We start from the raw sequence: 72,089 nt of genomic DNA, 5'->3' as shown, positions 1-72,089 counted from the left end.
GCTTTCTTCTCCTTGAGCAACATGTTCATTGTTTTTCTGAATATACATCTACTCTTGAGTCAGTGTGGACTTTTACAATAAGGGCATGTTTGGTTGTTATTTTGCCACTGTTTTGTATGCAAACATACAGTATAACTTATATTAAACTTGAGGAACTGTGCTGTTCCTTAAGATCACATTTGTTTGGATAGTATCTACGATATGTCACAAGATGGATAACACAACATAACAATGTTGCATATATGCATTAAGAGTATAAGAATCAGGTAGTGTGTGTGCTTGTTGCTACCTTTCATCAGTAGTTTTATGCTAGGGATTGCCAGGTTATCACTGATTGTTTTAACCCTGACTATTTGCTTGTTTATTTAGGGTGGCTTAAGAGAAACTATGCTGTCTATCTCTTGGTATTAACCACAATAATTAAACAATTCCTGATTTTTTTTCTAGCATTGACTGACTGGGTCTTAATTTATCTGTGGTACAATCTCAATTACCATCAGGATGAAGTGAACATACTGTGAATGTTCTTACTCAAATAAATGTTGACACAATTGTGTAATGGCGTCTTAGAGACGAGTTGTGCGCAAATCCCAAGACACTGTTTATACTCCTGCTCCAGAATGACATTTATTGACTTAATAACAAGGCAACGTTTCAATCCCATCGGATCTTCAGCAGGCAATGAAAACACTGGGTGAGACGGCCTATATCACATGAAACCAAACGGGGCGCACACAAAAGGTTGCAATTGGATAACATGCACTTAAAGGACCTGGCTTACATGCATTGCATAAAACCACATGAATCAATAACAAATCAATCAAGATTGGGATTGGCCGTCCCATAAATCGCATTCTTGCAATGTTTGCCACAGTATTATAACTTATATTCGATTTTCTATTTTCGTTTGACGTGTTATGATATTTAATCCAGGAAAGGCCGCAGAGACCGGATCGCTTTTAACTCACTTTATTTGGTAAAGGTTTTGGTCTATTGTCTATCGTCTATGAAACAAAAGGAGAGGAATGGTATATAACACGCGCGGAGCGTCTCTAAGCTTTGTATGTAGGATCCGCCGCCCGTGAAATTCTCCCTCCTTGATAGCGGGGTCTGAGCTAAATAGGCAGGTAGGGGTGGGCGTGTTCTGTGGCTTTAAAAGCCCGCCCTCTTCATCTATGTGTGATCAGCTGCTGCCCCCTCGTGGCTACTCGGTACTGTGGCTATGGGAGAATATTATGGCTGAAATATGTTACAAACATTCTAAGCACGTTTGGGTTGTCGTCGTGCAACTTGTAATATTGAATTTATTTTGTCTAGGCAGACCCTATGCTCTTTCCCCATATTTTGTTCATCTAATGACCATTTGTGCAGGTAATGATGGAAAAACTATTTCGATCCTTTGTGGTATGGTCGTCTCGGGCTAATCATTTACTAGCAATATGGGGAGGTCTCATAGTATCACCAGACATTGGAAATGTGTTTGAAATATACTCATGTGAAGAGAGAGGAGTTAAAACACATTGTCATTAATTATAGCGCCCCCTAGAGGTTAAAAGTCACCAAACCTAACGAGCGTCCCCATGATGATGTCATGGGTCTATGTACCAAGTTTGGTTATGATATGTCAAAGGGCTGCTGAGAAACAGGCTTACTTCTTGTTTGGCGGCTTCGTGGTCAAATTTGATTGGCTGTTGCGGCCAAACGGTTTTAAATTTGAAGAATCTGTTTGATAAGTTTTGTGAGGCATGGCCTGAGCAACATATGTGCCAAGTTTGGAGATGATTGGACAAAATGTGTGATGTGTGAAACATTTTGAAGGTTTTTGACATAAACCAAGATGGCGGAAAATCTATCATGACGCAAAATGACGTCATAGGGTGCGTTGAACTCGGCTTGGCCCAAGGATTCCAATGATGCCTTGTTTGTGAATATTGGATGAATGGGTCAAAAGTTATGAACTTGAATGCATGTCCAACTTTGACCTGTTGGTGGCGCTAGAGCTCATGGGCTAGCGACCTCAAATTTGCTGTGAGGGCTTATGGGACTGTCCTGAATCAGTGTGCCAAATTTCACAACCTTTTGCCATTGGGTTCTATGGGCTGCCATAGACTCCCATTGAATGAAAATAATGTTTGACCTGTTGGTGGCGCTAGAGCTTATGGGCTAGCGACCTCAAATTTGCTGTGAGGGCTTATGGGACTGTCCTGAATCAGTGTGCCAAATTTCACAACTTTTTACCATGGGGTTCTATGGGCTGCCATAGACTCCCATTGAAGGATAATAATAATAATAATAATAATAGGAAAACGTAGAATAACAATGGTTGTCTCGCAGCTTCGCTGCTTGACCCCCAATAATAATAGGAAAACGTAGAATAACAATGGTTGTCTCGCAGCTTCGCTGCTTGACCCCCAATAATAATAAATATAACTGCATGCAGTAATGTGGGGGTCAAGCTGAATGGGACTCTATAAACAAATTAGCAGAATAGACCAGAGTAGCCACATGAACAAGATAGATCTATGTCAGACACACGGCCTTCAGCACTTTCGACAAGTTGCACGTCAAAAAATAAAGGATCGACTGAGATATGATAACACTCACCCCCTTATAGGTCAAAGGTCACCAAATTCATTGAGTATCTCCATGATGATGTCATGGGTCTATGTACCAAGTTTGGTTATGATATGTCATAGGGTTGCTGAGAAATTGGCTTATTTCCTGTTTGGCGGTTTTGCGGTCGAATTTGATTGGCTGTCGCAGATATTTCCGTGAGAAATCATTTACTAGATATATGGGGAGGTCTCATAGTATCACCAGACATTGGTAATGTGTTTGAAATATACTCATGTGAAGAGAGAGGAGTTAAAACACATTGTTATTAATTATAGCGCCCCCTAGAGGTCAAAGGTCACCAAACCTAATGAGCGTCCCCATGATGATGTCATGGGTCTATGTACCAAGTTTGGTTATGATATGTCAAAGGGCTGCTGAGAAACAGGCTTACTTCCTGTTTGGCGGCTTCGTGGTCAAATTTGATTGGCTGTTGCGGCCAAACGGTTTTGAATTTGAACAATCTGTTCGATAACTTTTGTGAGGCATAGTCTGATCAACATATGTGCCAAGTTTCGAGATGATTGGACAAAATATGTGATGTGTGAAACATTTTGAAGGTTTTTGACATAAACCAAGATGGCGGACAATTTATCATGACGCAATATGACGTCATAGGGTGCGTTGAACTCGGCTTGGCCCAAGGATTCCAATGATACCTTGGTTGTGAATATTGGATGAATGGGTCAAAAGTTATAAACATGAATGCATGTCCAACTTTGACCTGTTGGTGGCGCTAGAGCTCATGGGATAGCGACCTCAAATTTGCTGTGAGGGCTTATGGGACTGTCCTGAATCAGTGTGCCAAATTTCACAACCTTTTGCCATTGGGTTCTATGGGCTGCCATAGACTCCCATTGAATGAAAATAATGTTTGACCTGTTGGTGGCGCTAGAGCTTATGGGCTAGCAACCTCAAATTTGCTGTGAGGGCTTATGGGACTGTCCTGAATCAGTGTGCCAAATTTCACAACTTTTTACCATGGGGTTCTATGGGCTGCCATAGACTCCAATGACAGGATAATAATAATAATAGGAAACAGTAGGAAAACAATGGTTGTCTCGCAGCTTCGCTGCTTGACCCCCAATAATAATAATAGGAAAACGTAGAATAACAATGGTTGTCTCGCAGCTTCGCTGCTTGACCCCCAATAAATGTCTTTACAGGCACAGCCATTTTTGTTGTCGAGGCGTATGGTCAGCCTCACTGAATCATGGACCTATAAAGAAAAGGACAGCGGATTAAAACATGGAACCCATTCATTTCTATGGAAACTGCTCAGTGGCGCAGGGCAACATCAAGGACAGAATTGCTTCTGCATCATGGGAGCCTAGCCACTCCCTAGTGTGTTCCGGATTTAAAAATATTCTCGTTCTCTAGCATTGTTAGCATTGTAGTATCATAAGCGAGAGGTCTGAGTGAGCACAGTCACATTGTTTACCGACCATGGAAGTATAAGTTAATAACCCCCCCGATTATTCTCTATATGTGATCTTTAAATAACACTCCTCCTGCCATCTGGGCAACAATTATTATTATTTAACAATTATTATTTATATTATTATTTTAGATTGGTTTGTCCATTCCCTGAAAAAACACCTTGTATTTTTTTTAATATTTTTTCTGTTTCTGAAACGAGAGTCAAATTACCAAATATATACACAGACCCATCAGCTGGTGTACCCAGCGAACTCACAGATTCAGATGTTAGGAAGCGAAGGAGTCTGAAATGACCCACATGGCACCATGCACCTATTATAAGCCATGGAACCAGCAAGCAACACATTTTAAATCAAATAAAAAGAGATAGAAATTGATTGATCTGGGAAAATCATAAATATGCAAGATTGCACCATATAACAGATAACACCAACAACATAGTAGTAGGCCTAGTAGGCCTTAAATATAAGTAGGCCTAGAAAAAATACAGTTCAACGTTATTGCTTAAGAAACAGATTCCTTCCAACTAACTATTTACGAAAAATGCAATCAATAATTGATATAAAAATAAATGGTTACATACATATCGACCAGCAACGAAGTTGGAGTAGCCTACCCACATAATGAATTGTAATACAACAACATTGTTAACTGTCATCCATAGCTAAACAAGCAAATGATGTAAATTATATATCAACACAACTGAAATGTTTATATTAGTTTTAGACCATGATACCATTACGCACCCGTTCTTTGTCTTTGAATCTTTTTAATAAATAGATCAATAAATGGTGAATCGCAATGATCGCAAGCAGAGGAACGTGAGAGTTATTGTGTGCACGCGTCCAACAGCTGAACCAGTCTACAAATCCATCGGCGACTTTAAGTGATTAAAAGTCACCACATTGCCTAAAAACCATCATTCATGTTAAGTAAAAGGAAAGACCTTGGACACCGCAAAAAATTTTTTTATAAAACGGCTAATAAAACGCTTGAGGTGGTGTTTTGAAAAGTACATGTATGTAGTACATGGTCCAAAGATAATTATGAGCCCTTGATTGATATCCAGAAAAAATTTGTGGAGACACATTCCTGTTCCCCACTTGTATTGGAGTGAACGGGGATATCTACTTCTGGGCTCCATGAATCGAGGGACCCGTCCACAACCTGCTAAAAAACTGCAATACCAGGCTTGGCCACTGAGCACTGGTGGATTGCAGAAGTAGGCACTGCTCCTGGGGGCCTGCACTGAACTCTGTATACTCTCAGAATTCCAAGTGGGACCGACCAAAAGGGGGCGTGCCTCCGTGCTGGGAGATTTACACCTTACGACTCGTACGGGTGGGCGTACCATACAGCTGGATCGCACCATTAGGTTTGCGTTAGGATAGCGTTCGGTATTATGATAGGTTTAGGGTCGGGTGTTAGGTTTGGGTTTAGGTGTTATGTTATGGTTATGAGTTATGGGTTAGGGTTAGGGTGCTCTCTGACAGCTGGTTATCTGGTATTGGGATGTGCCATTCAGCATCATCATGTAACACACATACATACACACAGAGTATAGGCCATAAGGCAGTTTTTGGAAAGTGCACATGCTCCGAAGGACTCTGGACTCTTTAGTTTAGTGCATTTAGCCTGCCTCTATAGATCGCGTATAAACTGAATCTGAAGTGGTTGCATGCTTGGGTGCACAGGTAAGTGCATGTATGTGCAGGTCCACACAAACACAGAGAGGGTGTGTGTAGCCTTGTGTGTATTATGTGGATGGGTTTGTGAGCTGGCTCATATGTCCTTATGACATAGGGATTAATGAAACAGAATAGTGTGACTGTTGGCAGTGCTGCATTTTATCTCTGTTTCTAAAGTAAAGATAAGTAAAATATAATATGAGATACATTTTACACAAACTCAATATATAGACTTAGTGCGTTTTCTTCCAACCTTTTCTTCTCTCTTCCAACATTGGGGAAGAAGCTGATACATTTCCCTGGGGAGATTGGCCATCTTTGTTTATCTTTGAATCACCTGTTTTTATTCCCTCCAGAATAATCCTGTGAGGGAGGTGTCAGTGAGCAGGGCCAACCGCCAGAATCTCTGTCATCTCCGGCTTTCATTTATAATTCATTCTCCAACCACTGCATTGGCGTCTGCCGTGGCGGATACCACGGCTCGTCTTTTACATGGTGGTTCTCCCTGCTCACTCCTCCATCACTATACTCTTTGTCATTAATACTGTTAACTAACTACTAAATAACTTACGACAAACAGTCACACAAAATAACATGAACAACGATGCTTTTCTAACTCGACAGAGAAGGGGAAAAACAGTGTGAAGGTATAATGAGAGGACTTTGAAGAGGGAAGACAGGGATGAAGTGGATGTGGAAGATTGAGAAAGAGTAGTTGAAGGAAGACTCTTGAAATATGACCAATGCCAAACCAAACCAATACCAAACTGAATATGACTGGAGTCATTGCTATGAATGCAATTATGGAAGTGCACTGACTACCCAATAACGTGGGATATGAAACGCTAACCCCAGATGGTTGAGGGATGCTTGGATGCGTCCACAGCGTCTGACGCTGGCCTTTCACTGTAGAGGGCAGGCAGCAATCTACCGGTTCAGCCTGACCTCAGCTTTGGAGTGGCCATTGATTTTCATCCTTTATATTCTCCAGTATGAGCTGGCTTTCTCTGTCAAAGCAATTCTCCTCAATCGCTTCTTCACAAGCCAAAATGTCAAGCTGCATCTTTATGTCAGGAAGAAGGGCGACATTGGGAGGACTTTTCCAGTTTTGTACTGTCAAATGGAAGCTGGTGGAAGGGGGATGGTATGGCACTGTGGAATACCTCAAGGTGTTGGATCACGCTGACAGGCTGTAGGGATAGGTGTGCAGGCGGAACAAAGAGCCCCAGAAGTCCCAATCGCACGTCAGTCATGGACAGTCCAGGAAGTATCAAGAGTCTGTCAGGCTATCGTTCATTCAAACACACACACACACACACACACACACACACACATAATATATATTATAGGACTTGTTTAATGCAAAGTTAACCGAAATTTAAGGGATTAAGAAATAATCAACAATATTTATTTGTATTTGACCTTTATTTAAACAGGAGGCATATTTGGCACATATTTCTATGAAATGTCCAGTCACTTAATTTTTTTATTTTCACTTGCAAGTATATGTAAGCGATGGGCTTGTGCTGCGTTCTTCAGCTGGCAGTTAACATCGGAAACAGTGAAGCCACTGAAGATCAGTCAACTCTTATTATTTTCATTAATTCTTTCAGGTACCTAATTATTCTCTACGTTCATACATTCTTTGAGTAATGTAGGCGTTTTATGTAGTGTACCGTCATACATTGTCAGTGTGTAATTTGTAGTTATCATAAACATTGGCACTATCTACCATTTACAAGGGGATTTTTTGTCTAATCACATGTGTCAATACATGTCACAGTGATACAGAACGTTGGATTTAATGTTAGAGTGTATCGTAGTTATGCTGCCATTGTTTTGACCGGTTTTACTTGTTGTTCTCTAAAGGTTTTATTCATTTTCTTTTACGGTTTTATTTATCATCTGTCAATTTCATTCAGTATAATGACGGTAAGAGCCAGAGCTTTGATAATAATTGTAATCTTGATGCATTGTATTGTGGTTTCAGGGCGTACATTGTGGCATGTATTGTGGTTTCAGGGCGAGGTTTGGCTTTAAGTGGGATAAAGGTTCCACATGATTGTTTATGGTATGGTATGGTATTGGTATGGACGGGATGGTAAAAAAGGTCTCAAAACCATCAAACTGTATATGGTGCTGTCTTCATCACTTCATGTGTAGAAGCTGAAAATAGTCAGAACTGTCAGCACTATGAATGTGTGGTCTAATGAGGTACTGATGTTAGCTTTAATATCGCGTAGTGTAATGAGGAAATATAATAATTTAAAAACATCAGCTTGAATAGCTGATTAGCAGCTATTGCACACATAAAAATGAGAAATGTGACGGATCCACTACCAGTGTGTAGCAGCCACCTGGGCGATACACTGCGGCCAGTATGTGCTAGAACACTCAACACACACAAACTGAATATCACAGTGGAGTGGTGAGCAATGAAACAATCCAGTTAGAGACATGAGCAATGAAACATAGGGGGGCCATGTTGGTACCAGAGCCAGGTTGGGAATATGGGCAGGAGACAGGGATGAGTACCCAGTCTTGCGACAAGTGCCATGGGATCTTGAGTGACCCCAGGGGGGCAGGATCTCGGCTTAATGCAAGGGACTGTAACCTTTCAAGTTGCCAATGCCATACAAAAATTGTAATGGTTAAAATTGTCTTTAGAAGAGCCAAACATGGCTTAAATTGTCATTCAACCTCTTTACAGAAGAGACTCACATTAGATATGATAATTTAGGCTACAGATAATGATACTTTGTTATATTCCATTTTGTAGTATTTCACCATCTACTCTGAGGGTATAGATTATTGTAGATGTTGATGAATTTGACCTAGAAATTACGCTAGCTTGGTAAGCCTACTTTGTCTGATGAAAATGTTGTCTCTGAAAGACATTAATACGATAGACAAAATTATAATTTTCTTTAGCTACACAACCAATTTCAGCCTTGTTGATCAACCATATGCCGTCACTGAAAGAGTCCTTAGGAAATTGTCTGACATAATGGGTAAACATGATGTATTTGGGCAGTTTGGGCAAGTGCATATAGCACAGCGCTCCGAATGACTCTGGACTTTAGTTTAATGCATTTTGCCTGCCTCCATAGATAAATACACACGCACGCACACACACACACACACACACACACACACACACACACACACACACACATACACACACACACACACACACACACAAAAGCTTGTCACCAAACCTTTGTAAATGGGTCCTTGACTTCCTGACAACCCAGGTGGTTTGAGTTGTCAACCACCACTCTTCATCCCTGACCCTCAACTGGGTTCATTAATGGGGCCCCTGTGGAGAGGGTGAGCAGCCTGAAGTACCTCGGCGTCCTCATCCCAGAGGACCTGACGTGGGGCTGTTCACTGGGACACTCTAGTGAAAATATCCCAGCGGCGCTTTAATCACCTCAGACGTCTAGGGAAATGGAGGTTGTCCCGCCGCCCTGTACATGAGCAGCACCCTGAAGGAGCACGGAGCATTGCAGAGGGTGGTACAGTCGGCTGGACATACCACCCTCTCTCCCCAGTCTACAGGACATTTATGCCAGGTGGTGGGGGACCAGGGCCCAGAAGATCATTCAGGACTTCAGCCAACTATGGCCTCTCGGGGGCATCCGTGGCCTACTGGTTAAAGAGTTGGACCGGTAACCGGAGGGTGGCCGGTTCGAATCCCAACTGGTAGACAAAAATATGGACGGGGGAGTGGTTGTGCAGCACTCTCCTATGTCCTCATCCACGGATGAGGTGCCCTTGAGCAAGGCACCTGAAACCCCCACCTGCTCCCCGGGCGCTGCACTGCGGCTGCCCACTGGCTCCCGGATGGGTCAAAAGCAGAGAAAGAATTTCCCCCAAAAAGGGACAATAAAGGGTAACTTAACTTAACTTAACTTAACTTAACTTAACTCTTCTCCCGACGGAGGTCGTGGAACAGATACTGGGGGGGCAAAAACAGAAAGGCTCAGTCTGAGCTTCTATCCAGCTTCTACCCCAGTGCCACACAGTTCCTGAATGAGGACCATGCCCTGATTTATATGTGCCCCTCAAGAGCTGTATCACCACTATGTTACATAAAGACAACTTGATGGAGCATACACCATATCTGCATTGTGACCGAAGCCCACCCTGCGGTAACTAGTGCGGTAATCAGAGTATTCAGTTATTCTAGAGAAACATCCTTTGCAACATCCTAGCCCTACATTAAGCCTATTTTTATTGAAACAATTTTTTGGGGAATTATTGTCCTATTGGCCTAATATGACCTAATAAAATTATATAAATCTGACGACAAGAGTAAAGTCATTAGAACACGTTTATTAATTTTATACGAAGTTATTCAACTGTAATCATTAGGAATAGGAATTGTTTGGCCAAACAACATTGTTTCTTTGATTTGGCCAATCACACAGCCTGGTGTGACCATCCTGATCTCGGTGTTCACGTCCTGTTTCACTCTGCATATCGGTCTGGCCTCAGTGTCGTTGAAAGCATTTTCCAAAAATGTTTAAATGCTTGGTACCAATCAGATTCACATTCCGTATATTTACTTTCAACCGGATTCGTCAAGAGTGAAGAGAACACAAGAGCAACCCTGAGTGGCTGGAGTTTTAAACAACTTAAGGCCATGCATTTGTTTGGAAATCCATAGCTGCCAAGCCAAGGCCAGATGGATATTCATTGCAGAACGCAAACGTGAATATCGGGAAGGTCTCACAAGGCTAAACCATACTTGACTTCTAGAACAGTCTAGAACACTTTATGTGCATACCTAAGAGAAAATTCTAAAAGGATTTTTTTCAAGGATTTTGTTGAACGCGAGAATTGCTCTCTAAATGCATTTACGAATGATTTAAGCACAAATCTGTGAACAAGGTTCATGCAGGATGAGGCCCATTGAGAAGTGACATTTTTAAGTTAAATTACAAGTTAACATACAACAGTCACAATCATATAAATGTAAAAGAGCAATATGACACACTCAACCAAAAAGAAGTGGCAACCCTTAGATGTCATGTCTATATTGGAAATATTAATGAAGTGAAATAAAACCCTCCAGTTTAAGAAGATTAGTATTCCAAACATGGAGAGCATACAATGAAATGGCAGACTTCTCCAGCTCATATAAAATTGGAGGGATATTTAATAAACTATTCTAGGGATTCTAGGGATAAACTATTCTTTTGCACCGGTCCTGTAATTAGCTATCCCAGTTATAAATTAGGAATTAAGATATGGGAGAAGCCCAAGTATCAAGCCCTGGGAGATTAAATTGAAGGTGTGCTGTTCCCTCCTCCTTTCCAATGCGGTCCACCCAGAGCTTACAGTGATGTGTCCTATACCAGCTTCAGTGATGAATCTAAGTGCACAGTAGATTTAGTCCAGTTGTTTCAGTGTGCTTATATAATCTTTCTTACTATTATAATAGCTGTGCTGCTGTCGGACAAGTTACTCAGACAAGTTGGTCAGTGCACATGTGCCAAGATGTGATGCGAATCAGTTGGAATGAATGACTGTTGAATGACAAGAACGAACCGACCTGATTCCCCGTTCGTATCGTTTGTTCTCCGAGACTCGACTCCCTGACTCGCTCACTAGTCACTGAGTCGCTGATGCTGACTCGCGAGTTGTTGTTTGTTTACTGACTGTGTTAAGTGGTGAAGACGCGAGGACTGAGACGTCACAAGAGCCAGCCGGGCAACAACATCCCGAATCCAAACATGAAGCGCTCCTCATCTGAAAGGAATTTAGGCTGGGTTGCACCAATATGGATTAACTCTTAAACTGGATTAAATCAAGGTTTAACTGGTAACCGTGTTGCACTAAACTTTAAATCTAGTTTAAACTTAGTTTAATATTAATCCTGGATATATTTAACCCTTTGGTAATCTCAGTTGAAACTCCATTTAAACTCAGATTAAATTTAAGTCTGTTTCACCAGTAATTTGAAACCTATTCTTAACCTGGTTTAACGGTTATATTTAAACCACCTCTGGAGGAGGTTTATGTTAGGTTTATCCGAGTTTTTTTGACAACATGGCTGTATATCTTCGCTGAATGGGGTTAGAGGAAAGAGTTCATCGCAAGAAAATTAGAGATAGGTTAAACCCAATTGAATTTTATAAAAATTGTTTTCACAGCTGCGGGATCATATCAATGATTTTCTTTGACCTGAGCTACCATGTTGGGGCAACCCAGCTAGAGGGTCCGTAATCATTGGTGGTCCTCCGCCAGTTTGAAACATCCGCCTCCTCTCTTCTGATGCGTCCTTTTTTGCCTTTGCATTGCAATTCAAGGCGACCTGGGCTGTGCCACTTGGGCGGGGGCCACTCATTTTCTCCCCTCTGTAAATATAGACTTGGTAAATATACACTCTGTAAATAAAAGCAACAAGTTATAACAAGTTAACATTTATTAACGAGAGAGCTGGTGAATATATTGTAGTCCATCTTTATCAAGCATACATCGTGAATTTGTTCACATTTCGCCAGAATTCATCATCGCAGACACTGAACACAAACTAATCCTATTTTAATCCTTGTTTAAACTAGTTTAACTAATCCAGGGTTAAAACTAAGATGTGCAACGCGTCTCTGATTAATTATAAACCAGTTTAAACCTAGATTTACTAACCCTAGATTAACCCTAAACCAGGATTAATTTAATCCATGTTGGTGCAACCCAGCCTCAGAGAAGTACTTTGGTAATTCAGCCAAAAGGTTATATACTGCAATAAATTTGTATATGTAGGAATATAATGTGTGTGTTACAGGCGCCCCCTGTTGATTTTATTCAGTAACACAACACAACACAAACCGTTCATTCTTTGGATTATATTAGTTAGGGCCACTGTGTTGGCCCTGTTTTAATCAATGAAATATGCATACATATTTATATCATGGATTTGTTTTTAATTTGAAGTTATCTATGCCGTGAGGCACCCAAAGGAGCTTTTACATCGTTTCACAACTTTCAAGCAATGGCCTTCATGTAACCGGATCCTGAATCACCAAACTAGTATCTAAAATAGTTGATATAGGCCTACTTGATAGGAAGGGTCAAGTACCTTCTTAATATATCAATGCTTGCTACTTAAATTTAAAAGTCTGATTATATTTGAGCTTTATATTTTATTTATATTTATAAAGTGGGACATTGATTATGGTTTGTTTCCATACAAGGCTTGCTGAATGCCGAAGAGAAAGAGCGTGTTTTGTACATACTCCGAGTAAATGATTATGGTAGGGTTTGAGTAAAAATGTATATGCATTGAATTAAACAATTCTGACATTATGTGGGTAAAGCAAACAAAGCTAAATATTGCATCATTTATTTTTTAATCTGGTTTGAAAAGGGTGACCCAGTTCATGGAGAAATCTCTGGATTCAGAGGTTGTGGAGAAGTTCGCTGGCCTCAGTTTTCAAAAATCTGAAAGATAATGGCCCAGTCCCATTTCTCTCCCCTTAACAAGAACACTTGCTTTGATTGCCCTTAGCTGCAAGTCAGCTCCCGAGCTGGCTAGCATTCAAGGGTTGATTTTAGGGGACAAACAGCACTCCCCCTTGCTTCCCTAAGTATTGGGACACCCTACCCCTTCGCGGGAATGCCCAAAATCTAGGATTAGGGCTCAAATCTAGGGGAAGGGGGAGAATTGGGACAGGGCGACAGGTCAAACTATTCAGTCTGAAACTGTTCATCAGATGATCTCATATATTTTCTACTCACTTTCTGCGAAACATCTTAGAACTTGAAAGTATACATTTACATATGTACACATTACCTTACATTTAATTAGCTGATGCTTTTGTCTTAAGCGACTTACATTAAGTGCATTCAACAATTTAGTTCCAACCCTAAAATTGAATTCATTGTATAAGCAGCTGCTTTGAGTGCTTCAATTTAGAATGGAGAATTTTATTTTTTTCATGGGCCAAGAAGATGCACTATGGACAGATGAATTTTCAGTCTGCTGCAGAAGATATGTCAGTAAGGAGCTCGTTCCCCCATGGTGGAGTATTTGTACGTGTATGTGTACAGAGTGAACAGGATGGGGCCAAGGACAGAACCCTGAGCCCCGCTAGTGAGACTACACGGTTTAGATATCGATTCTTGGTTACCCAGGTTACCCTATAAGTGCAACCCTTGAGCTCAAGTTAATTTAGTCTAACGTAATGTAATCTAATAAGCAACAGAGTACCGAGATAAACATGTTGGATGATATCGACCAAGTTGCTACAGAAATAGATTATCAATACATCATTGACGACTCGAAGATCGTCAATAAAAGGCATGCAAAATCTATTGTAACTATTAAAGGTCCCATGACAAGCCACCAGGTGTGGTGTGATTAGCCGTTACAAGCCGTTTTGGAAATCTGCCCCTTATGACAACACAAGTTGGCGTGTCCACCTTATCCACCTGTGCTGGTTAAATCAGTCTGTGATGTCATAAGGGGCATGTCTGGGACCTTTAAGCCCAGTTCAGACCAAAGATTCGCGACGCAACGACTTGCAACGAGACGGTTTTAGAACGTCGCAGGGGAAAAGTTGCAGCAGTGTGAACTGGTCGTCGCAAGGCGTTGCAAGGAGTCGCCAAAGATTGAACATGTCAAATCGCCAGGTCCAGTTTTAGAACGCAACGATGTGGCTATTTCTCTTCAGCCAATCAGGACACAGCACAGAACAATTTAGGCTTATTAAATAGGCCTACAAGTTGTAGATCCTTATCTTTGGTTCCAGAACAACGATTGTAGATAACGTTAGGCTTGAGCTGATTCATTGACATTATTTTAACGGGACCACCGTTACCGTTACACGTTAGCCGTTGTTATGGTTACATGCTGCCAGTCCGACGTGTTCCCATTCCGACAGTCCTGTGCGCGTATGCAAATTAGCCATGTGCGCCAAACAGAAGAAGGGCCCTATCTTGCGCCCGGCGCAATTTACTTTCTACACCGACGCACGTGTTGTTGCTAGTTTGCACCCGGCGCAAAGCTGATTTTCCCCCGCAGCAACCAGGCACCACTACACTTGCATGTTAAATATTATGATGTCAAAGATTATGCATACGTGTGAAACTGCATAGAAATAGCGTGTGGATTGTGGAAACATTTTTTTTCCATAGGGCTGCATGAATGAACATGAATGAAGTATAGTAAGCTATGCCATGCGTTAAAATAATAATAATAATAATAATAATAACAATAATACATTCGAGAAAGTATATTCCAGGCTTCCAAAACAAAATCTAGTTTTAGGGTAAATGATTGGTTAAATGATTTGGGAAAGAACAGCTGATACAGCGGTAAATTGTAGGCCTACTTTTAAATCAATGCATCTGCAAACACCGTACAGCAAACACATATGTTCTTGACAAAGACATCGTGTACAAGCCCATTACTTTTAGGATTGATGAGTATTTGATCGTGAGAAAACAGTTTTACCGCGAGTGAGTGTTTAAAATAATGAATGAATGCGGGTGATGCTTGGTGCGCGTGTGTGTGCACGCCCATCTGTCTAAACACACGCAAATTAAACACGTAAGTGTATGAGAAGGAAATCGAGTCAGTCGACCTGCGATAAGCAGCTGATTCTGAACGAACTCGTCTTCGAGATGGACGTGTTCTAAAGCATTTTTAATCAATGAAATGTTAACACAACAGTATATATCTGACCATTTAATTTTCGGGGAATTTTAGGGGAAGCCGAGCTTCCCTTGCAGTCGAGAAGTCGCCACTACGAAAGAATGCAATGTATCCAACTAGCGGGATCTAAACAAACTAAGCTCCAGCGAATTAGGCCTACTACAATGCAGAAGTAGTGGAGAATGGCGAAACACAGCAACTCTAGCCTACTCTCAACCAAAATAAAACTAATCGCAAACCTAAGTTAGGTTACTTTTTAGCAGGATGGAAGTGATGCTGATGCGGCTCTCAGCTGTGCCAGAGCGTTCACAGTTGCTAGGGAGACCACCTGCCGTCGCCGCCCGGTGCAGCAGTGTGAACTGCCCCGTTTTTAGAACGTCTCAGCCCGTCTCGCCGCAAGGAGTTGCGAATTGCAAGCAAATTGCGTCGCGAATCTTTGGTCTGAACTGGGCTTAAATGTTGACTGTGGGGGGGGGGGGGGGGGTATTCTTCTCCATTTATTTCTATCGTAATTTCGGTGGTGTCGGCGGTGTCTTCTCCCTTAAGGGGCTTATTTTAGATAATAACCGGCGACGTTCTATAGGCTACATTATTACACGGCTACTTGCCGAAACGAAAAAATAACTTCACACGGTGTGTGAAGTTGTGTGAACCACGTGACGTGGTTTTTGGGGAGGGGAGGGGAGGGGTTTGAGCCCATCCGCCATGCTGGTAGCACGGTTGCCAGGAGAAACGTTGTCAGAGCGGCATACAGACAGATGAGGGAACATAGACGCAGAGACGCAGGAGAAATTACGATAGAAATAAATGGAGAAGAATACCAGCGCCAAGCAGAGGTATGAGGAGAAGCTGTCAGACTTAAACAACGTCGACCCATACGAGCTACCTGCAGCAGAATGGGACAGAGACCTGGACCTTTAACCACGTTGCACATATATGGACATAGTGAACTACTTGGTTTTTGGCATCAGTCAATATACGATGCAAGAATTTAAAAGCCATAAATCGAGATAAATCCAGACCCAACTGTTTGTAACAGAGAGTGCCTACTGTGACTTTGTAGTGTGGACATTGAAGGACTGTGTGATTCTGCGCATAGCTCCAGACAAAACATTTTGGAATGCACGGCTTCAGAAGGCACAGGACTTCTTTGTGAAGGTAGCTCTCCCTGAACTTGCGGTGCAATATTTCTCGATACCACCTACCTCCCAAGCATCACCTGGCCCCAGTGTGCTTCGTGAACTACAGCCACAGACCGTGGTGAAGAGGCCAAGGAAGCAGTCTGCCCAAAAAGCACCAAAGCGAACAAACGCAGTGTGGTGTCTCTGTGCTGGACCAGAGGAAGATCAAATGGTGGCCTGTGACAACCAGAACTGTACAATTCAGTGGTATCACTTCCATTGCGTGGGGCTTGTGGACACCCCTTCTGCTGACACTGCATGGTTTTGCCCTTCTTGTGCTGAATAGTGTTGATTGAGTGAGATTGTACATCCATACACATTTCTTTTTGATTTCTTTATTGCTATTTTTAAATGTTTATTTTTAAATGCACATTGTTCTTTTGCACTGTTTACTGTTTCAACCTTTTGAAATGTTGCACTGTCAATTTCTATTTATTCAATTTATAGTTCTATTTCTATTCTAACAGTTCTCAATAAATAATGTTACGCCATATCATGTTGTTTCAAGAATTTATTTCAACACGAAACAGTAAGGAGGCACTCAAACAACACTTTTACACATATTTGTTAAGGCACAGCAAACAGTGACAATCTTATCCAACGGCATTAGGTTTTCACCCTCACATTTGATGAGCATGTTCACAGGTACAGTGGAGTGTAAGAATTTAAATTTGTTGCGCACAACACCAATCACCCTCTCAACATGAATCCTGAGATGTGCTATGGCCCTAGTTTCCTCCACATCTTTCGCATCCAGCTGTGCACGACCCCTTGTGAACGTAGGTACCTTAACTTCAGCACACATCATACCCACACTTTCCCTGATATTAATCTGTCATCTGCCAGCACAATGTCACCTGGCAACAGTTTGTTGAGGAAACCACTTTGCTCTGTTATACGTTTGTCACTAGTGCGCCCACCCCACCCTTGGGATATGAAAGAAATTACACCCTTTAGGTATAAGGGTGTAATTAGGTACTTCATGGTGTATGCATGTTTATACTGAGAGAAAGTCTGTGCCCTTGCCAGTACATTTGAGGGTTTTTCAATAAACACCTCGAAACAATCCACAATGGCGGCTACATTTTTCCCGAACGATTCCACGAACTGGTGTGGCATACTCGTCAATAAACAGTCTCTGCTTGGCCAGTGCACTAATGGACACAGCCGTGCATACATCACTCCAAGGGTATGGTGAAAGGCATCACTGACTGTTGTCCTGTGTACCCGAAACAGATGGCAGATGTGCTTTACGGGCAGGTCTAGTCTGAGGCGCATTAGAGTCAACAGGACAAGCTGGAAGGGTGAGAGTTTCTTCATCCTACCTTGAGGCAGATATGGGGTGAGACTGCATAGAAGTGTCTGAAACATTACATAGCTTGCAAGTCCTGTGTAATACTTCACTATGTTATCATCACCACTCAGAAAGTTCTCATTCATCCGGTACTCATCAAGCTCCTCGTTCAGCTTTCTGTTTTCCTCCAAAAGACTGTTGATTACATCTCCTCTAGATGTGCAGAGTCCACATTCCAGGTCCTGTGCTGGGGATGGCGGTCGCTGCTCCTGTGCTGGGGATGGCGGCCGCTGCTCCTGTGCTGGGGATGGCGGCCGCTGCTCCTCTGTCGGGGATGGAGGCCGCTGCTCCTGTGCTGGGGATGGCAGCCGCTGCTCCTCTGTCGGGGATGGAGGCCACTGCTCCTCTGTCGGGGATGGCGGCCGCTGCTCCTCTGTCGGGGATGGCGGCCGCTGCTCCTCTGTCGGGGATGGCGGCCGCTGCTCCTCTGTCGGGGATGGAGGCTGCTGCTCCTCTGTCGGGGATGGAGGCCGCTGCTCCTGTGCTGGGGATGGAGGCCGCTGCTCCTCTGTCGGGGATGGAGGCCGCTGCTCCTCTGTCGGGGATGGAGGCCGCTGCTCCTCTGTCGGGGATGGAGGCTGCTGCTCCTGATGCTCTGCCAGCGGTGGCACTTGCTCCTGGCGCTGGGTCCTGCTGCGCATTACATGCCGCTGATATCTCGCTCCATCTGTTGGCTTGACATCACTGTGGCCTAACCGCAAAGATGGTGTCCAGTCAGGGTGGTTCTCCACCATCTCATATGATGGTTTACCTAGAACAGAATAATTAGATTATGAAAACTCAATGTAATCAATGCTTTAATTACAATCAATGCTTTAATGCAATGTACAGTGTACAATCAATGCTTCAATGCAATGTAATCAATGCTTTAAGCTTTTACAGAAAATGTGTTAGTTAAGCTCAAAACAATCATGGGAAACACTAATGTCATGAACTGAATCTCAACTAGTTTTGTTTAAAACAACATTAATGGTTGGGCCATCGAGCATTTTCTAAGAACAGTTTGTTAGGTAGCTAGCTAGCTGCTAGAAAACAACTTCAGATGCACTTCAGGGTTCGCACCAACATAAGGTACACTTCGTGGCTTTAAGAGACGACAACATAAACAAATTTAAAGACATTTTTAGAGAACGTACCTGAGTGAAAATGCAGAGAACACACTCTTATCGACTGGGGAATGTTATCGAAAGTAAGGTCCTTTCTTCTGATTGCAGCCACCCAAGAAATCCGACGTCTCCTCGTGATGTCGGATACTTGCTCTCCTAAGTGCGTTCTCCATTTAGGGAACCTAAAAAACTGTAGCCCACTGTTCTTACGGTTTCCTCGGCGATCGTGTGAGGCATTGGAGCAGTTTTTAACGCAGCGGTTGCTTCCAGGCATTGTTAAAACAGTAAAGAATTTCAACAACCTCCTCTGCTAGCAGCTACCGTCTCAACAATAACGCAAAGCTCAGCTGCACTCGGAGGGGCGTACCTACCAACATGGCGGAAAGGGGGGGGGGGGCGCTTACACGGCTTACTGTGCCGTGACGTCAACTCCTCATTCCTAAATGAGAACACAATTCGGTGTTTAGCTAGGCTAGTTGCACACGTCTTTTTTTATGTAGACTAGCCTAGTCAAGGCCTGCGGTTCGATGAATACTTTTCTATTAGATGTAGGTACCCAATGTGTTCGCGTTATCCATACAGCATGGCCTTTTCATGCATTTTAATTGCCCATAGATAGGCTACACCAGCGGTCCCCAACCACCGGGCCATTCAGCTCTTAGCAGATCTTAGCTAGATTCCTGACCGGGCTTATGGCCGGCGGCGGAACCCCGACCGCGGAGCCCCCCGGCGGCGGAGCTAAGATCTGAATATTAGCCCCAGCTTGATGATTCGGATCTTAGATTATGGTAGGTGAAAAGTTTGGACCCCTGGGCTACACTATCCATTGGAAATTGACAGTTTCTCGTCGGTGAGTTCGCCTTAGCACTACAGGCATCATGCACTTAGCACGTGATCAGACCACCAGAGTTGTTGGTCGTAGCACATTGAGACTAGTGCCGCGGTCAGTCGACCGCCTATTTATTTTTGTTCTCCCGTGAAACGGCTCACTGTAAGTTCACCTCCGCACAAGTCTGTGCGCTGTGCGCGCCCTGCTGGTTAATCTGCTATCCTCTTTCTTCCCCCTCCCCCCGCCTTCACTGCTTTGATATGAAAAATGGCTGAGGCAGGTGAGTCCTCCGAATCAAGTCGAGTATTTCAGGCCAACTGGTAAAGGAGTGTCACGGCTTTCAAACACACAAACCATAAAGCCTATGGACGCCTCAGAACGGACTAGTCAACGCGCTGCGGCATCACTCGGGTGTGTGTGTGTGTGTGTGTGTGTGTGTGTGTGTGTGTGTGTGTGTGTGTGTGTGTGTGTGTGTGTGTGTGTGTGTGTGTGTGTGATTTCAAAGTAACAAACTCAAAGCCGATGCATGCGTCCAAAACTATTCGTTCAAAACCAAATAAACAACAAAAACAGCGTCCCTTATTCGCTTTAAATACTATATTTACCGCGCCGTATTAATTCCCAAGTCTTGAAAAGAAAAGAAAGTATTTGAAGCGAATAAGCGACGACACACACGCACGAACACACGTGCACGCACGTTCATTCACGCAAGCAGGCACCCACTACAACCTGGAGAGGCTGTAAATGCTTTTAAAAATGATAATGGCTATAGACAATTTTTGACAGGTTACAAATTCTCCCAATTTACTTACTATTCCTCTGTACGTATTTGTTTTTTCCTGCATTTTACAGATTTGTGAGGAGTTTTTCTGTATTACAAACAAAGATCTACTCGGAACATTCAGAGCTGCTGTAGAAAAATATGCGCCCCTACAGCTGAGTTTGTACCGCTCCCACAGAGTTTGGCAAGGATCTGAAGGAGATACTGAGAAAGCTTGATGATGAGGTGTGTGCACAGTACAGTTTTCTTTGAGACCACCAACATCGTCAGACACTGCAAGGAAGCAGCCATGAAAGGACTTCCTGTGTTCCTACGTGAAGATCCTAATCTACTTTTCAAGGAGTGTCTTGTAAGTATTAATGGTCATTAATATAAATTTTACAAGCATAGAGATACAATTGTAAAATGAAGATACTGTAATTGAAAATACTGGAAAATCTGAAAGTTTATTTCTGTTTCGCCCTCGGACTGCTTGAGAGAGGGAAGGGAAGTTAATTGCCTGTCTTATATAAAAGCTTATTGGTTGTGAAGTGAGTCCCTCTAGCACATTTGACAGGGGTTTCAGATTATACCATGAGGAAGATGCTGCTTTGATATACAGGTTGTTGTCAGCAGATGTTAGACCGAGGCTACCTGCTTTGGCTAGAACTAGGGGGCTAGATCACAGCCATATCACTCACCACCTGTCAGGTCATTCTTTTGATACTAGTGGTCTAGGCCTCTACAGGCTACAAGCTATTATTTTTCTTACAGTCCGAGTCAAATGTTCTGGGCCACATAACTACAAGGGTGATATACTCTTCTACATTGGGTTGGAACCATTTCCTTGGTTTTGTGGACATTGCAGGTTATGCTGGTGAGCTGGCATGCATCTCACAGGGGTGAATTATACCATAGATTATAGATAGATAGGTTATACCTTGAGGGAAGATGCTTTTATTGAGCTGGCTCCTCTTTGCTCTTTTATCTGTTTAAATGTGCGCTATGCATGATGGTGGAAGTTCAGTTTGTATTATTTGTTTAAATTTCTTGGTTGATGCTTTTGCCCAACAGAACGTAGAGTAGGTTTAAAGTTTAGGATCACTTTGAATGTTCTTGTTTTCAATGGAAACACACATGAGTTATCCTGCATAGGAAATATAGGAGACCAAATCCTGTCTTTATTAATTTTTTCCAGATTCATATGGCGGTCTTATCATGGTAAACTAGCTCATTGTCAGGTGTTTAACAGCGACACACACTCGGAGACAGTAAAGAAAGACGGGTCCTAGCTGCTACGCGCGTTTGATGTGCTCTCACCGTTCTCATGCACACAATAGTTTTTTTAATACATAAATTAAAGGCTTGCGGTTTGTCCACGATGCGGCCTATATGCGGGAAATTACGGCAGTGTAGTTTACATCGTTTTCATAGTTATCAGCCTACGTGCTGCTGAGAAGACCAGAGTTTTTTTTACAACACCCTCAGGGGTCGCATAGCTATTGGATCATGAGGAGATATTAGCTGAATGCTAGGAAATGTGATTTGTTTAAAGGTCCCATGGCATGCTATTTTATGGATGCTTTAATAAAGGTGTTAGTGGGCCCCTAATACAGTACTTGAAGACGTTTAAGAAATTCAGCCTTGGTGCAGAGTTACAGCCACTACGAGCCAGTCCCACAATGAGCTCTCCACAAACGTGCCGTTTTTAGAGGTGGGTCAAGGTGGAGGGTGGGAGTGTGGCCCCGAGCAGAATGCAGTCACGATACCATGCGCTAGTGTTTACAGTGGAACACTGAACACTCCGGGTGCTCCGGCGGGAGTCCTGGAGCTCTTTATCTAAATAATATCATATTATATTTAGATATCTATATAATATATATTATCATGGTCGAAAGCTGTTTGCACCTCCGTATGATATTATGAATCTCAAACGACTGCGACGGGTTCTCAGACGCCTCTGGTTCTTCCACTTCCACGTCAATATTAAGTAGGCTACAGACTCAACGGAGAAATGAAATGGAGGAGAAGGGGATTGTTGCCCGCGATTGTTGCCCGGGGTTGTCTGCGTCGGGTTGGTTGAGAAGGAATTGGGAACCGCGACATGGAGGAGAAAAGGATTGTTGCCCGACGGAAATTATAATTAAGGTTAATTATAATTTCTGTTAGAATTAAATTATTATTTAATGCCATCATGCCCAGGTATCTTATAAAACACAGAATTGTGTGTGTGTGTGTGTGTGTGTGTGTGTGTGTGTGTGTGTGTGTGTGTGTGTGTGTAAATATAAATATTCCATGTTATGTGCTTAATTTAAGGCGTTTATCTATCTTTATTTTTATTCTTTAGAGCATTTTTCCATATAGTTATTATCATTTGGCTATATGAGACACACTCCTTACCTTCTGCATGGCCATGTTCAACCACAATATGGCCAATAAGAATATTGGTTTTCCATCTTCAACGATACGGGCATATATAATCTCGCACTCTTTGGTGGATTTGTCAGTGGAACCGTCAAGCATGAACGAGAGGTAGGGGGCGGATGCGACTTTGTCAGCGGTCTTTACCTTGAGTGTGTCTGCTATAACTCCCACAAATTGTGCACATGCAGTGTCGTTGGAATATGTGGGGTTGACGTTCAGTCCGTTATTCTTCATCATTTTGTGAACGGGAGTTCCTCTTTAGCGATGTTGTAGGCGGTGTTAAACTTGATGATCATTTGTTCATTCTCCGCCGAGCGATTGGTCTTATCTATCCGATTAAATGAGGTGGGGAGAGACTGGGAGCTTCATGTGATGCAGCGGTCCCTGCACATCTTGTGCTTTTGGCTTTCATTGTGTAATTTTAATGACTGAACTTTGAATTGTGTAGACCCATTTACAAAATGTGTTTTGCCTGCAACGGACGGGCCACATGTCCTGCAGTACACACACCATGGTTTGTCCCTCATAACGCAACCACGGGAACTGCGCCAGCCATTTTTGTTGAAAACAATGCTTTTTTTTTTTCTCCCCACTGCCCCCCGCCTCTTTCGCCAACCTGTCACTGTCCTCTTCAGAATAATAATCTGAGATTCTTTTTGCTTCCTCTGCTAACCCTTCTCCAGCACCAACAACAGCCTCATTTGTTTCCTCCTCCGAGACATTTTTCTTCTTAAAATAATCTACTATCGACCGCTTCATATCTGCTCGTCCTCCTGCAAGTAGCACCGGAGCGACCTCATTAAATTTTAACTCACACCTTAAGAAATTAGGTCGCATATGCGACCTAATAGGTCGCACTCTGGAGCCCTGATCGCCTATCAGTGGAGCCGCGTTCACCTTACCTTCTCCGATAGCCGTCGCCGTGTAGCCTACGATTACTTATTGAGACATTGGCTAAAAATTACAACTTCTTGGTTATTTATTTTAATCTAGACTATAAATATTTCCCCTAAACATCAAATTAACCCTTCTCGTAGCCTACTTAGGTGTCATGATCAGACTGTGTCTATTGTTAAAAGTCTGACTGATGACTAATGCCCAAGGGAAAAAAGACCATACACGTATGATTTTGTTTATCAATTAAAGAGTTTTCTCTTTCATAAAAAATGAATCAGACGTTAGCAATATAAAAATAACTTTGGTTACTTCTTAGACTATAACTTATAATACATTCTGAATGTTTGCATTCAAATCCTAGCAGTACGCAATAATTTGTACAACATTTAAACAACAGACTCTCAGGAAGATCCTCCAACAGGAAAATTCATATTCAATATTCATATTAAAATATCAACAGTGAAATCAGGGAAGAGCCATTAAAACATCTCAAATATTACGGTAAAAGTATACATTTTGTATTGGACAATCTTTAATATCTTTACTTCTTACACTATATAGCGTATAATACATTCTGAATACATTCTGAATGTTTGCATTCAGAGATGGTTCATCTTCAGTCCGTTTCGTTTGGTGGGTCTGCTGGGCGGTGTCGGTGGGGTGAAGACGAACAGTGTTGGGATGGAATTTGGCTTGAGCTTCCTAACACCATCAGCTCTGTGACTAACTGTGTCTCATCGAAGTGGTCCTACAAACGGAGTCAGACATTTTAATGCAATTTCAAAGAGAAAGTAAATGATGGTAATGGATTTTCACAGAATGGCATCTAACCAATGCATAGTTATTGCATGGATTACATAAGCGCTTTGGCACCATGCTGTTTGCACTAGACTCTAGACAAGAGTGAGTAACATAAATCTCTCCAGCAAACATGAACTGACCATGTATTATCTGTAACTCGAGAAATAGCTGACCAAGCAATGGTGCAAAAGGGCATTTGTTTGCAATATATCCACATGATTTCCGTGCAAAGTTAATCACAATCTTTCTAACATGCATGAACATAAACAAAGACAATGCAGCCGGTGTTTTGAAAGAATGCAGGGTAAAATGCGGCAGTGCAGAAAGATAGCACATCAAGTAGGCTAGCCTTGCAATGATGTAGTATTAATAGTTGTCATTATTCTAAAAATTGCATAGATTTTCACAGAATGGCATCTAACCAGTGCATACTTATGCATAAAAGAGCCTGGTGGAAAAATACAGACGGCAGATGCAGGTTGTTTGTCCCGGAGTTCAGTGCTAGCATTAGCATAAAAAAGGCGCAAAGAGCTAGCAAGCATCGTGTAGCTTAACACTACTAGGCTAAGTTCAAATCAAATTCACTTTGGTTAGTACTTTTTTCGAAGCATGCCATGAATTGATGGGGTACAATAATATTTTCCAAATGTGTTTTCTTTACAAAGTTCATGATAGAAATGTTCTTACCTCACACAACAAGGAAAAGTTATTCGGCTTCCAGTTCATCCTTCTGACCCTCTGCTCCCACAATTTCCTCCTAGTAGGGTCCTGAGGGAAATAATGCAGACGTTTACCACGTCCGGGCCTTAGAGAGCAACCATAGGCTACAACATGACATTTTCTTTCGAAAAGTAATGATATTACAGATATATATTCCTCTCTTGTAAGTTGTCGCACTTGCCTTGATAGCATGGTAATGACGATTGATTAATGTTTGGTCTGTAAGATGGCGTACACAAAACACGTGACTACCTTTGAACCAATCCACAACAGAATTGTCCTGAACGTTCTAAACAGAGTTGGCGGAACTCTCTCTATATACGGCTCTGGCCGTGGGAAGCACTTGTGCTGAGGGATAGTGGATGTCACATATTCTACTCTGGCCACCTGTGATCGGTTCTTTTAAGCAATCTTACACAAGATGGCGTTCTTGAATGTCATTGGTACGCAAAGCACAGCCGTAGGAATGAGGCGCTTGCGCCGAGTTCCGAAGTCCTGTGCTTCAAGTACAAATAATGACATTCAAGAACACCATCGAGTGTAAGATTGCAAATCAATAACACAAACCATCTTCATTATCAACAATATTGTAAAATGTTTTCATATTGTGGGTTAATTTGCCCTCAAATTCAAGCTTTCTGCCCGAGTTCATCTCCATCAGAAAATAGTTCCTATAGTAAAAGCGCCTCGTTCCTACTGCACAAGTGAAACAATGTAACAGTTGAACGTTGTTATGGAAACTAGGCTCATGAAAGTAGTTTCAGCTAGTTAGTGTAGCGATACTTTCTGTAATTAGGCACATTATTTTTGTCCGTTCTTTCACCAGGCATTTAAACACACTCTAGAATGGGAATTGACCAATCAGAGTGCTTGCTTAAACTTGTGTGTTATTGAATACCACATTAAGTCAGCTTTACAAATTTTCGCATTTTTCCCATGGACAGCACCAGATAGGCTTGAATGACGGGGATATGGATCAGTATACACCGGAATGGTCCTTCAACAACAAAGCTAAAATGACAGACAACTTCATATTGGATATGACAATCCAATTTGAGATGCCTGGCTCCCTACAAGACATGTATTATGTGATGTGAGTTTGAATTGAAAATCATATTTCTTAATGTCCTCAAACAGGAAACTGATCCAGATGACGTGGCTGCCAAGGGAGTCACTGTGGGAATTCTGTATGTCCTGTGTGGCTGAAGCCTCATCCCCCAAGATCCAAAACATCGCACTCATCTTAGAGGAATCCATAGTAGTAAAGGACCTTCCGGATACTCCCATGGCCTACCTTCTCGGTCTCCTTTATGCACTCAATATTTCCTATCCGGAGGACCTTAAGTACACCTTTGAAACACGTGTTCCTGGATAATGCCCCAAAATGCTCTGTGTGCGATCTCTAAAGAAAAAGCTTTGTCTTGTCTAAACGTTGCAAAAAGAAAAGTGAAATAAAGAAACAGGTTTTCCCTCTTGGAGTCAGCTCTGATTAGCAGCTGTGAAATTTGACAAGTTCACATAATTGTTTTGTGTTGTGTTCTCAGACTAATTGCTGGTTAATAACTCAAAAGTTTGTAAAATGTGTGTTACACCCATTTGTAAGTTATGTAGTTATTGCTAATAAGGCAACGTGAAATTTGACATTGATTTATTTTATTTATATTTTTCTACATTGTTACATTGCTACATTGATTGTTCTAGCAAAATGTTAATGCAGAATGTATTTTCAAGTTAGACCTGTGAAGCCATACGTGTCAAGACAGCTGTGAATGACATGTTATGTGAATTTTAACAGAACTTTTTCATGTTAATTCTCTTGATGCCCATAGTCATCTCTGACCAGCAGCTGGCAAACTAATGTTTTAAGTGTTTATCACACATTTTATTGTCTTAAATTGTATTTTAGATGCATCTGAGCAGGGATTATTGTTCTAGCATAAGTGTAACTGCAGAATGTTTTTCAAGTTATACCTGAATATTTGGCCATATTGTTGAATTTGAAATTCACACTTTGATCACTGACTAGCAGCTGTGAATGACATGTCATGTGAAATTTAACACTGAACTTTTTCATGTTAATTCTCTTGATGCCCATAGTCATCTCTGACCAGCAGCTGGCAAACTAATGTTTTAAGTGTTTATCAAGTGAAGAATGGGGAGATCGCACACTAGGGCTGAAAAGTTCCAAAAGTATTTTAAAAGCCGAAACAACAATTACAGGACACATAAACAAGGGGAAACGTTTCGGGTCTAGCCCTTCATCCGTGTTCCTTGTACGTGATGCGTCACAGGGCGCAGCGGCCTTTTATAGGCTCGCCTGCCAATCACCCAATCACCCCAAGACACGAGTGTGTTTGGGGTCACAGTGTATCCAAATCACCGAAGTTACACCACAGGTACTATAATATCATAATTATATACAAACATGTACAGGAGATATAACATTTGTATACAGAAACATATAGTCACATTTTAATAGTGATACCATATTTTAATTTAAATTTTAAAAAAATATATATATATAAAACATAATATTTAGAAAAAGGTACACATCACCCTTATCAAAAGCAATATCATCATAGCACATTAGGTTATCTTGCGTCCATGTTGGCCTAGTCCATTATTCAACCAACTATTCTAATTACAACAGTTACAGCGAACATGTTAAGGTAAATTCATCATTGATACCACATAGACGGTCTCCTAAGACCAGTTCAGACCAAAGATTCGCGACGCAACGAGACTCTTGGGACGTCGCAGGGGAAAAGTTGCAGCAGTGTGAACTGGTCGTCGCAAGGCTGATGCTGATGCCGTTGCAAGGAGTCCCCAAAGATTGAACATGTCAAATCGCCAGGTCCAGTTTTAGAACGCAACGATGTGGCTATTTCTCTTCAGCCAATCAGGACACAGCACAACAATTTAGGCTTATTAAATACAAGTTGTAGATGCTAACGGTATTATCTTTGGTTTTACACCGCACTTATTTAACATGCCCTGCAAATGTATAAATCAGTGTTCGAATTACGTGGGAGCCAGAGGGAACCGAGCTTCCAAAAAGGCAAAGTCAAAAAACTGAGGGGTCTCATATCTGAAGGTGTCTGCCATATTTGGCATTGTAATTTCATTAAAAAAAAAAAAAATAGGACCTGCGCACAAATTTAAAAAAAGATATCAAAAAAATGTGAAAAAAAAATTATATCAAAAAGAAATTATATCCAAAAAAATATTTTTAAAAAAAATTATATAAAAAAAAAAAGATGCGCACGCGCATCTTTTTTTGGACATGCGCGCGCAGATCCAAAAAAAGATGCGCGTGCGCATGTCCAAAAAAAAGATGCGCACGCAGATCCAAAAAAAAGATGCGCGTGCGCATGTCCAAAAAAAAGATGCGCGCGCAGGTCCAAAAAAAAACATTTGTGCGCAGGTTTTTTTTTAATTATTTTTAAAATTAATAATTTTTTTTTAAATAATTTTTTTTTATATTTTTTTGGGGATAAATTATTTTTCATAATTTTTTTTTATATAACTTTTTTTGATATAATTTTTTTTCATAATTTTTTTTGATATAATTTTTTTTTTATAATTTTTTTGATATAATTTTTTTTTCATATTTTTTTCATATCTTTTTTTAAATCTGTTTTTATATATATTTATATATTTTTTTATAATTATTATTTTTTTTATTATTTAATAATAGGTAAGACCGCACGGGGATGGATAATGAGCGTTGTTTAAGATGAAATTACAATGCCAAATATGGCAGACACCTTCAGATATATGAGAGACCCCCTCAGTTTTTTGACTTTGTTGCCTTTTTGGGAGCTTGGTTCCCTCTGGCTCCCACGTAATTCGATTTATACATTTCAGAGCTGCCAACTTGCACGGTGCACCGTGTGACACACGTTTTTGCCTGCACGCCACACATCCAATTTCTCACGGCCAAAAAAACACGCGTCCCCCCACGTCAATCCCGATCGTCGGTCCGTCCCCCTCCCCCGTCAACAATCACGATCGTTCAGACCAAAGATTCGCGACGCAACTGCTTGCAAGTCGCAACTCCTTGCGGCGAGACGGGCTGAGACGTTCTAAAAACGGGGCAGTTCACACTGCTGCACCGGGCGGCGACGGCAGGTGGTCTCCCTAAGCAACTGTGAACGCTCTGGCACAGCTGAGAGCCGCATCAGCATCACTTCCATCCTGCTAAAAAGTAACTTAGGTTTGCGATTAGTTTTATTTTGGTTGAGAGTAGGTTAGAGTTGCTGTGTTTCGCCATTCTCCACTACTTCTGCATTGTAGTAGGCCTAATTCGCTGGAGCTTAGTTTGTTTAGATCCCGCTAGTTGGATACATGGCATTCTTTCGTAGTGGCGACTTCTCGACTGCAAGGGAAGCTCGGCTTCCCCTAAAATTCCCCGAAAATTAAATGGTCAGATATATACTGTTGTGTTAACATTTCATTGATTAAAAATGCGTTAGAACACGTCCATCTCGAAGACGAGTTCGTTCAGAATCAGCTGCTTATCGCAGGTCGACTGACTCGATTTCCTTCTCATAGGCTACACTTACGTGTTTAATTTGCGTGTGTTTAGACAGATGGGCGTGCACACACACGCGCACCAAGCATCACCCGCATTCATTCATTATTTTAAACACTCACTCGCGGTAAAACTATGTTTTCTCACGATCAAATACTCATCAATCCTAAAAGTAATGGGCTTGTACACGATGTCTTTGTCAAGAACATATGTGTTTGCTGTAGGCCTACGGTGTTTGCAGATGCATTGATTTTAAAGTAGGCCTACAATTTACCGCTGTATCAGCTGTTCTTTCCCAAATCATTTAACCAATCATTTACCCTAAAACTAGATTTTGTTTTGGAAGCCTGGAATATACTTTGCTCGAATGTAATATTGTTATTATTATTATTATTTTAACGCATGGCATAGCTTACTATACTTCATTCATGTTCATTCATGCAGCCCTATGGAAAAAAAATGTTTCCACAATCCACACGCTATTTCTATGCAGTTTCACACGTATGCATAATCTTTGACATCATAATATTTAACATGCAAGTGTAGTGGTGCCTGGTTGCTGCGGGGGAAAATCAGCTTTGCGCCGGGTGCAAACTAGCAACGACACTTGCGTCGGTGTAGAAAGTAAATTGCGCCGGGCGCAAGCCCTTCTTCTGTTTGGCGCACATGGCTAATTTGCATACGCGCTGTCGGAATGGGAACACGTCGGACTGGCAGCATGTAACCAACGGCTAACGTGTAACGGTAACGGTGGTCCCGTTAAAATAATGTCAATGAATCAGCTCAAGCCTAACGTTATCTACAATCGTTGTTCTGGAACCAAAGATAAGGATCTACAACTTGTAGGCCTATTTAATAAGCCTAAATTGTTCTGTGCTGTGTCCTGATTGGCTGAAGAGAAATAGCCACATCGTTGCGTTCTAAAACTGGACCTGGCGATTTGACATGTTCAATCTTTGGCGACTCCTTGCAACGCCTTGCGACGCCTTGCGACGACCAGTTCACACTGCTGCAACTTTTCCCCTGCGACGTTCTAAAACCGTCTCGTTGCAAGTCGTTGCGTCGCGAATCTTTGGTCTGAACTGGGCTTTAGACTGGGTTGCACCAATATTGATTAACTCTTAAACTGGATTAAATCAAGGTTTAACTGGTAACCGTGTTGCACCAAACTTTAAACCTAGTTTAAACTTTAATATTAATCCTGGATATATTTAATTCAAGGCCGACCTGGGCTGTGCCACTTGGGCGGGGGCCACTCATTTTCTCCCCTCTGTAAATATAGACTTGGTAAATATAGACTCTGTAAATAAAAGCAACAAGTTAATCATTTATTCACGAGAGAGCTGGTGAATATATTGTAGGCCTAGTCCATCTTTATCAAGCATACATCGTGAATTTGTTCACATTTCGCCAGAATCCATCATCGCAGACACTGAACACAAACTAATCCTATTTTAATCCTTGTTTAAACTAGTTTAACTAATCCAGGGTTAAAACTAAGATGTGCAACGCGTCTCTGATTAATTATAAACCAGTTTAAACCTAGATTTAACTAACCCTAGATTAACCCTAAACCAGGATTAATTTAATCCATGTTGGTGCAAGGTTTTGTTCATGAACCTGGTAACCTTAACTCGATCTAGGACGTGTTTCAACAAGGCTCTGCAATATGGGCAGTAAAAAGTGTTTATGAGGCCGTGCCGTGCACAATGCAGTGGGGACTTCTGTGATGTTATGCGGCAGACCGGTACAGTGACGTCTGATATCTACAGTTGAATGCTTACTCAACACACTGTGGCCTGACCTGTTTCCTGCTGAAATGGCACTGGTTGGACGAGCAGCGCGTATGTTCTTGGTGTTTGTCCACTAACGTTTAGTAGCCAGCCAGGGCAGGCGGAGTTCTCTTTGTTTGACAATAATGACCGCCCATTAGGGCTGAACGATTTGGGGAAATAATCTAATTGCGATTATTTCCACCAATATTGCCATTGCGATTAAGTATGCAATTTTTAAAGTTCCTTATGTTCTGCATTATTCACTTAACACAAGCAATAAATCATCGTATAGTATTACCAACACATTGGAAGCAGTCACATATAAAGTGCTCTTATGTGTTGAGATGAATTGATATAACATCTTTTATTTAACTATGGAATTGTAAAATAAATATAAATATGAATCTTACTGATCTCCAGTAACCCTTCTTTTTTTTTGCGCAGCAAAATCGCGTTGCGATTTGCAAATCTCGTTCCATTACATCACAATGTCGGTTTGAATTTGATTAAGCGTTCAGCCCTACCACCCCTCATGAGCATCCAATTTCTTTTGCTATACATATATCCTATCCTTTGGACTGCATCTCCAACGTTTCAAGGTTATTAAATGTGGTGTTATTCTGGTTCCCCAATTGCAACGCACATCTGAATGATTTGGTGGTGTATTCTTGCACATCGTCAGATATGCAAGTTCTGAAAATGGTGTTCGAGAGGTTGGCAAAGGCCTCTCTAACTCTCAATCTTGCCAAATGTGACTTTAGTAAAGCACCGGTCACCTACTTAGGTAAGCAGGTGGGTCAGGGACAGGTTGGTCCGGTTAAAGCAAAAAGGGGCCATCACAGGTCAACTCGCTTGCTACCATAGAAGAATTTGACCGAAATGTTCAACATTGGTTTGCTTCACTGACTAGTTTGCTCATTGTAAGCTGAACGTTTGTTTGTTCTGTGGACTGCCAGCATGTCTGAATGTGTCAAAGCTTTGATATGAAGTGCCCCTGTGCTCCCTGCTCCAGACTTTGCACTACAGTTTAGTGCTATTCTGTTGCACGAAGTGCAGGTGAAACTGATCACCCTGTCCGTTTCTTTTCTCCTCCATTTGATGAGCACTAACTAAAGGACCAACCATTGAGGAGGTGATTTTCAGATTTTTTTTTTATTTTCCAAAACTACAACCAGCAAATCCAAGAAAAAGTTCTGATAATGTATTGGCAGATGCTTTGTCTCATGCTTATAGCCATGATTCTCAGTTCCAGGGGGTTGTAACGGTGCCGTTAAACGAACTCGGAATGTAGTCCATTATCCACTTTCATTGTCATTACCCCTCTACCAATCAGCTCATCAGGTTACCGTTATAGCATTCGGTGGCCTGCCACATCCATTGAGCTGTGTTTGCTGGTCGCTTTTTCTTTTTATTTTGTCTGCTGACGGAACTCCTACATTGCCTATTCGTTTGCCCCTCCCCCTACTGCCTGTAGGCGGTACACCACACCACTGGCTACACAGTGGTGTGAGATTAGAATTGAACAAACAACCTTTTTACATTTCCTACATGACATTACACACACACACGTTGTCATAGCAATGTGTCAGGATATTTCATCTGTTACACATAAAACATATACTATGTATAACGGCAGAGCCAATTAGCATACTGTACATATGCTGTCTTCTGTAGTCCCCACACACACACACACACACACACACACACACACACACACACACACACACACACACACACACACACAAATGTTTTTTGGAACAAAAAGTTGGAATACATGATATTTAAGTTGTTACACATAAAAAATACACTATGCAGAGCCAATTAGCATCAAATACACACGCTGTCTCTTGTAGTCCACACACACACACACACACACACACACACACACACACACACACACACACACACACACACACACACACACACACACACACACACACACACACACACACACACACACAGCAATGTTTCATACCAAAAGTTGGAATGCACATTATTACACATAACAAAATACAATTATTAAAAAAAACAATACACTGAGAATACACCATGTCTAATGTAGTGTGGTGCAAATCGAAGTTTTAAGTTTAAGAATAGTTTTAGGTGTTGTTTTATAGTAAAAGAACATTCCTTTAAATAATTGGTTGCATTGATGAGGCATGACATGATTATTTAAGTCATCAGAATAATCCAAAAATAAATATTCAAAAAATCATTCAAGATTTCCAAAGACATCATCTTAGATTTCCATTTTCATAATGGAAATCTTTTATGAAGTCTTGTTTATTTCATAAAAATATGCAGCATTTCAAAAACAATTTGGCCCAATCTGCTTGTTATATAATCAAACCACATCTGAAGTGTGTTGCGCTCTCTCCGCCTGTTGGGAGACTAAAAGGGTAAAAGATGCGGTGGTGAGGTGATTCATTTAGTTGGAATGGATGTTGCCAATAATACACTTGATTCAGGTGATGGAATAAGACTTGAAAAGCCCTTTCTTTCTACTGGGCAGCTTCGGCTGTATGGCCTCCAGGAGCCGCCTCACGAGGTCCAGCCGGCCCGCTTTAATCAGAGACCGAGACAGCTCTGTGACCTCAGCGGTGTGTGAGCGATACAGGTGCCTCAGCTCATCCTGCACCATCTTTTCAGCGTACCTCTGTTCCGCCCTGTGCAGCGACTCTTCAAGCTGGGTGACCACGGGCCCCGGCCCGGGTTCGGGGCCTCCCTGGGCGAACAGCGCCAGGAGGGTCTCCAGCAGGCAGCGCAGAGCCGTGGGGTCAGTGCTCCCGGGCCTCTCCAGTGCCATCGCTCTCTTGAAGCAGTCCGCGGCGTTCTGCTCCTCTCCCTTCAGGAGGAGGCAGCGGCCCCGGAGCAGGTGGAGGTCTGGGAGGCTGGGGCCTGGCTCCTGCTGCAGGGACTGGGAGATGCTCACGAGGGCGCTGTTCACCGCCCCCTCGTCCACCAGCAGCCTCTCCTGCAGCGCATCCACGCCTGAGTAGTACAGCACCTGCAAGAGGGAATGGAGAGGGACAGTGGGGCAAGGATGCTGAAACAGACATTGCTGAGCACAGCAAAACATGCTTTTCATTTAGGAACCACTGTCATTGTTCAATATTACGTTTAGCTCTCTTTAATGAATCCGAAATTGACATTGCATAGCATTGACCATTCAGCCAAATAATAGAGACACATAAGTTATATCTATATAAGTTATATATATAAATTATATCACGACCAGTGAAACTTCTGATGGTCAGAGATGTGTCTTCGTTCCAGACAACAGCACATCTGATCCACTTTTGATCCCCGCTCTAAAGTGATGCACAACATTTCCTCAACTACACTGGCCAGTGTTCAGAGAGCCAAGATAACCCTGTTAACTGATAAAACAGTCTTTGAGTGAACTACTACTACTTTTTATCCTGAGAAAAATATGAAATAACCCTCTTCTACTTCAATGGTTGATGGAAGTATAAGAGGAGTTGCGGTACAAGTGGGATAATGCATTTGGTTAAAGTCACTTGGAATGTCTCTAATGAGGTCATTGGTACCTGAGCCATCTCCATGTGAGTCCTCAGGCAGGGGTGTATGTGTAGGACTTTGTCCAGGTCCCTCTTTGCTTTGGCCAGCTGCTGTCTGTCCGGGATCCCTCCCTCTCCCTGTTTGTACCTCTCCAGGTCCCTCACATAAGCCATCACGTTGATCTGCACACATCAGATCAACACACGGCAAGCAGTCAGAGATAATAACCCCCTCTACAGCACCATGGACACTTCTCATTTTATTTTTTCCAACAAATACATTTTGCTCAAACAGTTTTGCTTGTTATGCTACCATTATGTCTGCACACTAACATTGCACTCCTAACCATCCCAGGAGGAGGGATCCCTTTTTCTGCATTTCTTCCCAAGGTTTCCTCCTCGATAATTAAGGGAGTTTTTCCTTGCTCCTTGGGGGGATAGGGGTGTGTGTGTGTGGATGACGGCTGGTTTAACATGGCTGGTTTATCTAAATGTATAACAATGAACTGGCTTTAACACCACCACTGTCCTTTATGTTTGGATGAGTGGTGATGGGTGGTGGGTGGTGGTGGTGTTGCTGTTTAATCCGGTTTATTGTTACAGTAGATAGTGTGTGTGGAGATTACTGATTTAACCTGTGCACACTGATTACGCAACAGGTGTGCAGCCTCACCCAGCTGCAGTATACAATCAGACTCCGCCATGTGAGGCTGCTTAAACCAGCCCTCAGTGTCATAAAAGGTGGCGTGTGAAGCCCTCAACAAAGAGAATGTTGACTTGACTTGACGTTAATCCTAATTTATTGATCTGCTGATCTGTGCATAGGTTATAGCATAGCATAGCATTCCATTCCAAGATATTCATATAGCCTGAAGATGGAAGTGGTAGGGAGCCTACCTTGGCCCGGGTGCAGTAGGCCTGGTAGTTGAGCTCAGGGTCTGGCAGCACGCTGAGAGCCATATTACAGATCCCCATGGACATCTCCTGTTTCCCCAGCACGAAAAACAGCTTGGCCAGGAGGTTCAGGACGAACACATCGTCGGCGGCCAGCTTTATGGCCTGTGGTTTAAATAGTTGTCTGACATCAGTTATGGAATTAAAAATCAAACCACACATACAAAGGAGGAAGAATACAGGGCTATTTGCTGTAACCTTGCATCATTGTGTACTTGAAACTGTATACCATGTTTAAACCATTAATCAGAGCTCTCTCTCTCTCTCTCTCTCTCTCTCTCTCTCTCTCTCTCTCTCTCTCTCTCTCTCCCTGGTAATTGACATTACTATACTAAACATCACTGAAGACACATATTAACTGGTTTACCTTTACTTTGCTTCGCAGTTTTTTCACCCACTTGAATTCTAAATATGAATTTCAACTTTCACCTCTTTTAAGTGTGAAAGGAAAAATCTGTTCAAAGGGTCAAGACTCCAGCAACTTTATTGAAGATGTGTTAATACTAAAGGTTGTAAGCTGCCTAGTGGACAAAACAGTTAGTGCTGTTTTAAAATGTACAAGGCATTCAGACAGTAAAGTAAAAGTAGAAATGTGGTAAGTGTGTAAGCTTTACTTTGACTGTTTCAGTGAGTGTATACCTAATAAGTAGTAAAATAATTGTGGCTAATCATGTTCAAAGAGGTAGGGATAAAAACCGTAAGGGTTATGAATGCATACAGTTGCTTGTTCTCTCTGGTAAAACTACTCTATCAAGGGGCCCCAAAATGATCCTGCATAGGGCCCCCAGGTGTACAGGGCCGGCCCTTCCATTAATTAACCAGTTAATCGTTGTCTGTGTTTGTAAAATTCTACAGGCATTTTAAGTTATGTGGGAGACTCCTACATCCAAACCGTCTGACAATGACCAGTGACGTTGGGTATCGAACCGAGTACCTTTCGGCCAGGAGTCGAACAACAACCAATCCACTACACCGGTTTAATGAAGTGTGACGGGGAGCAGTGTTGTCTATGTCCTGCACAACAGCCCCATGTCTGATTGGCTGTGCGTGCTGCTGAAGGAGATGAGAAGCTGTCTGGACCTACGGTTCCGTGGCAGGACAGGGGGTCTGAGCCGGAGAGACCACAGTCGTGTATAGACATGGGCACCGTGGAGAACTCCTCCTTCTTTTCCAGCATGATGCCAATATAACACCAGGAAAGAGCTGGATGGACAGGGGGGGGAAACATCTGCATGTTACATGACGGCATGAATGATTGTTGTCTATTGGTCAAGGTCTAAGGTTGTTGTGTCTCGTGTCATGTTGTTGTCATTTTATTGCCTTTACTGTAATGTCTTTATATAGCATCCTTTCTATACATAATGTATTTAAACATATTTTCATATTACTAAGCATTGCCTTGGACAAGGCTAAGGATGGAGGCGATAGAAAAATATCTTCACCTCTTTCTGTGTAATCTACACTCAGTGGCCTATCTATTAGGTACAGCTGTCCAATACTGGGTGGGCAGCAAGGAGCTGAAACATTCCTTAGGGTGCTTGCACACTGCCCCAACAAACATCAACAACAGACTTTAGAATGCATTGCTGGCCAACATCGATTCAAAATTTTCACCATCAAGAAACTTTATCAGCCAACAACCATCAACGATGTTGGTATATGTGTATGCACCATCAGGGATTAGCATCCATGTTGACAAGAAAGCATCACACAGTTGCTGCCACATGATAGGCCAATTAGATAATTGCATTACCGACCAGTTATACATAAAGTATATACTGAGTGGCAAATAAAATTGCCACTCAGTGTATGTTTCTTTCCACTCTCAGCACTTGAAAATGTTTCCCACTCATTGGTCTCCATGCAGCCAGGGAACGGTGTCCTTGAGGTAATAATATAGAACCGACACTTGAAAAACAGGATGAAGATATATAACCTACCTTTGAGCTGTGTTTTCTTTGACTTGAGTGCTTCAGTCAGAAGCCTAAGTCCCTTGTTGTAATGCGATAGCCTGGAATATTCAGAATCATTCTTGGTCTTCACTATGTCATCTAGCCTGCAAGGATAACAGTGCTTCTTAATTATTCCATAGTGTGAAAATAACACATTAGATTTACTCATAAAAGCACATACGCCTTCAAAGATTAGCCAAACAATGAAATCAAATCACCATGACAGCACCGCCATCTATGACACATGATGTGGCTTTCCATTTGCAATAAACTGTCATGGTGTTTGAGTTCAGAGTTTGGTTCCTTGAAAAAGGAAGAAAAATGAAAGCCTTATACCTGATGTAAATGGTTGCCATTTTAAAATACCAACTTCTTTTTTCTTCCAGTTGTATCTGAAAAAAACGGAAGCTTCTTTAAATAACTGTAATACTAGAACAGCAGGAAGACCAAATCAATACAATAACACAAGAAAAAAAAACGCCCATACAGGAAGCGGCATTTGTGAGGACTCACCAGATCCCCTGCGTAGTCCAGGGCCCGGTTGTAAAGGGTTAGCGACGTGCTCAGTCTGTCCCTCAGCTCCTCCTCGGTGTCTAGCTCGACGTCGTAGGGCTGGACGTAGGCCTGCTCGGCCAGGCAGCGGGCCGCCAGCAGCCGGGACTCCTCCTGACACGCCTCCCCGCCGTCCAGGCCCATGAGCTGGGACACCTTCTCCACACACTCCCCCGCCTCCACCTCCTGGCCCAGCTTGTCATAGACGTAGCCCAGGTTGGCCCAGGCGTTGAGGTTACCAGGGTCTTCCTTACAGATGTCTCTGTGAAAGTATATACACTTGAATATCAAAGGTTGTGATGCATCGTTATGTGTTTTATGTCGTCACATTACACTTCTAGGTACTATTCAGATAGAGGTAATTATGGAAAAGGTTGAGGTTAGGCATATTGCTATTTTAGGATGCCTACAGGCACCACCGGTCACCACACTATACTGCCCACTGTTAGGTATCTAGGGGAATCTATTGATCATATATATATAAATTGTGAAGGAAGTTTGTCAGTGGATATGTTTCGGATATTTTCATAAGTAAAAAAAAAAGAGATAAAGCTTACATCTTGATTGGTTGCATCATAAACATAGCAAAGGCCTCAGGTTTATTCCAGCTTCTGGTGTCCAGACATACAGTATGTGCTTCTTGGTCAGTCTGTTGGTGCGGTGTGCGCACACATGTGTGTACACATCACGGTGTGTAACCCTCTGCTCGTCACCAAAGCCCTTATGTTTGGTATGGCATTCAATTCAACTCACACACACACTCACTGTTTCCCTCACTCACTCCCTCACTCACAAACACTCTCATTGTTTCACTCACTCACTCAGTCAGTCCATCAGTCCCTCACTCACTCCCTCGCTCCCAACACTCACCCTGTCCCCTCACCTGAACCTCTCCTCTGCGACCTCCAGCTGCTCCAGGTGGAAGGCCAGGAAGCCCAGGAGGTTGCGCACGGCGTACCGCAGGTACCCCGACTCCGCCTCCACCTCCGCCCGCAGGCCGTCCAGCCTCAGGTGGGTGTCCCGCTGCCGCAACTCCACGGGCCCTGTCGGGTTGCCGTTGAGGTTGAGCTCCAGGTGGAAGTAGCCCGGGATGTACTCCATGTTCTCCATGATGGCCTCTATGTCATCTGTGCTGCCGTCCGCTTCCATCACCCCCTCCTCCATCTCCTCCTAGTACTACTACTCCTCCTCCTCCACTCCCTCCCTTCTCTGTTTGGTATTAGCTCTAATTAGCACATTCTCACTCGTACCTCGCTGTTTCTGTTGAAGGAATACAAGTAAATATACAGTCAAGGAATCCTGTGTAGACTCTGTAATCGATTTGCAGTCACAAGTTGTAATTCTGGTTATCAGGGCGGCTGTAGAAAAGGACAGCTGCTAGTCTTGCCGTCCACAGAGCTGTGTCAATGCTGGAGCTCACCCTGGGTACAGCGGGCTACCAAATGGCAGGGCAGCAGGTGAAGACAGGTAAAACAGGTTGGACCTGGGTGTGACCTTGTGTGAGGGAAGACAGAGTGCACTAGCACTCTGTGTGGGACACACACACACACACACACACACACACACACACACTTTTACTTCCTTTTCAGGCCATAGTCCAATCTCAATCCAATCATAAGCGGTACAAAGAGATTAGACACACATATAGAGCTTTGTGAAATACTTTGCATTTATGGATGGCTTCTGCTTGGACTGCAATTGAATTCTGGTCAGACACAATGACATGATATATGATGTCTTGACTACAAACTCAAGCTAGCACACACACACACACACACACACACACACACACACACACACACACACACACACACACACACACACACACACACACACACACACACACACAGAATGTCAACCAACAGGACTGGCGTGCATTGGGAAAATATCACAACTTCTGTAATAATTGTTCAAGGAACGGTTGAGAAAACGCCCACATGTAACTCCCAAAAAAATCCCACATGTAACTACACCTCAGAGTGAGCGCAATACACAATTAAAAAGCCAAATAACTGTATCAATTATTTGAGTTTAATCTCCAGTATCCAGGACAGCTCATTGCCCAGGGCAGCTCATCCATCGAGAATGTGTGGTGACAGATGACTTAAACTCCACCCACACAGTCCCAGTCTGTTCTTACTAATTTCGAGGGGAGTGGTTACAGTGAAGGGAAAAGGAGGGGGTTGTTGTTAGACATATTTAAATTCACATTAGTTCTCTTTTTAAATGTTTAACTCAACTGCAAGGCCACAATCATCCACTAGAGGGAACTGTGGATTTACAACGAAACAGACGAGACAGAGAGATGACGTAGGTTTACAGAAATGATTATTCCCAGCACAAGGGAATAACTCGCAAGATAGACTAGGTTAGGTGCATCATAAGGCCTACTATCCCATATCAATGCAATAAAACAATTATGCCACTATCTATGATTTAACTTGATTAAGGTTATGTCTGGAGTTTATTATTCTGTATTCTCTGTGTAATAGGATGACTGTAACTTTCCGATATTAATGGTTCACCATTTTTCCCCCATTGTATTAGATTCAGAATTGTGCAGCATATTTGCCAGGGAGTGTGTGTTTGTTTCGTGGGTTTGTTTGCAGTGTGTAGGTGTTCTGAAACCAGATCTGTTTGTTTTTCCATGCCCACACTGTTATCCTGGACCATCGTTGCCATGGCAATTGTACATTGTAGGTTGGACAATGTTTCATAACGAAGTTATGTTTCTAATTTGTCAGAATACAAGTATTACAGAGATAGGGAATAGAGATATGTACGCCTATGTTGTATAAACACTAGCTAAATAAAATTAATATCTATATTTGTACTCATATTCTATGCCTTATGGATGATGGCTAGGTGGTTCCAACATGCTCTCAGAACAGAGGAATAAAATAGAGATTATGGTAGAGGTGTTATCCCCCTTGACCCTGGGGTCCTCGGCTACGTTCCAGGATACACAGCAGGGATTAGGACATGTTTCCCACATACTGTCACAGAGGTTGTAGTGCTGTCCTGCTAAGCCTCAGTTAACCCAGTTATTAGTGGGGCTCATAATGGGCTGCATTGAGAAAGGCCCAGCACGTATAATGACTGAACACAATGACAAACAAATACCAAAACAATGAATGTTGCTTTGGATAAAGACATGAATTAAATAACAACAAAAAAAGCAATAGTGAAATAATATAATGGAACCCCAATTACCATCCTAACCATCTAGGCATATATATACATATATATATATATTTATAGATAAAAAGAAACGTAAAGAAGATACGTTTCTTACTTGGATATGGGAATTAACTAATTGTACAGACCTGAATAACAAGTCCATGTACTGATTGTCTTCATGTGCAGTGTGGCCAGAGACACACTGAATGGAGAACAGCCAGACAGCTTCCAGCACTACCAGCTGTGAATAACAATGTACATTTACAAACGTTGGTTCTTTAACCTGCACTCTTTAACCTGCCCTAGTGTGTTCTACTAGGATGCCTGAGTCGTGCTGAGTTGCATTAAACATGTTTTTATATAAAGGTCATCCATTCTTACCTTAGGGTTACGTTAGGGTTAGGGTTAATTATGGAGATAATACATATGCGATATTAGCTGGGGTTAGCTGTTCACTCCTTTTAAATTAGGTTGTGACCAAAAATAAATTCTTTGGCTTCATTTTTGCTTCGTAAAACCTGCATTTAAGCCATCACTGCTGGATGTCAATCTCTCACCTCACTTCCTGCAATGCTACATTTGACCACCTGCCTCTTGACAAAGTGCAGAAAACGTGCAGAAAACGAAACATTAAAAGCTCTGAAAGCACTTCAAGACCTCTTGTAACCATCAGAGTTGTTTCCTGTGCCGTCTTCCCAAATGCACCGTCTCCTAGTCAGCAGCCAGCCCTACAGTGGCATGCTGAGGAGAGCCAACCCTGGCAGAAATCCCTTTAGTTTCCCATGGCCCACCAGCACACTGCACAGCTCTCCAAGCCTCCCTGCTGCCAACTTCCTGTCGCTTTGTGTCGTAAACGTGCCCTGATGCCTGGGCAGTGTGCTGAACCTGCATCGGCTTAGAGTGATCACTAATGGCCATGTTTATGTTTGTTGATTACTTTTCCCTCGATATTCATGTTGCTCATTAAAAAAAAAAAAAAAGGTCAGATATCCTGTCTATCTTTGGGCCTATTTGTTTGTCAATTCAACATCACAGACACCATTTTGAATTGCATGTTATACCATGATGATGATGATGATTCCCTTTCTCTTTGGTTGAATATCTCTGTGATGAAACAGGAAACACAGTGTAACTTTGCCCCTTCACCTTCGTTGTTTCCGGCCCAGGCTCTTCCCCAGAGATTCTGCTGTACAATAGTAGTAGACCTACTGACTAACAGATAAAGAATCAGACAATGTGTGAATAGGGCCTTGGGTTCAAACATTTTCCTTTAATAACCAGTTTTTTCTTTTTCTTTTTATATAAATTATATATTCTGCTATGTACATATACTATATACATTTTCTTGGTGTGGATGTATTCGATGCCAGACCATGTTATCATGAATAGGTCATCCATAAGGTTAGAGAAGGATTGTGTCCTAAGAGACGCTCCTGCTGCTCCCCCTGCCAGCTTTGGCATTTAGAGAGAAAAACGAGATGGAAAATATGTAGCCTGCTGTTATTTCTTAGGAGCTCATTAAATTGTCTTAATAAATTAATGTGCGATAACTCGTCCATATAGCACACATGCATAAGAGCATATTTCCAATTAACAGCCATAGTTTCTGAACAATGTCTAAAACAAGCATCCAAAACACTCCTCAATTGTTCATTGAGGGGTTTTACTCATTGTTTTATTCAACATTTTGTGTGTTGCTCCAAATTAATCAGCCGAGATAAATGACCTGTCTGCCAGTAACACACACACACACACACACACACACACACACACACACACACACACACACACACACACACACACACACACACACACACACACACACACACACACACACACGCACACACACACACACACTTCCATCTCCGTCTCTCCACAACAAAGTTTTGAGAGTGCGAGTTTAAGGTATAATGTATGCATTCATATAATCATGTGATTAGTGTCTACGCATGATCCATACTTCTAATAGTCTCCATCTTTAGTTCTGCAGAAAGACATGACTGCTTTCGTATGCTGACAGAGGATTTGATTTGTTTTTAATCTATGTTTTTGACCACCAAACCCAGGACAACAAATCACCTTTTCTTTTTAGCATCATATTTTTGGGGGCAGGTCCTGCCCCATTAGTCAAGAACCTGCTGCTAGTGAAAAGATAAAAGCTCTGTGGAACAGTAGCAGTGAACCAGCCATGGGGAGCTTCGAGAGGGCGTGATATTACAGTCATTACGGCCGGAGAAACAGTGCGTTTTTCGCTCAGCTCTGCGGCTGCTGGTTGCTGTGACCATAATGCAGGTGGAGTGTTGTGTGGCTGCCGTGCAGTTGGTCCTACGCAATGCATCTTGACGGAATATAGCCGTCCAAAACATCCAGTTTTCTGCGTGTAGACATCTCCATTCAAGCAACCGAGGAATGATTTGTTTTTGCCCTCGACGGTAGAAACGCCGGACGAGCGAAGCGACGGGGCAAGTCATCCACGATCATGGCGATATATGTCTTTCGTGCCGTTATATGATGAACTTATCCATTTGTTTGCCATATGTATTGCTAAATGCCCGTCGAATGGTGAAACTCAGTGGTCAATTCTCGTGTCATCACAGCTTCGTGTTCAAATGCTGCCAACTTGTTTATTTGGATCGGCGCATCCAAACTAATGGACCACGGTAGGATGCTGGCCGTCTCACTAGAGGTGACACTTGCAGCTTCCCACACCACTCCGGGAAGCTAAAACAAAAAGGACCTATGTACTTTTCTTGTTTTTTTAAGATACAAAAAATAAATAGGTCGTCAACATAACGGGACGCGATGGATGACGGCGCAAACGGCGAGACGGTCCTACCAGACCTCAGAGACATAGAGGTAAAGATCGGACGAAAGATTCCCGAGGGCTTGATCAAGTGTATGAGAGACGAAGCGTCGTTGATGAAGACACACGAGATTGCAGCGGCAGATCGCGATGGGGGCAAGAAGGGTTTGGATGAAAAGATTAGGAAGTTAAAGATCGATATGGTAAGATCGACATGTCAGGGCGACTGAACAGTGTGTTGCATGCGCATGTTGAAAAGAAACACACACACACACACACACACACACACACACACACACACACACACACACACACACACACACACACACACACACACACACACACACACACACACACACACGTGAATGTAGAAAGTATGTTTGACAGCCAGAATATAGGCTATTCCACAATGATTTGACCCATAGGTTTAGCCATCCACTCAGTCAATGATTCAGTAGCGCCTTCTGTGTGAGTAGCGGCAGGTGGCTGTTGAATATAATGAATATAATAACATAACAATCACAACAGCATCATAATCTTTGAAGAGGATTATGGGGATGATCATGAAAGTTACATATCATCATCATCTTCATCGTCATCAATCATCAATATAAGGAGTAATAACATAATTAAGTAGGCTAGTAATAAGTAGCAGGAGTAGGCCTAGCAGGAGGAATATTTAGCAAGCGAAAATCGTTAAATCTGTGATAGGTATGGGGATGGTCAATATAAACTAGGTGTGCTGTTTAATCTCTACATATATTGAATAGAGATGTGTGTGGTTGTTTATATCATAGAGATAGGAAATAAAGATGTGCTTGTTGTTTATATACTAGAAATATGGTATATAGATCTGCTTGTTGTTTATACACTATTGATATGGAATAGAGATGTGTGTGTTCTATATACACTAGAGATATGAGATAAATATGTGTCTGTTCTTATGCAATAGAGATAAAGATGTGCCTGTTGTTGTTTATACAGAGAGCACCACTACACTCAAATAGCTTTCCTCTTCTGAGGTCACATGTGGTTCCCACACATTCATGTCATTCCAGTGGCCAATCAAGAAGCTCCCCCCATCTGTGGCTGGGACAGAAAAATGAAAATGACACTGAAGCGCTACACATAGGGAGACCTCTTCAGCCAAGTACATGTACAGCCCCTTTTCATTTTTGGAACATGTGGATTTTAAATATTCTAAAAATGTATTCACATTGTTGTTTTGTTGTTGACCAAGTCAGCCTGTCCCTGCCTCAAAGCATGCTGGGATACATGGGGGCATTTTCACAGAGGGGGGCTTAGGAGAGGCATAAGGTTGTGAGACTGCCAGGAAAGAGCAGCACTACTTCCCCGTGTGTGTGTGTGTGTGTGTGTGTGTGTGTGTGTGTGTGTGTGTGTGTGTGTGTGTGTGTGTGTGTGTGTGTGTGTGTGTGTGTGTGTGTGTGTGTGTGTGTGGATGAAGCTAACTTAGATTTGAACGATTGCACTCTAAATAGATATGCTTAGTCAGATGTACAGTACAGTATGGCAGAGGACTAACACACATGCACAGGGATGCTCTATGAAAAGGCTGTGCACACACATACAAAAGCATCCACATGCTGATTCACATGTGTGCCACCATCCAAACACATCCCCTCTATCTGTGTGTGCGTGCGTGCGTGCGTGTGCGTGTGCGTGTGTGTGTGCGCGTGTGTGTCTGTGTGTGTGCGTGTGAATATGGATCTCATAGTGATTGATCCCTCATAGCTGTAAATGGAAAGACTTTCCTTAATAATGATTCTAGCAGGATGGCAGCAGCATTAAGTAGGTCAGATTTTATTGTATATTCTTATATGCAACAGAATGGAACACATTCCAATTCTGGAGGTCCCAAAGTAACATCCCAGGCCAATATTTAGTCAGATTTTTCCTAATAATGGTTTTTACCTGTCTGTCTGTGGGTTTAGGGTTAGCCTGTCATGCCCTTTTAAACCCCAACGTTTAATTGGGGGTTAGTCCTAAATAAGAGATTGTTGTTATGACCATGATTAATATATTTGAAGTATCCCAGGAATGTATGTATAATTGCAGGGGCAAACATGTACTGACCTAACTAAGATTTCTCAGATGAAAAATGAACAGGGAGAGTGACAATAAAGAGAGATAGAATACGAGAGAGAGACACAACTCGTACAGAGATCAATATTATAAATTGATAGCAAAAGCTAAATGATACGAGCGGCACGGTAAACAAACAGGGAAAGACGAGATGAGATGATGGAAACCAAGGAACGATCGTCAGACATAACCAGTGCCGACATTGAAACAGATGGCTCGATGGGAGGTCTGGGGAGAGCAAAGGAGAGACAGACAGAGAGACGGACGGACAGGGGGAGAGACAGAGAGAGAAAAAAAGCTTCATGTAACTGTGGAAAGACATGAGTGTGGACACTGGGATCAATCCACAATGACGTCCCGGAAGCAACGATTAATCAGATGTGACCTCTACTCTAATCAACTCTGTATTAAAAAAAATAGTTCAAATGGAAAGGTGAAATACACGTTGATGAATATGTGCAGTCAGTAATGCAGAAAAAGAGCAAGAGACAGAGAGAGAGAGTGGCAGCAGCAAGTGTTGGTGCTAATCCCCAAAGCGTTGTTATCACTCATGTCTGTTAGATGTCATAGACCTCAAACTGGTTTACTGTGTAGGGTCTCTGCACAACAGTCTGTATGGTCTTTCCGCATCGCAGATCATCTGTTAACCGTCACAGTCACACACCATATCTCCACGGCCCTGTGAGAGGGGAGGAGAAAGGAGTCACAGGGGCCTGCTCTGTTTAGCTTTAACACTCCTGAGTGCTTGCATGCCTGGGGCATCCGGAAGAGGATAATACCCCAAAGTAAACAACAAAGAGACCATGCGTCCGTGATCCCATCGTATTTGATAAGGAAAAGTTCAGCATGCATGCATGATGTGCTTGTTATCTGTTCATTTTGGTCCTCACGTGTGAGAACCAGGAGGGGTGAGGCAGTGAGACATGCAGCCAGGGACCACGTAGACTCTAGAGAACCCACACTAGGCTTATTTGAGCTCGGAGCTGGAGGGCAATGGAATGCACAGCATAACATCAACATCATTTTACACGACGCTAAAGTGAGTGGCTCACTTTCAACCATGGGTGCCAAGAACCGCACGGATGGAAAATTTATCAATGCTTGCTGAATCATTTAAAAATGCGTGCACACCCACACAGACCCAGAGACACACACTGACATACACACACACACCATCTGATTTGAATATTTTTAGAAGGCAGGTAGTGGAATGCAATTTCCTTGGTGGGATTACCTAGAAATTATGTTTGTTATGCTTATAAATAAGAGCACACACACACACACACACACACACACACACACACACACACACACACACACAGGAAAATAAACATGGTGTTAAATTAAATGAGAGAGCCAATACAGGGTGCAAGTATAAAATACAACTTTTAATTAAATGTGGTGTGCAGAGATGGGTGCAGCAGTTTATGTTTTACTGGGACAGGATATTGTTCGCTGTTTTTGACAATACACATTTCCAGATTCGTCCAGATTTGTATAATAAGTTATCCAAAATAGATCAAACATGAAAGATTCAACATTCCAAGACAAATGCACAAAATCAAAATTAGATATCAGGCAGATGAAAAATTCAGACTAGTAAACAATGTGCAGACGATCTGAAAGGAAGTTTTTGCATGAAAGCAGTTCTGATTGGTCCATTGTACCCTTTCCTCCTTTAGTAGTACGGATCGAAATTAGCTAAAATGTTTGTCTTTTACTCTATTCATGTTGATATCACACAGACAAAAACCCACACCCACAACCCAGCCACCCACCCAACCACACACACACACCGACCCCCCCCCCTCCACACACACACACACACACACACACACACACACACACACACACACACACACACACACACACACACACACACACACACACACACACACCAAAATTTGGTAACTGAGCTCTGCAGAATCCAATGAATTGTCCAAGAGGCTCGGGCCAAGGCCTGATCAGGGAAATTGGAACCATTTTGGTAATAGATTGTTGGCACTATTAGCAAAGAAGGAATAAAAAACGTATTTAGGTTATATTTGTTGAGCCTCCTAGTCTTCTATACATGTTCAAATTTTATGCACCACTACACTGATGATATGCAAATTTAATGTTTTGCTTAATGGAAAAACTGCCAGAAAGTTTTAAATGGGTTTAAAACTTTGAAACGGCCATGCCTTAGAGCATGTAACTAAGTTATACTTTGCGCTTTCTGCACATTGGAAACCATGTGTGTTTATTGAAACAAACAAAAAAAAACAACCTTATTGAAATATGAGAAAATCCTTTACCGGTATTAAAACAAGCCTGTATGGCCTACTTACACATTGTAAAACACAGGCAAACAACATAATAGTACAAACCATATTGTACATAGAACAGCAGCTAAAACGGTGTACATTTCAAGGTACAGATCTCTCACACACACACACACACACACACACACACACACACACACACACACACACACACACACACACACACACACACACACACACACACACACACACACACACACACACCTGACTCGGCTAGGGAGGTATATTTACTGCCATCCTCATTAAGGACTCTGCTCCCGCCAGCCGTAACCTCAAAACCTCAGGTCTGATCCCCTCTCTTAACTGTCCACTACTCTGCTGCCTGTGGGAAAAGCCTTTTATAGCACTATGCCCCTACTCCTACAGAGCTGTGTGTCAAGTATTATAAGAGCATTTAAGTTAGAACTCTTTTTACCTGGCCGTTCACTATTTGGACTCTGATGAATGGATGGATGAAAACCATAGAGGAGATGAACAGATGAAAGGTGAATGGATGGAGACATGGATGGGTGGGGGGATGTTATGTTTTGATAGATGAATGGGAAAATGCAGCTGGGAAACCATGGATCACATCAGGAAGCTTTAGCCTGTCACTCTCAGCCTTTCCTGATGGTTCAGCTAGAGGCCAGGCACCGCCCACTCATGTAGATGATTCTGTGGAAACTATTTGTTTTTCCAAGACTGCCTTCCACTGACTGACATCCTGTAGTAAATCTCTGTGTAACTATATAGGACCTGTTATGAACCATTGCTCCCACTGTGACAACAACACAATGTTTAAGTTGACTACTTGACATCCAACAATCAGTGGATTGTACTCCACAGTTTTATTGACAAGGGCATAAGACTGATGGGCCTCACGGTTGCAGGAAATACAAAATGTAGACAATGATGTGGAAAGGTCAGAGACTTAAGCCCTTAGGGGCCAAGTAGTTAAAACAAAAAATGCTGTGATGGGTTTCTATAAATGTGTTATGTGGATGTGTACAGCAGTGCTATGACATTAATAGGTTATAGCAAAGGTAGGTATTAAAAAACGTAATACTAAGTTAAAATAAAATGTAGACCAGTCTACCTTTGCACAATTCTGAGCTGCAGAATTACATGGAGAATTATTCTGCATCGTTTGGGGCATCTGGTCCCTTGGGTAGAGGCCAGTGAAGGATGGAAGGGGTTGGGGGCTGGGATAGGGCTGTATGATGTAGCAGAATGATTATTGTGTAGTAGGGACGGATACTACCTGAATGGATGCATAACCCAAATGACGGCTCGCTCAGACCTTGCCCTGCTCACTCCTCCTCAGACCTCCTCATGTGTTTGAGGAGAGGTGATACATGACCAACGTTTTTCCATCCTCATTACTGCCTTTGCTTTTGTAAGCTGAGTGGAGCAGTAGGTTGGCAGGCCCGGCCACTCTCTGGTTCATTACAACTATCCCTCTCTTATTTTTACCAAATGAGTCAATACTTCAGCAGAATTTAGTTTTTTCCCCCCCTTTTCATTCATGTCTTTTATTGCCATTTCTAAAGTCTTTCCAGTCTTTTTGCTCGCCGTTATATTATCATTAGAGGTCATTATTTCACCATGACTGCAATAATAGTGACGTGCTACATATTAATACCATTATGAGCTACGGCTAAGCAGCTGAAACTAAAATAAATAAACCTCTTCCTTTGACTCCTGGTGTTGTAACAGCTTTCGGGTTAATTTGCTCTGTGATATATTCCCTTGTTTTTCCTCCTAAACTTGACAATAAAGCCTTTCATTATATATTCCCTAAGTCTTAAAAATGTACTACAAGGTGCACAGTCAGAGTACATATAGCAACATAACTATTTGGAAATGGCATGAGGTAGCCCCCTCGTGGTCCCGCGTGCTCACCCATCTTGTCTCTGTGGTTCCCAGGCTCTCCTGCGCTCGCTGGACGTGAAGATCCTGCAGCAGCTGCTGGCGCTCCACGAGGGCATGGAGGCGGTGCGCTGGCTGGCTGAGGAGCGCAGCACGCTCACCAGCCGCTGCAGCAGCCTAACCAGCAGCCAGTACAGCCTGGGCGAGGGGCCCGACACCTCCTGGCGTGGCTCCTGGAGCAGCCTCCACGACCCCAACGACAAGCTGGACAACATCTCCATCGGCAGCTACCTGGACACACTGGCCGACGACATGGACGAGTATGGACCCACGAGTTCAGAGTCCGTACTTTGCTCCCCCGACGCGGCTCGGCCACTGGGGCCTGATGCGGCCCCTGCTGGAGGTCGGACTGGCAGCCTGGCCCCCTGCGCCGTGGAAGGGGCCGGCGGTGGGGCAGCCGGCGGTCGGGCAGCCGGCGGTGGGGCAGCCGGCGGTGGGGCAGCCGGCGGGTGCGCAGGCACGAGTGCCGGGACGAGTCCTTTTACTGCCAATGTGCCTAACGGACGTCCAGCGGGCGCCGGGGCGGGGAGCGTGGCGGAGGCGACAGCTGGGGCCGCTGCCGGAGCTGCGATGGGGGGGAGCAGGTCAATAGCCACTGGGAAGAAGGCAGCTGCTGCTGGTCAAGCTAAAGAAGGCCCTAAAGGAGAGGCTGCTATCTGGACAAAGACCAAAGAGCAGGGTAAGAAAGACCCGGTCGGCAAGGACAACGGTCAGTCTAGGCCCATTAAGAACAAAGGGACCTTGGAAAAATCGGCCAAGAAAACCAGTGGTTCTGATCCAATCGAGCCATGTCTCAGCGACAAACTGGGAAAGAGCCACAGCCCCAAATTCAAAGCCTACACAAACGCGAAGAAGGACCTGGACACCTGCAAGATGAATGGGAAGATGCACCTGGAGTACGACGCCCACTGGCGCTGGGTACAGTCCCAAGATGATGTCACGTTCTTGTGAGATCTATAAAGCCAATACATGAATGTGAATCCACCCCTCCTGGGAACTGTCAAAGAAACTAAACTGTTTCAAATAACAATAATAATACTATTTGCAATGCAGGTTGAGAAGAGAGAAGTAAAGAGGGAGAATTGGAGTAGAAAAGTACTAAGGAAATTATCATTATTATCATATTTTCTTGTACATATGCAAATACATTATCATAAAATAAGATATAATGTCAGGCTGGAGTGACATCAAGAGAGCACCCAATCTGGGCCACCCAGGTTGGCCACCACACACTAAAGAATGATGAGAATCCTGTGTTCTCGGGTCTGATCTCAGGGTTGGTTTCCTATCGCCACTCCCTGGGTGTGATGTCAGTTGATGGGATGGTGCCTTGGTGGAATAATAAAACGGTTTTAGGTTTGCCCGTCTAAAGATAATTCAAGCACAGTGAGATGATGTGTGTCCTCACTACACCTGGGATTAAAAATCTAGCAACGATTTACCCTATATTCAGGATAATGACTTAGTGTCAATGAATAAGTGTCATCTCTATTAAAGTTATGCAATCAGTTGAACACAGCATGTGGTTAGAGATGTTTTCAAACTTCACATGAATCTGAATAATTGTATAGATATTGGCATGTAATCAATTGGAACATAAATTGTGTATTTGGAATTGTACTCTTATGTGATAGTGACATCAATCAACAATATTGGTATCGAAAGATATAATCAAATTTGTGGTCCACTGTAGCTGTGGCTGTTAGGGTTAGGGTTATCAATATCGGTACATAACCAAAATTGTAAAACAGTATAAGAGTAAAAGAATACTTGATGATTTGGGAAAAACAGAAGTATACAAGTCTACTCTATTTAATACTCTTCGGCTCCAAAACATCAATGGCTCATTGGTTAAGAATGGATGACCCTAGTGTTTCCTCCTAAAGAAAGGCAAACACAGAACAACCATGACAACCAATCAAGTGTCTCTCCTTTGCAATGTACACACTGTGTGTCGCCGTTCTCCTTTTGTGAAGCTAATGCCGTCAGTGCTAAACTGACTAATCGCAATATTGTATATTCAGTGAACGCAATACAGCTACTCTGTGCATCAGGTACTAATCGTGACTGGCTGTAGAGCTTAACAATCTTAAATATGGCTCAGTGTTATATGTGTGTTACGGTTATGGTGACCCATCTTAGCTTTGTTTGGAAAGTAGATGTTGTGCCTGGTCGATGTAAACCTAAACTGCATATGCCTGTATTCTCCTTCCTCTTCTAACAGCACTGCTGTTATAATCTTTAGATTTTAGGAGTGCCCTTTTCTACTTTTAGTTTACCTAATGGATATTGCATGACTCTGTTCCCAAAGTTTTATTTCTAAGAAAATATTTCAAACCATTACAATCACCATCATCAATGGGCAGGAAATTATTAATATTGTTGGACACCTCTGGCATACATGAGTCTCAATTGTTAGCTGCAATTGTTTTAAGGCCAAAGGGCCAAGACAACTAACAGACAAAAGATTATGTAGTGGTGAAAAGTAAAAGTATGTGCATGGGTGTGTGTATATATATATATCTATATTTATATAGATAAACTGTATATATATTTTTTGTGTGTGGTGTATATGTGTGTGTGTGTGTGTGTGTGTGTGTGTGTGTGTGTGTGTGTGTGTGTGTGTGTGTGTGTGTGTCACCTATCACTGCAATGCTGAATTTATTGAGATACCGTTTTAAAAATAGCCTAAAGTATTTGATGAGGGACAAAAGGTAAAGTACATTATGCAATCAGTGCATTGTTTTTCTGAATAATACTGACTGAAGTAGAACAAGACCAAACAGCACATTTACAAAAAGTGATTCTGCATCAGAAGTCCTGAGAAGATAAGCAGCAACATGAGAATCTCATCATCTGTCCCTCTTGTTGTTTTTAATCTGGAGGGGAGTGGGGTCTCTAATCCTCCTCACCTCTCTATTGTCCAACAGCACAGGGCTGTGGAAAAACCCACAGCCATGGCCAACACACACACACACTTATGTGTGGACTGGTGTGAGACGAAACAGTGACTACAGGCTAGACTCCGGGGACACAAGGAAAGTTCTAGTATATTCCAGACGTGTGTGTCTAAGATGCTGCGTGTCTCAACCCAACAGACGTGAAGTCATTTTTAGGTCTAGTCGCTTTTTCCTTTCCGTTTTCTGAGTAACCATTCATATTGAATGGTCGCTCACCACAAACTGCTTCACTAGTTTGTGGTTTTCGTTCCACATTATTCGCACCATATGGAGAAAAAAAACCCACAGAGGAGTCCAAGAAGCTGTGATACGCATTAGTGGACGTTGGAGTAATATATCTTGAGATGTTGGCTGGCCACATTAGTGGACGTTGGAGTAATGCTGGGCAGGAATGGGTCAGTTTGTCTGGGGCTTTGTTTTTTAGGCTTGGAAACAGCTCTGTCCAGGGTTTCGTCTGAAGCTAGAGCAAAAACATGTTTTCATGACCTCAAACATGTCAACATATTTATATTAACTGATTTTGTCACTGTCTGTGTTGGAGCTACAGTATTTGTGCACAACAGCTTGTTTTGGTTTGCTTTATGTATGCAATACAGTCAAAACAATGTGTTCACCGTTTCAATCTCCACTAGCCTTGTGTGAAGGGTTTCTGTTGAATACGTTTTTTTTTTTTTTTGGTTAGGGTTAGGGAATCTAACCCTGTTTGATTTCAGAGATGGGAAATGCATAATAGCATGTGTCAACTAATTTTGCCATTCTTAAACTCAATATACAAAGACACTTGTTTATGTTGCCGTGGATAACAGTGTCAATCTTTTTAATGTAAAGATTTATATCTAGAGTTGTTTATATCATGTTTGCCCTAACCCCAGGTGCCCGGCTATTCTGGCTACAAGACAAAGCATGATTACATAGGAGAGAGCGTATCAATGGTGTTGCCATGCCAATGACACAACAGCCATGTATTTTTATCTGTTCTAACTGGAATAAGGAATAGCCTGATGATGTTTTTTTTTGGTTACTTTGTCTGGAAAGGACCATATTGTTCCAACAGTCATATTGGTCCAATCATCAGCTGTTGCATAACGCAGATGTTTTATTCAAGGTAAAGACAGCCAACTGCTACTCATTACGAGTGACTACTCCGGGGAAGGTTGTGAAACTGTGACAACGTTTAGCTTTCCTTCACCTCCGACTCCATCAGTAGGGTCAATACCACGAAGTGTACAGCGCTGCAGCTTTGGATCCAATGCGTATCGTATTTTTCACTCTCTGCATTCGCTGAAAAGCTCTTTGGCACAGGGTTGGCGATGCCTCTGCTTGCTGGTGACCATCAGCACCGCTACAGGGTTATGTCTGAGTGAGTGAAGGAGGCTTGCTAATTGCATCTTCAGAGTCGGAGCGGAGCAGCACAGCAGGCAAACATGGAGAACCACACCAGGGTTCTTCCGTGTGTTACACTCAACACGCACACATGCACACGCATCAGCATCCAGAGTGTCCATGTTGAGGCAAATTACGCATCAAGTACAGCTTACCCTTTCAATGGCACCACCATTTATGTTATTTCCCTGCCTAAGTCACACGTATGTGTATGTGTGCAGTGTGTATGTTTGTGTGTGTGTGTGTGTGTGTGCGTTCTATCCCACTGTGTGCATGAGCTCCATACGGCTATACAGTATGTAAAGACATCTGGGAGAAAGGCCACAGAGGCTGACTGTCGTGAAATGGATATGTTTGCACATCCACGTATTGCTCATACGAGTACAAAAGTGACTTTCTTTTGGTATGCAAGGTGTTCAAGAAAGTGTTATTATTCTTCGTAAACCCAAGATGTCTCTTAAAAACAGTATGAATAATATGAACATTTATGTTAGGAAATATATTGAGCGGTATGCAAACATGTACATGCTTCTCCAGCGATTAAAGATATTTTAAATGTTTTACATGTCTTTGTTTTCTTCCATATCCTCACCAAGAGTTCAACAGAAATACTCCACTCAAAGACCAACATAAAAAAAAGTGATAAACGCTTTCCCATTTCCACAGGCCTGGCTCTCCTTCCACCTCCTCGGGTCATTTTGCGGATGCACATTTTGGCACAGCATCAAATATTTTCTGCTAGATAAATCTAAATAGGATACTCAAACCAGGCATCAATTTCTCTCCCTCTCTCTCTGTCTCTGTCTTTCCCTCTCTCTATTTCTCTTGCAGCTGTGTTTCTCTGCTCAGACATCCCTAAACAGCAAGGCATTGTGTTCCACTCTAATCAATAAGCTAAGCAGTTGAGGCTTCCTCGCATCCATTAGTACAGTAGTGCATCCTGTCACTCAACTAATGCACTCTATGTTAGCATGGGGAAAACAGGCGTTCAAATCAGGCGTGTTGACCGTGTGTGTGTGTGTGTCTGTGTGTGTGTGTGATGAAATATAAATACAAAGAATACACCGTTTTTTTCAATGATACATGTCAAATGATCATCATTGATCAACATGTTTTTTATCAATGTACTCTTGATTGATTAGATATTTGCAGCTTCGATCAAACAATGTAATGAAATATACAGTGATACAGACTAAAAGGAGGTTTACTGTCATTTTGCTTGGCAGTTGTTTGTGATCCAATATGATTAAGGTCATCCTAATGAAGCAGTAAAGCTTTTATTCTACAGCTAAAGTCAGTAAATCAACAGTTAAATCCAGCTTACATTGTGTGGGTTTTTGTAGACAATTGATAAGTGCACGCCCAGTGTGCACGGTAAACACAATGCAATCCAGCCTCAAACATTCTATTTTTGTTATATTCTCTATACCAATGAAAGCAATGGGCTTTGGTGTGATGGACAGACACTCCATCCTCTAATAACTAGCTCAGACTGCTGATGACACACACTAGACAGCAGAGAAAGCGGGTAGATTACCTCTGTGGGTTGGAACAGAATCTGAGATGGATTTGGGTAAAAGTAGGTTTGTGTCAAGTAGGCGTTTTATTGTTTTCCCTTATTTAATTGTTTTACTAGATAGTGTCACGACCCCACTGTTAGTTTTGAACCCGCTCTATGTCTAGGCAGGAGTCGAGACACATAAGTGCTAAACCCACAGCTGGCAGGCAACTCGCTTCCGGCCACGTGGGCAGTGACTCACCTGGTTCCTGGCGAGCATTTGTCCTTCCTTGATGTGTTGAGGGATAGCCCAAGCGTTGGAGCCAACTGTAGCCTGTCCCGTGATGTAATTGTGACAAAAGTGATGTAATTAAGAACCAATAGGATTTATAAAGAACCATGAAGACCAATGAAATGTCCACAAGCGTCACAGCCATTGATTTATATGTTCCACTGTCTGAGACACTGGTCTCCTCTGGTAAAGCATGGCTACTCTAATTGAGAAGGCTGAGCATCTCGTGGATTGTTTGGACGCCTGTGTCAGCAACAATCCTCTTTACAGCATCAATGCAAGAAACCATCCCCCTACTGTTATTTTGGTTTTTAACAAGATCGAAAAGGGCTAAATAATCATGCACCACCTGGTCAGGTTTTGGATGTAAAATAATATCTAATGTAACGTACACATAAAAAAGTGCTTAGCTCACCTTGCCTTGCATGAGCTCTACTCTACGTTAATACTTTGAGTTGAGTGTGCATCTCTCAACGCTGGCACTAGACCCTAAATGAGTGTTGAGGAATGTCAGAAGGCAGTAAAAGACGCAGTGAAACAGTGGGAAGGAAGAGAGAGTACTGCTGTAGTAGGCAACCACAGGGATTAGAGGGGGGCGGCTGGGGTCAGTGATAGAGATCTGGATAAAAACGTCTGAATGGAGTATAATTACCTTAAATAAGCAGCATATGGAGATCTGCTAACGCTGCTCTGTGGTAAACAATATAGAAAACAGCAGTCCACACACATTTATCATACACTTTTTAATCGTTATATTGTGGGTCTGAGCTGCAAAAATACAAAATGCAGTGTTCACAAGAATATGAATCAACTTGTTTGTATTTATGAAGTTGAAAGAAAAGGAAATATCATTTTCTCAATCAGTATAATTCAGAAAAATAACTAAATGAGAGAATGAGCATACTTTTCCAGAACAGCCTCAGATGCACATATGATATTTCTATAGACATGTCTGTTCACAGCAATGGCCCCAAATTCCTGTTGCTTCCTGCATTCCATCAATCAGCCATTCCTACCATAGAACAATGCCATATTTCCCAGCCACCAGCCTCTCAACACCACTAATTCCCAAAAGTGGCCTTTTAAAGAGTAACCAAACACTAAAACTCAAACCGCAGCCACAGCGACATCTCCAGTGAAATACATGTAATTGCAGTTTCTCGGGCTGACTCTGTGAATATGTTTCATGTGATGTCTGTTAGTTGACTAAATGAATAACTAACATCTCACTTAACTCTACTTGTGTTTGGTACTGTGTTCAGCAGGGCCGCCTCTCGGTTTTACAGTGTTTCATCTGTGATAACAACCATTTAAACCATTCTAAATGAGTTGTGCTCCTACTGAGCAAGAATAAGGAGTAGGCTTCAAACCACAGGCCCCAGTACAGAGCCAGAGGGAAGTGACCATCTGGACAGCCTCAGCCACTCCTTCCTGCCACCACAGGACACAGTGAACACAGGCACAACAACAGCTACATTCAAGAAATACAATAGATAGGAAAGTAATACTTAATATTGTAAAGTACTACTGATACTGAAGACTACTACTATATCTTCCTGCTGAAGATATAGTAGTATATGTATCTATAAATTCATCCTGTCTATTTATTGAAAATTGTACTAGGTCGAACACAACACCGCGTACTTGCGTCTGGGGAAATGATGAATGAATGGGATGTGCTACTTTTTCCTGGCACGTGCTAACAATCATTAACACAACATGTAACACTCTCAACACTGTACTATGTACTATGAGCATTGATATTTTGGGAGTGAGGGTTTTGGAAGGGGGGGGGGTGGGTGGGCTGGTCCTCAATGTGTGACATACACTGTAAAAAATGTCCGTAGATTTTACAGTGAAAGACTGTTAAATCATGACATAAAAAGACCGTAAACTTAAAAAAAATGTAATGCCGTTTTTGTAACAGTGAAATACCATAAATATATATATCTGCCAAAACAGTAATTTTAGAATTCTTATTCTGTAAAAAATACATTTGATTACTGTTAAACATATTAACCATTGTATTAATTACGGAAATATCCCATAATATTGATAACAGTCAAAACAGTATCTTTTGTGGTTTCTTTTTGCAAAACATACATTTTATTACTGTTTAACTTATTAACCTTTGTGTTGATTACGGGAAAATACCGTATTATTTATAAGAGCCAAAACTGTAATTTTTGCGTAAATGTTTTGTAAAATATACATTTTATTACTGTTAAACTTATTAACCATAGTGATGATTACGGAAAAATACTGTCATATTTATAAGAGCCAATACAGTAATTTTTGCGGCAATGTTTTGCAAAAAATACATTTCATTACTGTTAAACTTATTAACCTTTGTGTTGATTACGGGAAAATACCGTATTATTTATAAGAGCCAAAACTGTAATTTTTGCGTAAATGTTTTGTAAAATATACATTTTATTACTGTTAAACTTATTAACCATAGTGATGATTACGGAAAAATACTGTCATATTTATAAGAGCCAATACAGTAATTTTTGCGGCAATGTTTTGCAAAAAATACATTTCATTACTGTTAAACTTATTAACCATAGTGATGATTACGGAAAAATACCGTAAGATCTATAAGAGCCAAAACAGTAATTTTTGCATAAATGTTTTGTAAAAAATACATGTCATTACTGTTAAACTTATATTAACCATTGTGCTGATTACGGAAAAATACTGTCATATTTATAAGAGCCAATACAGTAATTCTTGCGGCAATGTTTTGCAAAAAATACATTTCATTACTGTTAAACTTATTAACCATAGTGATGATTACGGAAAAATACTGTAAGATCTATAAGAGCTAAAACAGTAATTTTTGCATAAATGTTTTGTAAAAAATACATGTCATTACTGTTAAACTTATATTAACCATTGTGCTGATTACGGAAAAATACTGTCATATTTATAAGAGCCAATACAGTAATTCTTGCGGCAATGTTTTGCAAAAAATACATTTCATTACTGTTAAACTTATTAACCATAGTGATGATTACGGAAAAATACCGTAAGATCTATAAGAGCCAAAACAGTAATTTTTGCATAAATGTTTTGTAAAAAATACATGTCATTACTGTTAAACTTATATTAACCATTGTGCTGATTACGGAAAAATACTGTCATATTTATAAGAGCCAATACAGTCATTTTTGCGGCAATGTTTTGCAAAAAATACATTTCATTACTGTTAAACTTATTAACCATAGTGATGATTACGGAAAAATACCGTAAGATCTATAAGAGCCAAAACAGTATTTTTTGCATAAATGTTTTGTAAAAAATACATGTCATTACTGTTAAACTTATTAACCATTGTGCTGATTACGGAAAAATACTGTCATAGCCTATTTATAAGAGCCAATACAGTAATTTTTGTGGCAATGTTTTGTAAAAAATACATTTCATTACTGTTAAACTTACTTAGCATTGTGTTGATTATGAAAAAATCCTGTTATATTTATGAGAGCCAAAACTGTCATTTTTGTGTAAATATTTTGTTAGAAATACAAATTATTATATTATATTATTATTATTATACTCTTTTTCGAGATTAAAAACCTGCGGCACGATTTGATGAATGGAGCGGCATGAACGCCCTCATACGGGCAAGTATTTCTTGCGAGTAGGTCCTAGAGGGAGAAAACAACAAGAGGGCTGAATCAGGCCACAGAGTTCCCACAGACTGACGTCATCTAGTGGGGGTCTCTAACTCCCCATGGCCCAGGGTGCTGGAGGTCCACCGGCAGCACTGAAGCATTTAACGTCAACCAAGCAACCGTCGCCATGGTCACACAGTATCACATGTCTTAGTGTAAATCATTGTTTAAGTTAGAAGGGTGGTTCAAATCGAAACCAAAATTGCAGTCATTGAGCCGCTCCTTTTTTGGTACTAGTGTACCAAAAAATACATTTCAATTGTGGTAGCATCCATATGCTGTCACTCACCACGGAGAAGTTTCTTTCCTTATATTCAGTTTTTTTACATACATACATATTTTTTTACATGTTATGGTGTTGTTTAGTTTGAATATTAAACACATAGTCCATTTCTGTTACAAAACGATGGGATGTAACAATCAGTAAAAAAAATAAAAAAAAGAATACATAGGGGGACCAGTTAGGCTAAATAACCACTGTGTGAAAATGGACTGGAATACTCCTATATACTCCCAGATATTCTGATGTATCCAGGATATTGCTACACTCCATGCTTTAAGCAAAATACAACCAGAGTTGGTTAAGTGATTATATTTTTAATTATCAATGTTTATTTAGGACAGATACTACGCTCTATGCTTAAAGCAAAATACAACAATCAATAAACGGATCACCGAGGGCTCTTCACTGAGAGCAGAGCTGTTGAGTGGCACCTCTCTCACTGATTTGGCCTGGGAAAAGCCTTCTTTGTAATTGTGACACATGTACTGACTGATGTACTGAGGACATTCCACTCAGCTGACCCACTTTCACCAGACACAGCCCACACACACAGCCTGCTGCGGCGGGTAGCTTTCTTACACACTAAGTGCATGGCATATACATCTAACAGTATTTTCTGCTCCTACGTTGTGGAAGTGATGAGGCTAATGGCTAGGCCCGGTGTGTGTGTGTGTGTGTGTGTGTGTGTGTGTGTGTGTGTGTGTGTGTGTGTGTGTGTGTGTGTGTGTGTGCGTGTGTGTGTAAAACCAAGAAGAAAACATTGCAACAGGGCCAGAGCAGGTAAATTAAACATGCTTTGAATATGATTGCAGTAAATACTGATAATATACTATATTTATATGTGTAGAGCCCTGTTATGAAGTCCGTCGGACTGCAGTACACGTTTTTTTTACTGAAGCCCCCGAATTTGTCCCTAAATCCGAATTTGCCCCTAAATCCAAATTGGCCCCAAAGGGAGCGTTTGGGGGTCATAGTAAATCCTGTGTACTTCTCTTGTCCCTTAACCCACTACAGTCACCCCTCCCAGATCCACTATTTACTTCTTTCCCAGCTCACTGCTCTCTCCAAACATCATCTACAATCTCCCCTCTCCTTACTATTTTCTTCCTACAGCCAGGTTTAGTCTGAGTTAGGCTCAGATTGCAGATTAAAATGGTGGGAGCGGCCTTGAAGCTTTACATTCCCAAGAGAGACATGTAAGGGACTCTATGGCAACCTGTTTCCGTATCCATATAGGATTTCCCTGCTTAGTAAATATAATATGACTCTCTGTTCTGCACCCAGGCTTTGCAGCTGCAGACAGATTTTCTCATTTCCTATGTGGACCAGAGGCTCGCCCTCCCTCAAACCTCTGCTCCACAGACCACATGTAAAGGTTGTCGATGGTAATGCAGCAGAGGATCAAAAGCCCCTGGACAACTAGCTACCCTGAGCCAACGGCAGGCGATCCATGAGGGAGTTAGCATGTCAAGATGGGCTAATCGCTCTCCTCGATTCCCAATGACAGGCCGATGTAGTCTGTGAATGGGCAAGTACACGCACACACAAACACACAAAAACAAACAGAGCTTAATTTAGTTTCAACACAATTTTATAATTCTATGAAGTGTTAATTTCCTTTCTTTACCACCTCCTACCAGTATCATGTGATTGATTGTCATCATTAGCATACCATTCATGTCTGCTGGAAATCCAGGTGACAGGATGAACATCAGCTGGCCTCATCTCATCTGTGTTTCCCGCTTGTATGAATCTGTACAGGAATATCATATAATATAGGTGTTTCCTGTCAGAATTACCTGGACCAGATCCTGTGTCATGTTACTACTACTGCTGCAATGGTTTACTGGTTGGTCTCCTTGCATTTTGTTATCAAACACACACCACGTAACTCTGGATCTTATTGCCCTCACTAGCTGTAGCAGCCCACATCCAGCTGCTCAGATCCTCCAAGTTGGCGTTCGCTGGATCTGCACCCGCCACCCATATTAAATATCTCTCTTCTGTGATTTAATCGGATTAAGCTGTGCATGTAAACGTACTGATTGTGTCTGATGTTACAATTAATGTGTTTAAACAATTGTGAAAAACTGTAAAATACATATTTTCTTCTCTTCTCTTCGTCTGCTTTGCCGCGTCTCTCATGCGTCTTCGCGTAGAGGCTGTAAACTTTGTCAGTGGCCTGTTGCTTTAAACTGCTGCCGTAAAGGATTATGGGTTACAAATATCTCCTTTCCTTTCGTAAAGGTTGGTCAGGAGTAACCAGTGACGGACTGGGAGCAAAAAACGGCCCGGGCATTTGCGCATTATAACCGGCCGCGGGTAATTGTTGACGGGGGGGTGGGGAGAGATAAGTAATGCGGGGCCGCCGTCGCGATTGTGGGGCCGCGTGATCCCAAGAAGCATGCCGCTCCGTGATTGGCCGGCCCAAACGGCCCACGAGAGGCCAAACGGCCCACGAGAAGCCAAGCGGCCCACGAGAGGCCGCGGCCCTTCTGGCATCTGCCCAAATGCCAGACCGTCCAGTCCGTCACTGGGAGTAACCTATGCTAAAGGTGGGTTAAAGGTTGCACCGAGGTACCTTTCCTAAGCATTTTTCGAATTCGAACAACCTTTCCAGGTCATCTCGTTAGGAAAGGAAATTAAGGAAAGGAATGGAAAAAACAGAATCCGTAGAGGCCCACCACAGTAAAAATGTGGGCCTTGAAATACGCTTTCATCTAATATTAACAAATGGTGCTAGGCTGCCACCTTAAGGCTGCAAGAGGAACACACACACACACACACACACACACACACACACACACAGATTCCATTGGATCTTTCTCCAATTTCTGGAGAAAGATCCAATGGAACCGATGTACACCCATAGCAAGGCTTCATACAGTTTCATTAGGATCTTTGAAGGCCAAAAATAGCATATAATGTACACATCATTATGATCATTTAAATGTCACGATAGTCTATACTTTATTAAATACTAATTATAGTAATATTACAGTATCCAAGTGACGTAAAAACATTGATCTGTAAAAGGAATGAAAATCAGAATCATATTTCGAAAGATTGATTATCCAACATTAAAACTGCAAATTCCTTATATGATTTAAAAACATTCACAATAATTTATAAGTTACTGAGAAAATATAAAAAAAATTAAGATGCACAAGACCATTGATTTGTCTTTTGACTAAACTATTTGACTATTTGATAAATGGTTGAATTTTCATTCAATTCTTAATTTTTCAATTGTTATATATCCAGTTGTGTGTTTCCATGCAATACATATTTGATGTAAATGTATAAGCAATATGTTTCTGGATATTTCTTAACCACAAGTAAAGTGCATTTATGAACACAATAACCCAACAAAAATATCATTAAATTGCAATTCTTTGGATTCTTTTCACTGAGAGCAGATGAGCTGTTCCAGCTGGGAGCTCATTTCTGAAGAACTAAGCAGAGGAAAAAAAAAAGGGTAAAAATAAGGCATTAGTTACAGAGACAAAGAATTTCTCGTTTAATATGTGCAACTGCTGTCCATCATGCAAAGTAGTTCCATCATCTAATTGATAGACTAACCGTACCTCTTGAAGAAGTCCCGAAATGGTGTCATTGCTGACTTCACCATAGGACATCATCTTGACTTGTAAATATGCCGTGGTTGAGAAGACTGGGGAGAAAATCATGTGCAGGTGAATCAAACAAGGAACTGTTACTATAAAAGGTTACGATATAGTTGTGATGGGTTAGTTTTCAAGTGGTCATACCAGGAGTGATGGTTGTAGGAGCCACTGTTGTAGTTGTTGGAGCTGCTGTTATGGTTGTTGGAGCTGCTGTTATGGTTGTTGGAGCTGGTGTTGTGGTTGTTGGAGCTGGTGTTGTGGTTGTTGGAGCCGCTGTTGTTGTAGTTGGAACTGGTGTTGTGGTTGTTGGAGCCGCTGTTGTGGTTGTTGGAGCTGCTGTCGTGGTGGTTGGAGCCGCTGTTGTAGTTGTTGGAGCCGCTGTTGTGGTTGTTGGAGCTGCTGTTGTGGTTGTTGGAGCTGCTGTTGTGGTTGTAGGAGCCGCTGTTGTAGTTGTTGGAGCCGCTGTTGTGGTTGTTGGAGCCGCTGTTGTGGTTGTTGGAGCTGCTGTTGTTGTAGTTGGAGCCGCTGTCGTGGTTGTTGGAGCCTCTGTTGTGGTTGTAGGAGCCTCTGTTGTAGTTGTTGGAGCCTCTGTTGTAGTTGTAGGAGCCTCTGTTGTTGTAGTGAGAACTGGTGTTGTGGTGGTTGGAACCATGGTTGTGGTAGTTGTAGCCAGAGTTGTGGTTGTTGAACCTGCTGTTGTGGTTGTTGGAGGTGCTGTTGTGGTTGTTGGAGGTGCTGTTGTGGTTGTTGGACCTGCTGTTGTGGTTGTTGGACCTGCTGTTGTGGTTGTTGGAGGCGCTGTTGTAGTTGTTGGAGCCGCTGTTGTAGTTGTTGGAGCCGCTGTTGTAGTTGTTGGAGCCTCTGTCGTGGTTGTAGGAGCCTCTGTTGTAGTTGTAGGAGCCTCTGTTGTAGTTGTAGGAGCCTCTGTTGTAGTTGTAGGAGCCTCTGTTGTAGTTGTAGGAGCCTCTGTCGTGGTTGTAGGAGCCTCTGTCGTGGTTGTAGGAGCCTCTGTTGTAGTTGTAGGAGCCTCTGTTGTAGTTGTAGGAGCCTCTGTTGTAATTGTAGGAGCCTCTGTTGTAGTTGTAGGAGCCTCTGTCGTGGTTGTAGGAGCCTCTGTTGTGGTTGTAGGAGCCTCTGTTGTAGTTGTTGGAGCCTCTGTTGTAGTTGTAGGAGCCTCTGTTGTAGTTGTAGGAGCCTCTGTTGTAGTTGTAGGAGCCTCTGTTGTAGTTGTAGGACCCTCTGTCGTGGTTGTAGGAGCCTCTGTTGTGGTTGTAGGAGCCTCTGTTGTGGTTGTAGGAGCCTCTGTTGTGGTTGTAGGAGCCTCTGTTGTAGTTGTAGGAGCCTCTGTTGTAGTTGTAGGAGCCTCTGTTGTTGTAGTTAGAACTGGTGTTGTGGTTGTTGGAACAGTTGGAACAGTTACACAGTTACACGTTGTGGTTGTTGAACCCGCTGTTGTGGTAGTTGTACCCGCAGTTGTGGTTGTTGGAGCCGCTGTTGTGGTTGTTGGACCTGCTGTTGTAGTGGTTGGAGCCGCTGTTGTGGTTGTTGTTGCTGCTGTTGTGGTTGTTGGACCTGCTGTTGTGGATATTGGAACTGGTGTTGTGGTTGTTGGAACCACGGTTGTGGTAGTTGTACCCAGAGTTGTGGTTGTTGGACCTGCTGTCGTGGTTGTTGGACCTGTGGTTGTGGTTGTTGATGCTGCGGTTGTGGTTGTTGGACCTGCTGTCGTGGTTGTTGGAGCCGCTGTTGTGGTGGTTGGAGCCGCTGTTGTGGGAGTTGGACCTGCTGTCGTGGTTGTTGGACCTGTGGTTGTGGTTGTTGATGCTGCGGTTGTGGTTGTTGGAGCTGCAGTTGTGGTCGTTGGAACTGCTGTTGTGGTTGTTGGACCTGCAGTTGTGGTTGCTGGAGCCGCTGTTGTGGTTGTTGGACCTGCGGTTGTAGTTGTTTGACCTGATGTTGTGGATATTGGAACTGGTGTTGTGGTGGTTGGAACCATGGTTGTGGTAGTTGTAGCCAGAGTTGTGGTTGTTGAACCTGCTGTTGTGGTTGTTGGAGGTGCTGTTGTGGTTGTTGGAGGTGCTGTTGTGGTTGTTGGACCTGCTGTTGTGGTTGTTGGACCTGCTGTTGTGGTTGTTGGAGGCGCTGTTGTAGTTGTTGGAGCCGCTGTTGTAGTTGTTGGAACCGCTGTTGTAGTTGTTGGAGCCTCTGTCGTGGTTGTAGGAGCCTCTGTTGTAGTTGTAGGAGCCTCTGTTGTAGTTGTAGGAGCCTCTGTTGTAGTTGTAGGAGCCTCTGTCGTGGTTGTAGGAGCCTCTGTTGTAGTTGTAGGAGCCTCTGTTGTAGTTGTAGGAGCCTCTGTTGTAGTTGTTGGAGCCTCTGTTGTAGTTGTAGGAGCCTCTGTTGTAGTTGTTGGAGCCTCTGTTGTAGTTGTAGGACCCTCTGTCGTGGTTGTAGGAGCCTCTGTTGTAGTTGTAGGAGCCTCTGTTGTAGTTGTAGGAGCCTCTGTTGTAGTTGTAGGAGCCTCTGTTGTAGTTGTAGGAGCCTCTGTTGTAGTTGTTGGAGCCTCTGTTGTAGTTGTAGGAGCCTCTGTTGTGGTTGTAGGAGCCTCTGTTGTAGTTGTAGGAGCCTCTGTTGTAGTTGTAGGAGCCTCTGTCGTGGTTGTAGGAGCCTCTGTTGTGGTTGTAGGAGCCTCTGTTGTAGTTGTTGGAGCCTCTGTTGTAGTTGTAGGAGCCTCTGTCGTAGTTGTAGGAGCCTCTGTTGTAGTTGTAGGAGCCTCTGTTGTAGTTGTAGGAGCCTCTGTTGTAGTTGTAGGACCCTCTGTCGTGGTTGTAGGAGCCTCTGTTGTGGTTGTAGGAGCCTCTGTCGTGGTTGTAGGAGCCTCTGTTGTAGTTGTAGGAGCCTCTGTTGTAGTTGTAGGAGCCTCTGTTGTAGTTGTAGGAGCCTCTGTTGTTGTAGTTAGAACTGGTGTTGTGGTTGTTGGAACAGTTGGAACAGTTACACAGTTACACGTTGTGGTTGTTGAACCCGCTGTTGTGGTAGTTGTACCCGCAGTTGTGGTTGTTGGAGCCGCTGTTGTGGTTGTTGGACCTGCTGTTGTAGTGGTTGGAGCCGCTGTTGTGGTTGTTGTTGCTGCTGTTGTGGTTGTTGGACCTGCTGTTGTGGTTGTTGTTGCTGCGGTTGTAGTTGTTTGACCTGATGTTGTGGATATTGGAACTGGTGTTGTGGTTGTTGGAACCACGGTTGTGGTAGTTGTACCCAGAGTTGTGGTTGTTGGACCTGCTGTCGTGGTTGTTGGACCTGTGGTTGTGGTTGTTGATGCTGCGGTTGTGGTTGTTGGACCTGCTGTCGTGGTTGTTGGAGCCGCTGTTGTGGTGGTTGGAGCCGCTGTTGTGGGAGTTGGACCTGCTGTCGTGGTTGTTGGACCTGTGGTTGTGGTTGTTGATGCTGCGGTTGTGGTTGTTGGAGCTGCAGTTGTGGTCGTTGGAACTGCTGTTGTGGTTGTTGGACCTGCAGTTGTGGTTGCTGGAGCCGCTGTTGTGGTTGTTGGACCTGCGGTTGTAGTTGTTTGACCTGATGTTGTGGATATTGGAACTGCTGTTGTGGTTGTTGGAACCACGGTTGTGGTAGTTGTACCCAGAGTTGTGGTTGTTGGACCTGCTGTTGTGGTTGTTGGACCTGCTGTCGTGGTTGTTGGACCTGCGGTTGTTGATGCTGATGTTGTGGTTGTTGGAGCCGTGGTTGTCAGAGGGGTGTTCCAAGAACGGAGGTTTAACAAACACAGAGTTAACGCTGAACTCTAGGTTGTCCGATCCTGTGCCGACTAACCCAGAGCTGTCGGTTCCACAGCACCGGTTATGAATTAGTTCAATCAACACGGGGTTGGTTAACACAGGGTTGTGCGCGTTCACGGCAAACCTATAAAGACGTGATGTATGGATCATGGAAATCCTGATCAAAATGGCGAAACGGGCCGCATATTTTACCGATCAAGGTACTAATTATTCTTTTTCCTCCCTCAGCAACTAAAGAATAAAAATGATGGAAGAAAAGTGTTTTTTTTATTTTTTTATATTTAAATGATTTCTGCAAATGTGGTCTCGCATCCTTTGTCAGCCCTTACAAACATTTGCGAATGTGTTCCTCCTCGAGGAACGGGTAAAGTGGGGAGGCATCTCTTTGCGCAGAGTGGCTATATTGTGGAGGACGGCGCATGCAACAATTACATCGCATGCCCGTTCCGGACAAACTCTTAGTCCGCGTAGGCATTGGAATCTGGACTTCAATATCCAGAATGTATTTTCAATCTTAACGCGGGTTCTGCTGTGTGCCAGGTTAAATGTTGTCTGTGGTCCAGGAGCGGGATTAGGGTACGGGGTGATGAGCGTCGGGAGGCATTGATACCCTCGATCTCCTAGGAGATCCCCATCGAATTGCCCTGCGATCAAATACAAACTTTGAGCTATCTTGCACAAGCACAACAATTATATGAGGTCTATGATATGTTCATAATGCAACGCACCCTGTTGAAATGTATTGCTCACATTGGATGTGTGCCATCAATGCACCCAATTACATTAGGAAATCCTGAAATATAACACCCAGATGAAAAGTCAACAAGGATAATTTCGGAGCCATTTGGGAACACTTAAAGTAGATAATGCTGACCTGCAAGTTGGTGAAACTCCATGAAGTTACGCAACAACCGTTTCAGCGCAAGACAGACGCACGGAGCGGCAGACGGTAGCTTTGCCTATGTGCTCAGCATCTCCTACACTGTACAAAAAGCTACCCGTCGCAAAAAAACGGAAAGCTATGCAAATTGTTTGTAGTGAACTGAGGGCAGATCCACGATTGGTAACATTTGCAATGTAGGGTTGGAGAAGGCTATTTAAATATATCAAAGAATCACGTGAAAAACTATATCTCTCCAGCAAAAAGTCATCCGGAAAGGACAATATGTTGAGCCGTGGTCTAATTAATCTCTCTGTGAATTGCACAAATTATTTGCGCTCCGATATCAATAGGCGAACACGTAAAAGCTGCGATAAACGTGGGTTTAAATAGCCTACTCTGAGCAAAACCGGGTTATCTTCCAAACTTAACCTGCGCAAAACCTGCTCCGACCAGGTTTGATTGAGAGCATATGTTTCCATAGCAACTTACATGCCGTGGTCATTTTGGAACGGAAAACCTAGGGTTGCCGCTAACCCTGGGTTAACTTAGCTGGGTAAGTGATAAAACCGGCTTTGTGGAACACCCCTCAGGTTTGATTGAGAGAATATGTTTCTATAGCAACTTACATACCGTGTTCATTTTGGAACGGAAAACCTAGGGTTGCCGCTAACCCTGGGTTAACTTAGCTGGGTAAGTGATAAAACCGGCTTTGTGGAACACCCCTCAGAGGTTTACTACATTGAAGAAGTGCAACATTTGGGAGGCTGCCCCAGAGTTGTGAGGGGAGATCTTGGGACTGAAAATGGACACATACAAGATTTTCTGATATTTGGAAGGTTCCAGTACTGCCAATCAGAAAATTTGATATTGGTGGTGTTTTTTGCGAAAGGAATTCAAGGCATTTTTTATGTCCTTTTTTCTGATCTCAAAGACGATGGTTTCTTTGATGGAGAATTTCTGGACAAAAGCAGACTACAGTTCTGCTTTGTGGGATTAATCCAATCCCTGGCCAGTAATCCAATTCCGGCCCAGTTATCTTATATATTCAATCTTTTCTTCATCTACGCAGGTCCCTTAGGTTTTCCCTTTGTATGTAGGCTGCTGCCTCTATACGTCATGTATGTGTATGTTGGCACGCTTTCTTTTCCCTCAAGTTTGTCCCTCCAATCAGCGAACAGGAGGCGCGGCCTGAGAACAGTGACGTACAGGTCGTGCGCGAGTTTCAGTTGTAGTCAAACGAATACCAGGAAGCAGCAGGAAGACCATGGAGAAAGATGCTAACGAAGCTATTCGGTCTGTTGTGGAAACTCTGCCGAATATCGATAAATTAAAGCCGGAGCAGGAACAGGCTTGGCTTAGTTTTGTTGGTGCTCAAGATTTTGTGGCGCTTCTTCCCATGGGATTCGGGAAAAGTTTAATTTTCCAGCTGGCTCCGTTAGTGGTGAAGGAGTTTGCTAAGCATGAAATACGTCACGACCAAACGTTAGCGATTGGTTAAGGCAGATCCAGAGTGGCACTGGGCAGAGCCAATAGGTTTTAAACTTCAACAGCACCCGCCTTCAAGTGAGCAATCGTTTGTCTCTATAGCAGTTCTAGACCATCGGTATGAATGAAATGAGTACGAAGGTCTAGTTAGGACGAGGCTAGTTGGGCATGGCTGGTGCCCAGTAATGTAGATAAACTAAACATCATCTTTTTGAAACTGTCAATGTGTGCAACTTTTACACTTATTTTCCTCATTTGTAAGAAGAAATGAATTTGTATAATTGAGATTAATTAACTTTATATTGACAGCGTCATTTCAATTGTGGAAAATGGGTACAATGAGATTAATGATGGGATCCATAAAACAAACAATTCCAAGAATAATTTGGATTTGAAAAACATAACTATGGAGCTTCTCAAGGAACTCAATGAATATTTGATAATGCAGAATGAATAACATAATCTAATCATCACTTTGAGATAGGATCAGGATTTTGATGTCAAGCACTGTCAAACTAAGAGGGCCTTAAACAATATATCACCAATGAGTGTGACTTTGAGAAATGAACAGCAAAATGTGTACAACTATGAACCCAAGTGGGATTAGTGGTATTAGATTTCAGAACTTATTTATTTGTCAAATGTCAGTCAAATCAGATCCATTGTGTGGTAGGTTCACCTAATGGGTCTCCGGCCTCCAAACAAAGAAACTTATTATATTCAAATTTCCTGTTTCCTGTCACAAATATGAGCTGTTCCAGGTTATTTTAGAAGTATACTGGAATAGGTAAGGTATACCACCAGATACAGTACCAACCCTAGCATAATTTTTTTTGTGATTGCGTATTTAGGTTCCAAGACTAAAGGATGCGTGGTACAAACCAGATCAATAGGAAGTTCCTTTCTCCAACATTAGTGGAAAACCAGCTATGCCAAATGTTTCATACTGAAGAACAGAATGAATTTAACAGAACAATGTGTACAACTATGAACCCAATTGGAATAAGCAGAGTATTTGCTTTTAAGGTGAAGTGGATGTTCCTTAGCATGTTTTATGACGACAGAAACTAGGGTTGCTAAAGAACAGAGGTATGAAGAAATTTCATGACGCTAATGCATATTCTATTT

The 72,089-nt window shown here is 42.4% G+C and overlaps 2 protein-coding genes and 1 pseudogene across 3 annotated transcripts; 1 reads left to right on the top strand and 2 right to left on the bottom strand.

The window, feature by feature from the left end:
* Positions 1-17,127: 17,127 nt before the first annotated feature.
* On the bottom strand, positions 17,128-17,906 carry LOC311353647 (annotated as a pseudogene). The gene has a single exon. The product of its transcript is annotated as an uncharacterized misc_RNA (transcript).
* Positions 17,907-34,250: 16,344 nt separating this feature from the next.
* On the bottom strand, positions 34,251-39,929 carry ttc22 (tetratricopeptide repeat domain 22; the record flags this gene model as incomplete). Its single annotated transcript, XM_084473546.1, has 8 exons — positions 34,251-34,793; positions 35,338-35,490; positions 36,205-36,366; positions 37,346-37,464; positions 38,202-38,317; positions 38,550-38,605; positions 38,727-39,027; positions 39,649-39,929. 8 exons carry the CDS (start codon positions 39,927-39,929, stop codon positions 34,251-34,253), a joined length of 1,731 nt encoding a protein of 576 aa, XP_084329672.1.
* A 4,445-nt stretch (positions 39,930-44,374) lies between these two features.
* Positions 44,375-52,034, top strand: lurap1 (leucine rich adaptor protein 1; the record flags this gene model as incomplete). The annotated part of the gene is made up of 2 exons (XM_084473545.1): positions 44,375-44,951; positions 51,081-52,034. Exons 1-2 carry the CDS (start codon positions 44,748-44,750, stop codon positions 52,032-52,034), a joined length of 1,158 nt encoding a protein of 385 aa, XP_084329671.1. The 5' UTR covers positions 44,375-44,747.
* Between the last annotated feature and the right edge of the window lie 20,055 nt (positions 52,035-72,089).

This window comes from Micromesistius poutassou (genome assembly GCF_964030765.1).
Source record: "Micromesistius poutassou genome assembly, chromosome: 9".
NCBI lineage: Eukaryota > Metazoa > Chordata > Actinopteri > Gadiformes > Gadidae > Micromesistius > Micromesistius poutassou.
The sequence above is the reverse complement of the archived record's forward strand: the minus strand, read 5'-3'. Positions and strand labels throughout refer to the sequence as shown.